Here is a 72,089-nt window from a genome sequence, read left to right as displayed (position 1 = left end):
TATTTTCTATACAAAAATACTGTAGTACACAATATTTATATTTTCTATAGAAAAATACTGTAGTACACAATATTTATATTTTCTATAGAAAAATACTGTAGTACACAATATTTTCTATAGAAAAATACTGTAGTACACAATATTTTTTTTTATAGAAAAATACTGTAGTACACAATATTTTCTATAGAAAAATACTATAGTACACAATATTTTCTATAGAAAAATACTGTAGTACACAATATTTTCTATAGAAAAAGACTGTAGTACACAATATTTTCTATAGAAAAATACTGTAGTACACAATATTTTCTATAGAAAATACTGTAGTACACAATATTTTCTATAGAAGTACTGTAGTACACAATATTTTCTTTAGGAAATACTGTAGTACACAATATTTTCTATAGGAAATACTGTAGTACACAATATTTTCTATAGGAAATACTGTAGTACACAATATTTTCTATAGGAAATACTGTAGTACACAATATTTTCTATAGGAAATACTGTAGTACACAATATTTTCTATAGGAAATACTGTAGTACACAATATTTTCTATAGGAAATACTGTAGTACACAATATTTTCTATAGGAAATACTGTAGTACACAATATTTTCTATAGGAAATACTGTAGTACACAATATTTTGTATAGGAAATACTGTAGTACACAATATTTTCTATAGGAAATACAATAGTACACAATATTTTCTATAGGAAATACTATAGTACACAATATTTTCTATAGGAAATACAGTAGTACACAATATTTTCTATAGGAAATACTGTAGTACACAATATTTTCTATAGGAAATACTGTAGTACACAATATTTTCTATAGGAAATACTGTAGTACACAATATTTTCTATAGGAAATACTGTAGTACACAATATTTTCTATAGGAAATACTGTAGTACACAATATTTTCTATAGGAAATACTGTAGTACACAATATTTTCTATAGGAAATACTGTAGTACACAATATTTATATTTTCTATACAAAAATACTGTAGTACACAATATTTATATTTTCTATAGAAAAATACTGTAGTACACAATATTTATATTTTCTATAGAAAAATACTGTAGTACACAATATTTTCTATAGAAAAATACTGTAGTACACAATATTTTTTTTTATAGAAAAATACTGTAGTACACAATATTTTCTATAGAAAAATACTATAGTACACAATATTTTCTATAGAAAAATACTGTAGTACACAATATTTTCTATAGAAAAAGACTGTAGTACACAATATTTTCTATAGAAAAATACTGTAGTACACAATATTTTCTATAGAAAATACTGTAGTACACAATATTTTCTATAGAAGTACTGTAGTACACAATATTTTCTTTAGGAAATACTGTAGTACACAATATTTTCTATAGGAAATACTGTAGTACACAATATTTTCTATAGGAAATACTGTAGTACACAATATTTTCTATAGGAAATACTGTAGTACACAATATTTTCTATAGGAAATACTGTAGTACACAATATTTTCTATAGGAAATACTGTAGTACACAATATTTTCTATAGGAAATACTGTAGTACACAATATTTTCTATAGGAAATACTGTAGTACACAATATTTTCTATAGGAAATACTGTAGTACACAATATTTTCTATAGGAAATACTATAGTACACAATATTTTCTATAGGAAATACTGTAGTACACAATATTTTCTATAGGAAATACTGTAGTACACAATATTTTCTATAGGAAATACTGTAGTATACAATATTTTCTATAGGAAATACTGTAGTACACAATATTTTCTATAGGAAATACTGTAGTATACAATATTTTCTATAGGAAATACTGTAGTACACAATATTTTCTATAGGAAATACTGTAGTACACAATATTTTCTATAGGAAATACTGTAGTACACAATATTTTCTATAGGAAATACTGTAGTACACAATATTTTCTATAGGAAATACTGTAGTACACAATATTTTCTATAGGAAATACTGTAGTACACAATATTTTCTATAGGAAATACTGTAGTACACAATATTTTCTATAGGAAATACTGTAGTACACAATATTTTCTATAGGAAATACTGTAGTACACAATATTTTCTATGGAAATACTGTAGTACGCAATATTTTCTATAGGTAATACTGTAGTACACAATATTTTCTATAGGAAATACTGTATTAAACAATATTTTCTATAGGAAATACTGTAGTACACAATATTTTCTATAGGAAATACTGTAGTACACAATATTTTCTATAGGAAATACTGTAGTACACAATATTTTCTATAGGAAACACTGTAGTACACAATATTTTCTATAGGAAATACTGTAGTACACAATATTTTCTATAGAAAAATACTGTAGTACACAATATTTTCTATAGAAAATTACTGTAGTACACAATATTTTCTATAGAAAAATACTGTAGTACACAATATTTTCTATAGAAAATTACTGTAGTACACAATATTTTCTATAGAAAAATACTGTAGTACACAATATTTTCTATAGAAAAATACTGTAGTACACAATATTTTCTATAGAAAAATACTGTAGTACACAATATTTTCTATAGAAAAATACTGTAGTACACAATATTTTCTATAGAAAAATACTGTAGTACACAATATTTTCTATAGAAAAATACTGTAGTACACAATATTTTCTATAGAAAAATACTGTAGTACACAATATTTTCTATAGAAAAATACTGTAGTACACAATATTTTCTATAGAAAAATACTGTAGTACACAATATTTTCTATAGAAAAATACTGTAGTACACAATATTTTCTATAGAAAAATACTGTAGTACACAATATTTTCTATAGAAAAATACTGTAGTACACAATATTTTCTATAGAAAAATATTGTAGTACACAATATTTTCTATAGAAAAATACTGTAGTACACAATATTTTCTATAGAAAAATACTGTAGTACACAATATTTTCTATAGAAAAATACTGTAGTACACAATATTTTCTATAGAAAAATACTGTAGTACACAATATTTTCTATAGAAAAATACTGTAGTACACAATATTTTCTATAGAAAAATACTGTAGTACACAATATTTTCTATAGAAAAATACTGTAGTACACAATATTTTCTATAGAAAAATACTGTAGTACACAATATTTTGTATAGAAAAATACTGTAGTACAAAATATTTTCTATAGAAAAATACTGTAGTACAAAATATTTTCTATAGAAAAATACTGTAGTACACAATATTTCCTATAGAAAAATACTGTAGTACACAATATTTTCTATAGAAAAATACTGTAGTACACAATATTTTCTATAGAAAAATACTGTAGTACACAATATTTTCTATAGAAAAATACTGTAGTACACAATATTTTCTATAGAAAAATACTGTAGTACACAATATTTTCTATAGAAAAATACTGTAGTACACAATATTTTCTATAGAAAAATACTGTAGTATACAATATTTTCTATAGAAAAATACTGTAGTACACAATATTTTCTATAGGAAATACTGTAGTACACAATATTTTCTATAGGAAATACTGTAGTACACAATATTTTCTATAGAAAAATACTGTAGTACACAATATTTTCTATAGAAAAATACTGTAGTACACAATATTTTCTATAGAAAAATACTGTAGTACACAATATTTTCTATAGAAAAATACTGTAGTACACAATATTTTCTATAGAAAAATACTGTAGTACACAATATTTTCTATAGAAAAATACTGTAGTACACAATATTTTGTATAGAAAAATACTGTAGTACACAATATTTTCTATAGAAAAATACTGTAGTACACAATATTTTGTATAGAAAAATACTGTAGTACAAAATATTTTCTATAGAAAAATACTGTAGTACACAATATTTCCTATAGAAAAATACTGTAGTACACAATATTTTCTATAGAAAAATACTGTAGTACACAATATTTTCTATAGAAAAATACTGTAGTACACAATATTTTCTATAGAAAAATACTGTAGTACACAATATTTTCTATAGAAAAATACTGTAGTACAAAATATTTTCTATAGAAAAATACTGTAGTACACAATATTTTCTATAGAAAAATACTGTAGTACACAATATTTTCTATAGAAAAATACTGTAGTACACAATATTTTCTATAGAAAAATACTGTAGTACACAATATTTTCTATAGAAAAATACTGTAGTACACAATATTTTCTATAGAAAAATACTGTAGTACACAATATTTTCTATAGAAAAATACTGTAGTACACAATATTTTCTATAGAAAAATACTGTAGTACACAATATTTTCTATAGAAAAATACTGTAGTACACAATATTTTCTATAGAAAAATACTGTAGTACACAATATTTTCTATAGAAAAATACTGTAGTACACAATATTTATATTTTCTATAGAAAAATACTGTAGTACACAATATTTTCTATAGAAAAATACTGTAGTATACAATATTTTCTATAGAAAAATACTGTAGTACACAATATTTTCTATAGGAAATACTGTAGTACACAATATTTTCTATAGGAAATACTGTAGTACACAATATTTATATTTTCTATAGGAAATACTGTAGTACACAATATTTATATTTTCTATAGAAAAATACTGTAGTACACAATATTTTCTATAGAAAAATACTGTAGTAAACAATATTTTCTATAGAAAAATACTGTAGTACACAATATTTTCTATAGGAAATACTGTAGTACACAATATTTTCTATAGGAAATACTGTAGTACACAATGTTTTCTATAGGAAATACTGTAGTACACAATATTTTCTATAGGAAATACTGTAGTACACAATATTTTCTATAGGAAAATACTGTAGTACACAATATTTTCTATAGAAAAATACTGTAGTACACAATATTTTCTATAGAAAAATACTGTAGTACACAATATTTTCTATAGAAAAATACTGTAGTACACAATATTTTCTATAGAAAAATACTGTGATACACAATATTTTCTATAGAAAAATACTGTAGTACACAATATTTTCTATAGAAAAATACTGTAGTACACAATATTTTCTATAGAAAAATACTGTAGTACACAATATTTTCTATAGAAAAATACTGTAGTACACAATATTTTCTATAGAAAGATACTGTAGTACACAATATTTTCTATAGAAAAATACTGTAGTACACAATATTTTCTATAGAAGTACTGTAGTACACAATATTTTCTTTAGGAAATACTGTAGTACACAATATTTTCTATAGGATATACTGTAGTACACAATATTTTCTATAGAAATACTGTAGTACACAATATTTTCTATAGGAAATAGTGTAGTACACAATATTTTCTATAGGAAATACTGTAGTACACAATATTTTCTATAGGAAATACTGTAGTACACAATATTTTCTATAGGAAATACTGTAGTACACAATATTTTCTGTAGGAAATACTGTACTACACAATATTTTCTATAGGAAATACTATAGTACACAATATTTTCTATAGGAAATACTGTAGTACACAATATTTTCTATAGGAAATACTGTAGTACACAATATTTTCTATAGGAAATACTGTAGTACACAATATTTTCTATAGGAAATACTGTAGTACACAATATTTTCTATAGGAAATACTGTAGTACACAATATTTTCAATAGGAAATACTGTAGTACACAATATTTTCTATAGGAAATACTGTAGTACACAATATTTTCTATAGGAAATACTGTAGTACACAATATTTTCTATAGGAAATACTATAGTACACAATATTTTCTATAGGAAATACTGTAGTACACAACATTTTCTATAAGAAATACTGTAGTACACAGTATTTTCTATAGGAAATACTGTAGTACACAATATTTTCTATAGGAAATACTGTAGTACACAATATTTTCTATAGGAAATACTATAGTACACAATATTTTCTATAGGAAATACTGTAGTACACAACATTTTCTATTGGAAATACTGTAGTACACAATATTTTCTATAGGAAATACTGTAGTACACAATATTTTCTATAGGAAATACTGTAGTACACAATATTTTCTATAGGAAATACTGTAGTACACAATATTTTCTATAGGAAATACTATAGTACACAATATTTTCTATAGGAAATACTATAGTACACAATATTTTCTATAGGAAATACAGTAGTACACAATATTTTCTATAGGAAATACACAATATTTTCTATAGGAAATACTGTAGTACACAATATTTTCTGTAGGAAATACTGTACTACACAATATTTTCTATAGGAAATACTGTAGTACACAATATTTTCTATAGGAAATACTGTAGTACACAATATTTTCTATAGGAAATACTGTAGTACACAATATTTTCTATAGGAAATACTGTAGTACACAATATTTTCTATAGGAAATACTGTAGTACACAATATTTTCTATAGGAAATACTGTAGTACACAATATTTTCTATAGGAAATACTGTAGTACACAATATTTTCTATAGGAAATACTGTAGTACACAATATTTTCTATAGGAAATACTGTAGTACACAATATTTTCTATAGGAAATACTGTAGTACACAATATTTTCTATAGGAAATACTGTAGTACACAATATTTTGTATAGAAAAATACTGTAGTACAAAATATTTTCTATAGAAAAATACTGTAGTACACAATATTTTCTATAGAAAAATACTGTAGTACACAATATTTTCTATAGAAAAATACTGTAGTACACAATATTTTCTATAGAAAAATACTGTAGTACACAATATTTTCTATAGAAAAATACTGTAGTATACAATATTTTCTATAGAAAAATACTGTAGTACACAATATTTTCTATAGGAAATACTGTAGTACACAATATTTTCTATAGGAAATACTGTAGTACACAATATTTTCTATAGAAAAATACTGTAGTACACAATATTTTCTATAGAAAAATACTGTAGTACACAATATTTTCTATAGAAAAATACTGTAGTACACAATATTTTCTATAGAAAAATACTGTAGTACACAATATTTTCTATAGAAAAATACTGTAGTACACAATATTTTCTATAGAAAAATACTGTAGTACACAATATTTTCTATAGAAAAATACTGTAGTACACAATATTTTGTATAGAAAAATACTGTAGTACAAAATATTTTCTATAGAAAAATACTGTAGTACACAATATTTCCTATAGAAAAATACTGTAGTACACAATATTTTCTATAGAAAAATACTGTAGTACACAATATTTTCTATAGAAAAATACTGTAGTACACAATATTTTCTATAGAAAAATACTGTAGTACACAATATTTTCTATAGAAAAATACTGTAGTACAAAATATTTTCTATAGAAAAATACTGTAGTACACAATATTTTCTATAGAAAAATACTGTAGTACACAATATTTTCTATAGAAAAATACTGTAGTACACAATATTTTCTATAGAAAAATACTGTAGTACACAATATTTTCTATAGAAAAATACTGTAGTACACAATATTTTCTATAGAAAAATACTGTAGTACACAATATTTTCTATAGAAAAATACTGTAGTACACAATATTTTCTATAGAAAAATACTGTAGTACACAATATTTTCTATAGAAAAATACTGTAGTACACAATATTTTCTATAGAAAAATACTGTAGTACACAATATTTATATTTTCTATAGAAAAATACTGTAGTACACAATATTTTCTATAGAAAAATACTGTAGTATACAATATTTTCTATAGAAAAATACTGTAGTACACAATATTTTCTATAGGAAATACTGTAGTACACAATATTTTCTATAGGAAATACTGTAGTACACAATATTTATATTTTCTATAGGAAATACTGTAGTACACAATATTTATATTTTCTATAGAAAAATACTGTAGTACACAATATTTTCTATAGAAAAATACTGTAGTAAACAATATTTTCTATAGAAAAATACTGTAGTACACAATATTTTCTATAGGAAATACTGTAGTACACAATATTTTCTATAGGAAATACTGTAGTACACAATGTTTTCTATAGGAAATACTGTAGTACACAATATTTTCTATAGGAAATACTGTAGTACACAATATTTTCTATAGGAAAATACTGTAGTACACAATATTTTCTATAGAAAAATACTGTAGTACACAATATTTTCTATAGAAAAATACTGTAGTACACAATATTTTCTATAGAAAAATACTGTAGTACACAATATTTTCTATAGAAAAATACTGTGATACACAATATTTTCTATAGAAAAATACTGTAGTACACAATATTTTCTATAGAAAAATACTGTAGTACACAATATTTTCTATAGAAAGATACTGTAGTACACAATATTTTCTATAGAAAAATACTGTAGTACACAATATTTTCTATAGAAGTACTGTAGTACACAATATTTTCTTTAGGAAATACTGTAGTACACAATATTTTCTATAGGATATACTGTAGTACACAATATTTTCTATAGAAATACTGTAGTACACAATATTTTCTATAGGAAATACTGTAGTACACAATATTTTCTATAGGAAATACTGTAGTACACAATATTTTCTATAGGAAATACTGTAGTACACAATATTTTCTATAGGAAATACTGTAGTACACAATATTTTCTATAGGAAATACTGTAGTACACAATATTTTCTATAGGAAATACTGTAGTACACAATATTTTCTATAGGAAATACTGTAGTACACAATATTTTCTATAGCAAATACTGTAGTACACAATATTTTCTATAGCAAATACTGTAGTACACAATATTTTCTATAGGAAATACTGTAGTACACAATATTTTCTATAGGAAATACAATAGTACACAATATTTTCTATAGGAAATACTATAGTACACAATATTTTCTATAGGAAATACAGTAGTACAATATATTTTCTATAGGAAATACTGTAGTACACAATATTTTCTATAGGAAATACTGTAGTACACAATATTTTCTATAGGAAATACTGTAGTACACAATATTTTCTATAGGAAATACTGTAGTACACAATATTTTCTATAGGAAATACTGTAGTACACAATATTTTCTATAGGAAATACTGTAGTACACAATATTTTCTATAGGAAATACTGTAGTACACAATATTTTCTATAGGAAATACTGTAGTACACAATATTTTATATAGGAAATACTGTAGTACACAATATTTTCTATAGGAAATACTGTAGTACACAATATTTTCTATAGGAAATACTGTAGTACACAATATTTTCTATAGGAAATACTGTAGTACACAATATTTTCTATAGGAAATACTGTAGTACACAATATTTTCTATAGGAAATACTGTAGTACACAATATTTTCTATAGGAAATACTGTAGTACACAATATTTTCTATAGGAAATACTGTAGTACACAATATTTTCTATAGGAAATACTGTAGTACACAATATTTTCTATAGGAAATACTGTAGTACACAATATTTTCTATAGGAAATACTGTAGTACACAATATTTTCTATAGGAAATACAATAGTACACAATATTTTCTATAGGAAATACTATAGTACACAATATTTTCTATAGGAAATACTGTAGTACACAATATTTTCTATAGGAAATACTGTAGTACACAATATTTTCTATAGGAAATACTGTAGTACACAATATTTTCTATAGGAAATACTGTAGTACACAATATTTTCTATAGGAAATACTGTAGTACACAATATTTTCTATAGGAAATACTGTAGTACACAATATTTTCTATAGGAAATACTGTCGTACACAATATTTTCTATAGGAAATACTGTAGTACACAATATTTTCTGTAGGAAATACTGTAGTACACAATATTTTCTATAGGAAATACTGTAGTACACAATATTTATATTTTCTATAGAAAAATACTGTAGTACACAATATTTATATTTTCTATAGAAAAATACTGTAGTACACAATATTTATATTTTCTATAGAAAAATACTGTAGTACACAATATTTATATTTTCTATAGAAAAATACTGTAGTACACAATATTTATATTTTCTATAGAAAAATACTGTAGTACACAATATTTATATTTTCTATAGAAAAATACTGTAGTACACAATATTTTCTATAGAAAAATACTGTAGTACACAATATTTTCTATAGAAAAATACTGTAGTACACAATATTTTCTATAGAAAAATACTGTAGTACACAATATTTTCTATAGAAAAATACTGTAGTACACAATATTTTCTATAGAAAAATACTGTAGTACACAATATTTTCTATAGAAAATACTGTAGTACACAATATTTTCTATAGAAGTACTGTAGTACACAATATTTTCTTTAGGAAATACTGTAGTACACAATATTTTTTATAGGAAATACTGTAGTACACAATATTTTCTATAGGAAATACTGTAGTACACAATATTTTCTATAGGAAATACTGTAGTAGACAATATTTTCTATAGGAAATACTGTAGTACACAATATTTTCTATAGGAAATACTGTAGTACACAATATTTTCTATAGGAAATACTGTAGTACACAATATTTTCTATAGGAAATACTGTAGTACACAATATTTTCTATAGGAAATACTGTAGTACACAATATTTTCTATAGGAAATACTGTAGTAAACAATATTTTCTATAGGAAATACTGTAGTACACAATATTTTCTATAGGAAATACTGTAGTGCACAATATTTTCTATAGGAAATACTGTAGTACACAATATTTTCTATAGGAAATACTATAGTACACAATATTTTCTATAGGAAATACAGTAGTACACAATATTTTCTATAGGAAATACTGTAGTACACAATATTTTCTATAGGAAATACTGTAGTACACAATATTTTCTATAGGAAATACTGTAGTACACAATATTTTCTATAGGAAATACTGTAGTACACAATATTTTCTATAGGAAATACTGTAGTACACAATATTTTCTATAGGAAATACTGTAGTACACAATATTTTCTATAGGAAATACTGTAGTACACAATATTTTCTATAGGAAACACTGTAGTACACAATATTTTCTATATTAAATACTGTAGTACACAATATTTTCTATAGGAAATACTGTAGTATACAATATTTTCTATAGGAAATACTGTAGTACACAATATTTTCTATAGGAAATACTGTAGTACACAATATTTTCTATAGGAAATACTGTAGTACACAATATTTTCTATAGGAAATACTGTAGTATACAATATTTTCTATAGGAAATACTGTAGTACACAATATTTTCTATAGGAAATACTGTAGTACACAATATTTTCTATAGGAAATACTGTAGTACACAATATTTTCTATAGGAAATACTGTAGTACACAATATTTTCTATAGGAAATACTGTAGTACACAATATTTTCTATAGGAAATACTGTAGTACACAATATTTTCTATAGGAAATACTGTAGTACACAATATTTTCTATAGGAAATACTGTAGTACACAATATTTTCTATAGGAAATACTGTAGTACACAATATTTTCTATAGGAAATACTGTAGTACACAATATTTTCTATAGGAAATACTGTAGTACACAATATTTTCTATAGGAAATACTGTAGTACACAATATTTTCTATAGGAAATACTGTAGTACACAATATTTTCTATAGGAAATACTGTAGTACACAATATTTTCTATAGGAAATACTGTAGTATACAATATTTTCTATAGGAAATACTGTAGTACACAATATTTTCTATAGGAAATACTGTAGTACACAATATTTTCTATAGGAAATACTGTAGTACACAATATTTTCTATAGGAAATACTGTAGTACACAATATTTTCTATAGGAAATACTGTAGTACACAATATTTTCTATAGGAAATACTGTAGTACACAATATTTTCTATAGGAAATACTGTAGTACACAATATTTTCTATAGGAAATACTGTAGTACACAATATTTTCTATAGGATATACTGTAGTACACAATATTTTCTATAGGAAATACTGTAGTACATAATATTTTCTATAGGAAATACTGTAGTACACAATAATTTCTATAGGAAATACTGTAGTACACAATATTTTCTATGGAAATACTGTAGTACACAATATTTTCTATAGGAAATACTGTAGTACACAATATTTTCTATAGGAAATACTGTATTACACAATATTTTCTATAGGAAATACTGTAGTACACAATATTTTCTATAGGAAATACTATAGTACACAATATTTTCTATAGGAAATACTGTAGTACACAATATTTTCTATAGGAAATACTGTAGTACACAATATTTTCTATAGGAAATACTGTAGTACACAATATTTTCTATAGAAAAATACTGTAGTACACAATATTTTCTATAGGAAATACTGTAGTACACATTATTTTCTATAGGAAATACTGTAGTACACAATATTTTCTATAGGAAATACTGTAGTACACAATATTTTCTATAGGAAATACTGTAGTACACAATATATATATTTTCTATAGAAAAATACTGTAGTACACAATATTTATATTTTCTATAGAAAAATACTGTAGTACACAATATTTATATTTTCTATAGAAAAATACTGTAGTACACAATATTTATATTTTCTATAGAAAAATACTGTAGTACACAATATTTATATTTTCTATAGAAAAATACTGTAGTACACAATATTTTCTATAGAAAAATACTGTAGTACACAATATTTTCTATAGAAAAATACTGTAGTACACAATATTTTCTATAGAAAAATACTGTAGTACACAATATTTTCTATAGAAAAATACTGTAGTACACAATATTTTCTATAGAAAATACTGTAGTACACAATATTTTCTATAGAAGTACTGTAGTACACAATATTTTCTTTAGGAAATACTGTAGTACACAATATTTTCTATAGGAAATACTGTAGTACACAATATTTTCTATAGGAAATACTGTAGTACACAATATTTTCTATAGGAAATACTGTAGTACACAATATTTTCTATAGGAAATACTGTAGTAGACAATATTTTCTATAGGAAATACTGTAGTAGACAATATTTTCTATAGGAAATACTGTAGTACACAATATTTTCTATAGGAAATACTGTAGTACACAATATTTTCTATAGGAAATACTGTAGTACACAATATTTTCTATAGGAAATACTGTAGTACACAATATTTTCTATAGGAAATACTGTAGTACACAATATTTTCTATAGGAAATACGTAGTACACAATATTTTCTATAGGAAATACTGTAGTACACAATATTTTCTATAGGAAATACAGTAGTACACAATATTTTCTATAGGAAATACTGTAGTACACAATATTTTCTATAGGAAATACTGTAGTACACAATATTTTCTATAGGAAATACTGTAGTACACAATATTTTCTATAGGAAATACTGTAGTACACAATATTTTCTATAGGAAATACTGTAGTACACAATATTTTCTATAGGAAATACTGTAGTACACAATATTTTCTATAGAAAAATACTGTAGTACACAATATTTTCTATAGAAAAATACTGTAGTACACAATATTTTCTATAGAAAAATACTGTAGTACACAATATTTTCTATAGAAAATTACTGTAGTACACAATATTTTCTATAGAAAAATACTGTAGTACACAATATTTTCTATAGAAAAATACTGTAGTACACAATATTTTCTATAGAAAAATACTGTAGTACACAATATTTTCTATAGAAAAATACTGTAGTACACAATATTTTCTATAGAAAAATACTGTAGTACACAATATTTTCTATAGAAAAATACTGTAGTACACAATATTTTCTATAGAAAAATACTGTAGTACACAATATTTTCTATAGAAAAATACTGTAGTACACAATATTTTCTATAGAAAAATACTGTAGTACACAATATTTTCTATAGAAAAATACTGTAGTACACAATATTTTCTATAGAAAAATACTGTAGTACACAATATTTTCTATAGAAAAATACTGTAGTACACAATATTTTCTATAGAAAAATACTGTAGTACACAATATTTTCTATAGAAAAATACTGTAGTACACAATATTTTCTATAGAAAAATACTGTAGTACACAATATTTTCTATAGAAAAATACTGTAGTACACAATATTTTCTATAGAAAATACTGTAGTACACAATATTTTCTATAGAAGTACTGTAGTACACAATATTTTCTTTAGGAAATACTGTAGTACACAATATTTTCTATAGGAAATACTGTAGTACACAATATTTTCTATAGGAAATACTGTAGTAGACAATATTTTCTATAGGAAATACTGTAGTAGACAATATTTTCTATAGGAAATACTGTAGTAGACAATATTTTCTATAGGAAATACTGTAGTACACAATATTTTCTATAGGAAATACTGTAGTACACAATATTTTCTATATTAAATACTATAGTACACAATATTTTCTATAGGAAATACTATAGTACACAATATTTTCTATAGGAAATACTATAGTACACAATATTTTCTATAGGAAATACAGTAGTACACAATATTTTCTATAGGAAATACAGTAGTACACAATATTTTCTATAGGAAATACTGTAGTACACAATATTTTCTATAGGAAATACTGTAGTACACAATATTTTCTATAGGAAATACTGTAGTACACAATATTTTCCATAGGAAATACTGTAGTACACAATATTTTCTATAGGAAATACTGTAGTACACAATATTTTCTATAGGAAATACTGTAGTACACAATATTTTCTATTGGAAATACTGTAGTACACAATATTTTCTATAGAAAATACTGTAGTACACAATATTTTCTATAGAAAATACTGAAGTACACAATATTTTCTATAGGAAATTCTGTAGTACACAATATTTTCTATAGGAAATACTGTAGTACAGAATATTTGCTATAGGAAATACTGTTGGTTTACGTGGTAGTTCACTACGTGCGAACAATCAAGTTGAGTCGAAGGGTAGGAAATACTGTAGTGCAGAATATTTTCTATAGGAAATACTGTAGTACAGAATATTTTCTATAGGAAATACTGTAGTACAGAATATTTTCTATAGGAAATACTGTAGTACAGAATATTTTCTATAGGAAATACTGTAGTACAGAATATTTTCTATAGGAAATACTGTAGTACAGAACATTTTCTATTGGAAATACTGTAGTACAGAATATTTTCTATAGGAAATACTGTAGTACAGAATATTTTCTATAGGAAATACTGTAGTACAGAATATTTTCTATAGGAAATACTTAGTACAGAATATTTTCTATAGGAAATATACACAATATTTTCTGTAGAAAAATACTGTAGTACACAATATTTTCTATAGAAAAATACTGTAGTACACAAAATTTTCTATAGAAAAATACTGTAGTACACAATATTTTCTATAGAAAAATACTGTAGTACACAATATTTTCTATAGAAAAATACTGTAGTACACAATATTTTCTATAGGAAATACTGTAGTACACAATATTTTCTATAGGAAATATACACAATATTTTCTGTAGAAAAATACTGTAGTACACAATATTTTCTATAGAAAAATACTGTAGTACACAAAATTTTCTATAGAAAAATACTGTAGTACACAATATTTTCTATAGAAAAATACTGTAGTACACAATATTTTCTATAGAAAAATACTGTAGTACACAATATTTTCTATAGGAAATACTGTAGTACACAATATTTTCTATAGGAAATACTGTAGTACAGAATATTTTCTATAGGAAATACTGTAGTACAGAATATTTTCTATAGGAAATACTGTAGTACAGAATATTTGCTATAGGAAATACTGTAGTGCAGAATATTTTCTATAGGAAATACTGTAGTACAGAATATTTCCTATAGGAAATACTGTAGTACAGAATATTTTCTATAGGAAATAGTGTAGTACAGAATATTTTCTATAGGAAATACTGTAGTACAGAATATTTTCTATATGAAATACTGTAGTACAGAATATTTTCTATAGGAAATACTGTAGTACAGAACATTTTCTATTGGAAATACTGTAGTACAGAATATTTTCTATAGAAAAATACTGTAGTACACAATATTTTCTATAGAAAAATACTGTAGTACACAATATTTTCTATAGAAAAATACTGTAGTACACAATATTTTCTATAGAAAAATACTGTAGTACACAATATTTTCTATAGAAAAATACTGTAGTACACAATATTTTCTATAGAAAAATACTGTAGTACACAATATTTTCTATAGAAAAATACTGTAGTACACAATATTTTCTATAGACAAATACTGTAGTACACAATATTTTCTATAGAAAAATACTGTAGTACACAATATTTTCTATAGAAAAATACTGTAGTACACAATATTTTCTATAGAAAAATACTGTAGTACACAATATTTTCTATAGAAAAATACTGTAGTACACAATATTTTCTATAGAAAAATACTGTAGTACACAATATTTTCTATAGAAAAATACTGTAGTACACAATATTTTCTATAGAAAAATACTGTAGTACACAATATTTTCTATAGAAAAATACTGTAGTACACAATATTTTCTATAGAAAAATACTGTAGTACACAATATTTTCTATAGAAAAATACTGTAGTACACAATATTTTCTATAGAAAAATACTGTAGTACACAATATTTTCTATAGAAAAATACTGTAGTACACAATATTTTCTATAGAAAAATACTGTAGTACACAATATTTTCTATAGAAAAATACTGTAGTACACAATATTTTCTATAGAAAAATACTGTAGTACACAATATTTTCTATAGAAAAATACTGTAGTACACAATATTTTCTATAGAAAAATACTGTAGTACACAATATTTTCTATAGAAAAATACTGTAGTACACAATATTTTCTATAGAAAAATACTGTAGTACACAATATTTTCTATAGAAAAATACTGTAGTACACAATATTTTCTATAGAAAAATACTGTAGTACACAATATTTTCTATAGAAAAATACTGTAGTACACAATATTTTCTATAGAAAAATACTGTAGTACACAATATTTTCTATAGAAAAATACTGTAGTACACAATATTTTCTATAGAAAAATACTGTAGTACACAATATTTTCTATAGAAAAATACTGTAGTACACAATATTTTCTATAGAAAAATACTGTAGTACACAATATTTTCTATAGAAAAATACTGTAGTACACAATATTTTCTATAGAAAAATACTGTAGTACACAATATTTTCTATAGAAAAATACTGTAGTACACAATATTTTCTATAGAAAAATACTGTAATACACAATATTTTCTATAGAAAAATACTGTAGTACACAATATTATCTATAGAAAAATACTGTAGTACACAATATTTTCTATAGAAAAATACTGTAGTACACAATATTTTCTATAGAAAAATACTGTAGTACACAATATTTTCTATAGAAAAATACTGTAGTACTCAATATTTTCTATAGAAAAATACTGTAGTACACAATATTTTCAATAGAAAAATACTGTAGTACACAATATTTTCTATAGAAAAATACTGTAGTACACAATATTTTCTATAGAAAAATACTGTAGTACACAATACTTTCTATAGAAAAATACTGTAGTACACAATATTTTCTATAGAAAAATACTGTAGTACACAATATTTTCTATAGAAAAATACTGTAGTACACAATATTTTCTATAGAAAAATACTGTAGTACACAATATTTTCTATAGAAAAATACTGTAGTACACAATAATTTCTATAGAAAAATACTGTAGTACACAATATTTTCTATAGAAAAATACTGTAGTACACAATATTTTCTATAGAAAAATACTGTAGTACACAATATTTTCTATAGAAAAATACTGTAGTACACAATATTTTCTATAGAAAAATACTGTAGTACACAATATTTTCTATAGAAAAATACTGTAGTACACAATATTTTCTATAGAAAAATACTGTAGTACACAATATTTTCTATAGAAAAATACTGTAGTACACAATATTTTCTATAGAAAAATACTGTAGTACACAATATTTTCTATAGAAAAATACTGTAGTACACAATATTTTCTACAGAAAAATACTGTAGTACACAATATTTTCTATAGAAAAATACTGTAGTACACAATATTTTCTATAGAAAAATACTGTAGTACACAATATTTTCTATAGAAAAATACTGTAGTACACAATAATTTCTATAGAAAAATACTGTAGTACACAATATTTTCTATAGAAAAATACTGTAGTACACAATATTTTCTATAGAAAAATACTGTAGTACACAATATTTTCTATAGAAAAATACTGTAGTACACAATATTTTCTATAGAAAAATACTGTAGTACACAATATTTTCTATAGAAAAATACTGTAGTACACAATATTTTCTATAGAAAAATACTGTAGTACACAATAATTTCTATAGAAAAATACTGTAGTACACAATAATTTCTATAGAAAAATACTGTAGTACACAATAATTTCTATAGAAAAATACTGTAGTACACAATATTTTCTATAGAAAAATACTGTAGTACACAATATTTTCTATAGAAAAATACTGTAGTACACAATATTTTCTATAGAAAAATACTGTAGTACACAATATTTTCTATAGAAAAATACTGTAGTACACAATATTTTCTATAGAAAAATACTGTAGTACACAATATTTTCTATAGAAAAATACTGTAGTACAGAATATTTTCTATAGAAAAATACTGTAGTACAGAATATTTTCTATAGAAAAATACTGTAGTACAGAATATTTTCTATAGAAAAATACTGTAGTACAGAATATTTTCTATAGAAAAATACTGTAGTACAGAATATTTTCTATAGAAAAATACTGTAGTACACAATATTTTCTATAGAAAAATACTGTAGTACACAATATTTTCTATAGAAAAATACAGTAGTACACAATATTTTCTATAGAAAAATACAGTAGTACACAATATTTTCTATAGAAAAATACAGTAGTACACAATATTTTCTATAGAAAAATACAGTAGTACACAATATTTTCTATAGAAAAATACAGTAGTACACAATATTTTCTATAGAAAAATACTGTAGTACACAATATTTTCTATAGAAAAATACTGTAGTACACAATATTTTCTATAGAAAAATACTGTAGTACACAATATTTTCTATAGAAAAATACTGTAGTACACAATATTTTCTATAGAAAAATACTGTAGTACACAATATTTTCTATAGAAAAATACTGTAGTACACAATATTTTCTATAGAAAAATACTGTAGTACACAATATTTTCTATAGAAAAATACTGTAGTACACAATATTATCTATAGAAAAATACTGTAGTACACAATATTTTCTATAGAAAAATACTGTAGTACACAATATTTTCTATAGAAAAATACTGTAGTACACAATATTTTCTATAGAAAAATACTGTAGTACACAATATTTTCTACAGAAAAATACTGTAGTACACAATATTTTCTATAGAAAAATACTGTAGTACACAATATTTTCTATAGAAAAATACTGTAGTACACAATATTTTCTATAGAAAAATACTGTAGTACACAATATTTTCTATAGAAAAATACTGTAGTACACAATATTTTCTATAGAAAAATACTGTAGTACACAATATTTTCTATAGAAAAATACTGTAGTACACAATATTTTCTATAGAAAAATACTGTAGTACACAATATTTTCTATAGAAAAATACTGTAGTACACAATATTTTCTATAGAAAAATACTGTAGTACACAATATTTTCTATAGAAAAATACTGTAGTACACAATATTTTCTATAGAAAAATACTGTAGTACACAATATTTTCTATAGAAAAATACTGTAGTACACAATATTTTCTATAGAAAAATACTGTAGTACACAATATTTTCTATAGAAAAATACTGTAGTACACAATATTTTCTATAGAAAAATACTGTAGTACACAATATTTTCTATAGAAAAATACTGTAGTACACAATATTTTCTATAGAAAAATACTGTAGTACACAATATTTTCTATAGAAAAATACTGTAGTACACAATATTTTCTATAGAAAAATACTGTAGTACACAATATTTTCTATAGAAAAATACTGTAGTACACAATATTTTCTATAGAAAAATACTGTAGTACACAATATTTTCTATAGAAAAATACTGTAGTACACAATATTTTCTATAGAAAAATACTGTAGTACACAATATTTTCTATAGAAAAATACTGTAGTACACAATATTTTCTATAGAAAAATACTGTAGTACACAATATTTTCTATAGAAAAATACTGTAGTACACAATATTTTCTATAGGAAATACTGTAGTACAGAATATTTTCTATATGAAATACTGTAGTACACAATATTTTCTACACAATATTTTCTTTAGGAAATACTGTAGTACACAATATTTTCTATATGAAATACTGTAGTACACAATATTTTCTATAGGAAATACTGTAGTACACAATATTTTCTATAGGAAATACTATAGTACACAATATTTTCTATAGGAAATACTGTAGTACACAATATTTTCTATAGGAAATACTGTAGTACACAATATTTTCTATTGGAAATACTGTAGTACACAATATTTTCTATAGAAAATACTGTAGTACACAATATTTTCTATAGGAAATTCTGTAGTACACAATATTTTCTATAGGAAATACTGTAGTACAGAATATTTTCTATAGGAAATACTGTAGTACAGAATATTTGCTATAGGAAATACTGTAGTGCAGAATATTTTCTATAGGAAATACTGTAGTACAGAATATTTTCTATAGGAAATACTGTAGTACAGAATATTTTCTATAGGAAATACTGTAGTACAGAATATTTTCTATAGGAAATACTGTAGTACAGAATATTATAAATTCTTATGAAACAGTTAATATCTCGTCCAACCATTCATACCAGCCTTCAATTAAAAGACTAATGATTATGCTACCTTTGCACAGTTAGTATACTGCGGCCATTTAAAAAATTTCAGTGGGCAGGTTAGACTTTAAAAAAAATTCAAAAAGACATGTTTTTGTTAAACAGGCGAACATTATTTTTGCCGAGTTCTTTATAAAAACTTTTCATTTATATTTATTTATACAATTATATATACTAATTTTATCATTATTTATTCATTTTTAACATTAAAATGAATATTTTAATAAAAATTTAAAATTTTAATAAATAATAACTATTATAAAATAAATTATAACACTATAGTACAGAACATTTTCTATTGGAAATACTGTAGTACAGAATATTTTCTATAGGAAATACTGTAGTACAGAATATTTTCTATAGGAAATACTGTAGTACAGAATATTTTCTATAGGAAATACTTAGTACAGAATATTTTCTATAGGAAATACTGTAGTACACAATATTTTCTATAGGAAATACTGTAGTACACAATATTTTCTATACGAAATACTGTAGTACACAATATTTTCTATACGCAATACTGTAGTACACAATATTTTCTATAGGAAATACTGTAGTACACAATATTTTCTATAGGAAATACTGTAGTACACAATATTTTCTATAGGAAATACTGTAGAACACAATATTTTCTATAGGAAATACTGTAGTACACAATCTTTTCTATAGGAAATACTGTAGTACACAATATTTTCTATACGAAATACTGTAGTACACAATATTTTCTATAGGAAATACTGTAGAACACAATATTTTCTATAGGAAATACTGTAGTACACAATATTTTCTATAGGAAATACTGTAGTACACAATATTTTCTATAGGAAATACTGTAGTACACAATATTTTCTATAGAAAAATACTGTAGTACACAATATTTTCTATAGAAAAATACTGTAGTACACAATATTTTCTATAGAAAAATACTGTAGTACACAATATTTTCTATAGAAAAATACTGTAGTACACAATATTTTCTATAGAAAAATACTGTAGTACACAATATTTTCTATAGAAAAATACTGTAGTACACAATATTTTCTATAGAAGAATACTGTAGTACACAATATTTTCTATAGAAAAATACTGTAGTACACAATATTTTCTATAGAAAAATACTGTAGTACACAATATTTTCTATAGAAAAATACTGTAGTACACAATATTTTCTATAGAAAAATACTGTAGTACACAATATTTTCTATAGAAAAATACTGTAGTACACAATATTTTCTATAGAAAAATACTGTAGTACACAATATTTTCTATAGAAAAATACTGTAGTACACAATATTTTCTATAGGAAATACTGTAGTACACAATATTTTCTATAGGAAATACAATAGTACACAATATTTTCTATAGGAAATACTATAGTACACAATATTTTCTATAGGAAATACAGTAGTACACAATATTTTCTATAGGAAATACTGTAGTACACAATATTTTCTATAGGAAATACTGTAGTACACAATATTTTCTATAGGAAATACTGTAGTACACAATATTTTCTATAGGAAATACTGTAGTACACAATATTTTCTATAGGAAATACTGTAGTACACAATATTTTCTATAGGAAATACTGTAGTACACAATATTTTCTATAGGAAATACTGTAGTACACAATATTTTCTATAGGAAATACTGTAGTACACAATATTTTCTATAGGAAATACTGTAGTACACAATATTTTCTATAGGAAATACTGTAGTACACAATATTTTCTATAGGAAATACTGTAGTACACAATATTTTCTATAGGAAATACTGTAGTACACAATATTTTCTATAGGAAATACTGTAGTACACAATATTTTCTATAGGAAATACTGTAGTACACAATATTTTCTATAGGAAATACTGTAGTACACCATATTTTCTATAGGAAATACTGTAGTACACAATATTTTCTATAGGAAATACTGTAGTACACAATATTTTCTATAGGAAATACTGTAGTACACAATATTTTCTATAGGAAATACTGTAGTACACAATATTTTCTATAGGAAATACTGTAGTACACAATATTTTCTATAGGAAATACTGTAGTACACAATATTTTCTATAGGAAATACTGTAGTACACAATATTTTCTATAGGAAATACTGTAGTACACAACATTTTCTATAGGAAATACTGTAGTACACAATATTTTCTATAGGAAATACTGTAGTACACAATATTTTCTATAGGAAATACTGTAGTACACAATATTTTCTATAGGAAATACTGTAGTACACAATATTTTCTATAGAAAATACTGTAGTACACAATATTTTCTATAGAAAATACTGTAGTACACAATATTTTCTATAGGAAATACTGTAGTACACAATATTTTCTATAGGAAATACTGTAGTACACAATATTTTCTATAGGAAATACTGTAGTACACAATATTTTCTATAGGAAATACTGTAGTACACAATATTTTCTATAGGAAATACTGTAGTACACAATATTTTCTATAGGAAATACTGTAGTACACAATATTTTCTATAGGAAATACTGTAGTACACAATATTGTCTATAGGAAATACTGTAGTACACAATATTTTCTATAGGAAATACTGTAGTACACAATATTTTCTATAGGAAATACTGTAGTACACAATATTTTCTATAGGAAATACTGTAGTACACAATATTTTCTATAGGAAATACTGTAGTACACAATATTTTCTATAGGAAATACTGTAGTACACAATATTTTCTATAGGAAATACTGTAGTACACAATATTTTCTATAGGAAATACTGTAGTACACAATATTTTCTATAGGAAATACTGTAGTACACAATATTGTCTATAGGAAATACTGTAGTACACAATATTTTCTATAGGAAATACTGTAGTACACAATATTTTCTATAGGAAATACTGTAGTACACAATATTTTCTATAGGAAATACTGTAGTACACAATATTTTCTATAGGGAATACTGTAGTACACAATATTTTCTATAGGAAATACTGTAGTACACAATATTTTCTATAGGAAATACTGTAGTACACAACATTTTCTATAGGAAATACTGTAGTACACAATATTTTCTATAGGAAATACTGTAGTACACAATATTTTCTATAGGAAATACTGTAGTACACAATATTTTCTATAGGAAATACTGTAGTACACAATATTTTCTATAGGAAATACTGTAGTACACAATATTTTCTATAGGAAATACTGTAGTACACAATATTTTCTATAGGAAATACTGTAGTACACAATATTTTCTATAGGAAATACTGTAGTACACAATATTTTCTATAGGAAATACTGTAGTACACAATATTTTCTATAGGAAATACTGTAGTACACCATATTTTCTATAGGAAATACTGTAGTACACAATATTTTCTATAGGAAATACTGTAGTACACAATATTTTCTATAGGAAATACTGTAGTACACAATATTTTCTATAGGAAATACTGTAGTACACAATATTTTCTATAGGAAATATTGTAGTACACAATATTTTCTATAGGAAATACTGTAGTACACAATATTTTCTATAGGAAATACAATAGTACACAATATTTTCTATAGGAAATACTATAGTACACAATATTTTCTATAGGAAATACAGTAGTACACAATATTTTCTATAGGAAATACTGTAGTACACAATATTTTCTATAGGAAATACTGTAGTACACAATATTTTCTATAGGAAATACTGTAGTACACAATATTTTCTATAGGAAATACTGTAGTACACAATATTTTCTATAGGAAATACTGTAGTACACAATATTTTCTATAGGAAATAAGTAGATAGGGAATGGGGATCTTGGACATCAAAGGAATGCCGCCGCTTGTTTCTAATTGGAATTTGAGTGGTGTGGTGACAAAGTGCTTACTTGTGCTAATGGGATTCTAGTTGGATAATAAGAATAGTTGAGAGAGAGTAGTGAGATTGTGTGGGAGAGTAAAAGCAGGTAATTTTGAGGGTTGATTATGCAGGTAATATTTAGAAGTACGTGATCGTTGTTTTGATTGAAAATTTACTACCTTTGTTTACTACAAGATCAAGATGGATGAAATTGTGTGTGTTTCCTGAAATGTGAATGGTTAACTGCAAGGGTTTTTATTATATTGTGAGATTGTGTGGGAAGTAAAAAGAGATAATTTTGAGGGTTGATTATGCAGGTAATATTTAGAAGTACGTGATCGTTGTTTTGATTGATGATTGACTACCTTTGTTTATTACAAGACCAAGATGGAAGAAATTGTGTGTTTTTCCTTAAATGTGATAGGTTAAAGTGTTCAATAATTTATTCTCTGTTTGTAATTTTAAAATTATTTTTACTATATCTTTGGTTTAATTTTCTGGATGGGATTTTCCAATTGGAATGAGTTTATTTTATATTTCTTGAATGAGATTTTTTTTTTTTTTAGAATTCATGTGGGTTTTTGTTTATTCAATATTTCTAACTATTTTATAATTTTTTCTATAGTTTAAAATGTTTGTTTTCAGTTGTATTAGAATTAAAAATATCTTTATTTATCATTTTAAAATATAATTTCATTTATTTATCTTTCTTATAAAAAAGGTATAATAATTTTCTATTAAAAGAAATACATTATTTTTTTGTAAATTAAAATTAATACATTGGCAGCCATTAGGTTCAATTTCGCATATTTTACATATTCTTGGGCAGTTGATGAAATGCTTCCCATGAATAGTTTCAACCATTTTCATGTTTTCATATTCGTCCAGCATATACTTAAAATGGTTAATTATTTGTAAATGTCCATCAAAAATACAACCACCAAAATCGTATAAAAACTTGTCAATTAAACTTCTGTATGACATTTTCTTTAAAAATATGTTCCTCCTCCTAATTCTGTCTTGTCTTCTCATCTTGAACTGATATTAATTTATTCCTTACAGGTGTTTAAATAAATTGTTAATAGGAATAAATTTATTTACAACAAGTGTTTTGTTTTTTTAAATTTACATGAATGTGCAGCTGAATACGAGTCAAGATTGAACATGTTCAATTTTCAACTGTGTTTTAAATTTTATAATATTATGCATACTAAATTTATCTAAAACATGAATGAGCATGCTCAGAAACTAAATATTTATTATAATTATAAATTCAAATCACGAATGGATCGACGAAATGAATTATGCACACGTGCGAGTTTATTTGCTGTAGATGGGATAAAAAAAGGGACAAACGCATATTGTGTCAAGTGTAATAAACCAAAACATGAAAATAAAAAATAAGCCACAAGACATTTATGATCGGCTGTTCGTCCTCTGTTGTATGTCGAAGGAAAACCACAAGACATTTATGATCACCCTTCTTACCAAACTCTAAAATAAATGAAAGGTCAACCTATTGAATTAGAAAGAAAAAGGGTTTATGTTGGGATTCATTATATTTTACAATACATTTAGCAGGTTGAAAATGATCGCTGTGAAAAAGTCAACGACACACAAAAAGATTGTATATGTTTTTTCTTTATTTTCCTACCTAATTTTACTTATTATTTTAAATACTATTTACTAGAGATTTATGATTTCCTTTGTTAAAAAAGAAAAAAGGTTCAATGTCAATCTTTATAATTAGAAAAGAGTAAATGTTAAAAGATTCTATACAACTGAGAATCCTTCAAAAATTATTAGGTTATTTTTTACCGTTTTATAAATGTGTATTATAAAATTCAATGAATTTAAAAGTATGTGTATTGTATTGACACTTGTCGTAGTACATAAACAGATTTTCTAGCTTACCTCGGACACTCTATTTGTATCATTAAACAGTATATCGTATCTGTTCTCAGAGTGCTGATATATTGTTCTCCAAGTTGAAAGTTCTTTAATTTCAATCAAAAACGAAAATATAATCATAAATAAAAAAAAAAAAATATAATAAAAATGGCATCAGTATCCTGCACAATTTGCTCCTCCAAAATCAGTCCAAAAATGCTTAAGGTTCATCTAAGTCTTCATTGCGGAGTATGCAAGAAGCTATTTATTTCTCATCTTAAGCTAAAGGATCATATGGAATCGCACAGGAATGCGTCAAGAAGTATTGATGACAATCAGTATGAAGGATGTCCCATATGTAATATCAGTGTTGCAAAGAAAATGATCAATGTTCACATAAACCATCACTGCCCCATCTGCAAAAAACTCTTCATGTGTTCAAGAAAATTAATAGAACATAAGAAAAGTCACAATGCTCCCATCCCATCAAATGTTCTTCAACCTTCTGACTACAAACATTGCAATGAATGCAATGAATTAATAGCAGCAACATCCTTCAATGCTCATATTAGATCAAATCGTCACATAGGAAATTTCCAAAGGGTTAATATTGATGACAAATTAACCGTAAGAAAGAGCGCTTTTAAAGGAAGAATTGAAACCTATAGTTTGATCAATAAAAAGGAAGAAATTCTATTTCCCGAGGAGTTCTTCCAAAACTCCAAAAATGCTATTATTGAAGAATTAAAGAAGTGTAGCATTAAACATACTGTTTTCAAATTTAACATGGAGTTGTCATGTGAGTACATGAAAATGGTAAATGATGAGATGACATTAGCGCCAATAGTGCATATTTCAAAAATGATGCTAATAACGCTTGCAGACGATATAAATGTATCATATGACAAACATGTAGACGAAATAGCCACTAAAATGGGAGAATTCCAGGAAAGAGACAGTGGTTGGACACTTATTAAAATAAGTGGTGTGGAAATAAATGTAAACAAGGCTAGCATTATAAGAGGATCACAATTTATAGCATTACCCAGGAGCATTAATAATATTAAAGGGGCATGCATAAATGTGGAAAACAAGGATGACTTTTGTTTTAAATGGTGTGTAGTTGCAGCACTCTATAGTGGGTTAACCAAGAGACAACGAAGGAACTGTAATTCGTACAACATCAACATTTATTCCAATAAAATTGATCTGGGAGAGGTGAAACTAAATTTTGAAGGATTGGAGTTTCCTCTCCCTTTAAAATCAATAAAAAAATTTGAAAAACAGAATGTGATAAGCATAAATGTATTTGGTTATAATGGTGAGTCAATCATTGGACCATATTATATAACGATTGATGAAAAGCCAATCCATTTAAATTTACTGCTTTTACATTCCGGTGAAAAGTTCCATTACGTTCTCATCAATGATATTTCCAAGTAAGTTTTTTTTTTTTTTTGGTTTAGATTTATAAATATACACACACATACATACATATCTTTTCTAAGCTTCAAAATTTTAATAAAAATCAATTATGTTTTTCTTAGACTTATTCGATCCAGTATAACATCACATAAAGGGAAAGTTTATATCTGCAATATGTGTCTATACCATACACATGAGGAGGAAATCCACAAAAAACATAAAACGGTATGTGGAAGAAAAATATCAAAGATGCCAAACCCTGAAGATTCTCATTTATCATTCGGAAACCATCAGAAGCAAGTGGATGTCCCATTCGTGGTTTATGCCGATTTTGAATCTGTTTTGGAAAAAACAAATGAAAGTGTAAGTAACAACACTACGAATATTCAAAAGCACATTCCATGTGCTTTTAGTTATTATACTAAGTGTAGTTTTAGTGAGACATATAATAACCATAAATATTATTTCGGGGAAAATGCGTCAGAAGTGTTTGTAGAAACAATTGTCAAAGATGCGACAGATATTTACAATCAGTATTTATCTAAAGTTAAGCAAATGGTAATGACACCCGACGATATTGATCTTTTCAATAAATCGACAAATTGCCATATTTGTGAAAAAGTTTTATTTAATGATAAAGTTAGAGACCACTGTCATCTCACAGGTAATTTTCGAGGAGCTGCTCATAATGAGTGCAATTTGAAATATAGGAATCCTAATTTCATACCAGTCATCTTCCATAATCTTTCTGCTTATGACATGCATCTTTTCTTTAAAGAGCTGTCAACAATCAAAAATGCAACAATAAAAGTTATTCCTTTAAATAAAGAACGATATATTTCACTATCCGTATACATTACAATGGATAAAAATCGAGGATTTGAAATTAGGTTTTTAGATTCACTTAGATTCATGTCTTCCAGTTTAGATTCTCTAGCTAAAAATCTGGATATTATTGACTTTAAAACTGTCCGAGAATGTTTCACTAATGAAAATCAATTTAATCTCATTAGGAGAAAGGGTGTATTTCCATACTCATACATGGATTCAATGGAAAAGTTTAATGAAAAGCAATTACCAAGTAGAGAGAATTTTTTCAATATTTTAAGCAATGAGGAATGCGATTTACTAGATTATGAACATGCTCAAAAAGTATGGAGCGAATTCAAGTGCGCGAACCTTCTTGACTATACAGAACTCTACCTTAGATCTGATGTACTCCTCTTAACAGACATATTTTAAAATTTTAGAAAAATATGTAAGAGTATTTACAATTTAGATCCTTGTCAGTACTACACTGCTCCTGGTCTTTCTTGGGATGCAATGCTAAAGACAACGGGCGTTACATTAGAGTTATTTACTGATAGTGAACAATATCTCTTTATGCAAAATGGAATAAGAGGGGGATTAGTTCAATGCTCAAAAAGATATTCCAAGGCAAACCATAAATATATGGAAAACTTTGATGACAAAAAAGCATCAGAGTATTTGATGTATTTAGATGCCAACAATTTGTATGGATGGGCAATGTCGGAATATCTACCTTATGGAGAATTTGAATGGATGAATGGTGAAGATGTTCAAAATATTGAAGTTCAAAATATTTCGGACACCTCTGAATATGGCTATATTTTAGAGGTTGATCTTGAATATCCTGAAACATTACATGATATTCATAATGATCTCCCATTTTGTCCACAAAACAAAACTCCTGGACAATCAAAATGTAAAAAATTAATAGCAGATTTGACTCGAAAAGAAAGTTATACTATACATTATAGATATTTAAAACAATGTATTGCCAATGGACTTGTTTTGAAAAAAGTTCATAGAATTTTGAAATTCAAGCAGTCTCCTTGGTTAAAAAAATATATTGATTTAAATACGCTACACAGAACAAATGCAAAAAATAATTTTGAAAAAGATTTTTTCAAACTGTTAAATAATGCAGTTTATGGGAAGACCATGGAAAGTGTAGACAAAAGGAAGGATATACGTATAGCTACAGGGTGGGAAAATACTAATAAAAACCACTTAGGACTAAGAGCATTAATCTCTAAACCGAATTTTCTAAGTTTGACAAAGTTTGGTGATGATCTGTATGCTGTCGAATTGCAGAAAATGGAACCATATTATAATAAACCCATATATATTGGATTTTCTGTATTAGAATTATCCAAATGGAAGATGTATGACTTCCATTATAGATATATGATTCCAAAATTTGGAGAAAATCTTTCCTTAAATTATATGGATACCGATTCATTTATTTATTCCATTAAAACAGATGATTTTTATAGTGACATTCGTAGCGATATCAGTTTGAATTTCGATACATCTGAATATCCAAAAGATAATGTTTTTAATTTACCACTCCTAAACAAAAAAGTATTGGGAATGATGAAAGATGAAAACAAGGGGGGAATAATGAGTGAATTTGTAGGTTTACGATCAAAAATGTATTCCTTGTCAACTGTCAATTCAGAAGATATTAAAAAGTCTAAAGGTGTCAAAAAATGTGTAATTAAAAAACTTACATTAAATGATTATAAAGAGTGTTTATTTGAACAGAAAATAGTGTCTGATGAAATGGTTGTATTTAGAACTAAAGCGCATCAGTTATATACACAAAAGTTGCAAAAAATAGTACTTAGCCATACTGATGATAAAAGAAAGATTATGGAAGATAGAGTAAACACTAGAGCTTGGGGTCACTATAGAGATAGAATTGTCAGTTATATGCAAACGGATTAAAACTAAACTGTTTCGATTATTACTTATGAGATGACAGTGGTCAAAAATATAAATAAATAAATAAAAAAAAAAATAAACAATTTTGTTAATATGTAAAAATATTCCTTTATTTAAAAAAAAAAAAAACAAAACAATAATAAAACTAATGTTAAAATATCTTAATTTATTTAATGAATATGTAGTTTTAAGAATAAATAAATATGTGATAAATATATAATATAATAAGAAATAAATAAATATGTGATAAATATATAATATAATTATTAAAAATAATTTTATATAACTTAATGATAAATACTTATATTCTAATTACATTTTGTATGTACCTATATTTAAATTAATTAATAATTAAATTTTAAAATATCAATAAAATAAAAAAATAATACTTAAAAAAAAAAAAAAACTATATAAATATTATTATTTTAAACTAGGTTTTCTTCTGCCAGTAAAAGAGCATTTCTTAAAGCACAAACTCCATATTTGTGATAACTGCAATATATATTTGTTGGATACTTTATATTTAATTCCTTTAAATTAATACATCCAAAAACCTCTATATTAAAAACTTTTTGTTGCAACATTTCTTCCAACCACTTGCATTTCTCTTCTCCTTTGACATATATTTTGGAATTTTTTAAATTAGCTTTTAAAAAATTGCAAACACTCTTAAAAGATACGACCCCAGTATTCCAATTTAGATGATGACAATACTTAATTAACCAATTTGCTTCTTTTCGTTCCCTTTGTGATAAACAATTGAAATCAAATGGTGGTTTTATAATGAAATTGATGTATTCCTTAGAATTGAAAACAACTGCAATTTCTTTTGCGATAAAATTATTCGGTTTTAATTTAAAACCTTGTAAATCAATTAAAACTTTTTGGTGAAACATTTCATATGATTTATAAGACTTTTCGAACTTGTCCTTTCAAAGGTATGTATTCAATTATACGATCGTGAATGAGAATACAGTATGCTGATGTGTTTGCTGGAATATTTGTAGATGTTTCAAATTCAATTTTTATATCAATAGGTCCACTGCTGATAGATTCATTTTGGTGACTGACATCTATTACAATTATCGGTGCTTTATTTTTAAACTCTTGAGATGTTAGTAGTGGTTGAGGATCTTTCATGTAGTAGTTTTGTTGAAATCTTAGATACATATCATACAGAATTGCAAAGCGTTCATTTTTAAATTTTACATTCAGATCGTCATATGGATATGATTCTGAATTTAAATGCACTTTCATATTAGTTAGATCACAATGAACAAATTTATCATCATTTTGAAAAGCAACCAATACAAAGCGAGGGCGCTCTCTATTTGCAGCTAGTTTAACATTCCAGATATGATTGGTTCCAATGTTGAGTAGTGGATTAATATGACAATCCCAGCTACGAAATGCGATTGGTATAGAGGCACCACTGTTTATTGTTTTAATAATATTCAATTTACTAAAATCAGATAATTGTACATGTGGAATTCTCCATGAGATGTTTGATATCGTCATTTTTCCTTTTTCTGTGGAAACACTTGAATATACTAGATCTGCATCATTCTTATTACGTAACAGAATCAGCTCATGTTTACCATTTAATATTATTTTATTATAATCTTCAGCGAATCCTAATAATATCTTTAGGGGCACATAGAAATTGAAATAACCATTTACAAGATCTACATCATCTATTTTATTCCATGCAGCATTGAGCATCCCATTACTATCCGTTGGTGATAAAGAAACCAAGTTTTTTATGGTGCTTGATATCCCCAAATGTCGGGTATGATCAATTTCAATCCCATTGAGTTCATAACGGATTTCGTCAAATAGATATGCGACAAAATTATTCCTTAATTTAAAATTGGATGAAGAAGGTACTAATTTTGTATTAGTTGCATCTTTAACGAATCCTTCTACATATATAAAACTTTCTCCAGGTAAGACATATAAATCTTGATTTTGTATTGAAATTCTAATTTCATCATTATTGTTGTATGACTGAAGATATGGTGTATATGTGTGGTAGTCCTTTTTAATTATATCTTCATCAGACAAGGGTTTTTCTAGAACATCGAGAATTGAACTCATGTTTTTTTTACTTTAAAATTCAGTGATTTAAGGAATTTCTTGTTTGCTTTTGTCAAGATTTTACGTGGTAAGGACTTCTGTAGTTTTGATTTTGTTGATGTTTTTTTACTGCTGGGAAATGCTACTTTATTTCGGGATGTATTCTTATTATAAATTATCATTATTTGCTTGGCTTTAAATGAATTCTAATTGTAATTTGCTCTCCTCGGAAATTTATTAAATCTCCGTCTTGATCAACTACTTGCAGAGTTAAGGAGCTTATCTCTCGACAGTTAACAGGCAAATAAATGAGATTTCTAGGAATCTCACCAATTTTATACCCTGGTGGTACGTTAATTGCAAACTCATGTAATGTGTGTGCTTGAGAATTATTCATATATGTATTGATAGCTATATTGCTCTCTACTCGCAAAAGATTTACTTTAAAAATGTTAACCGGAAGATCTGAATAGTGATTTTCATTTGGATGAAGGATTTTTTTATTAAACCCAAACAGTTTTCCAATGGTATTTTCTTTATTAAAATAAATCGAATCATTAGAGCTATTAACTCTTACTTGCATTGTATTATTATTAGCCTCAATATCAATTTTATTTTTAGGATTATATCGTTTGTATTGTTCTTTAATATAATCTACAATATCATTCAATTCATAGGATCCAATTGGAATTTCAATTACATGTTCACCAATATGAAACTTATTATTATAGATGTCTACATTTGGAATACTGTTGTATGAATGGAAATCAGTTAGAGCACACTCATATTCACCATCCAAAACAATTGGAGGAAAATAATTAGCTGAGAGCTCAGATGAGATAGAGCTCAATGTTAGTGTTATTGACATTATGATTGTCGGATTGTTAATAAGTGAATTAAACACAGTGTTGTTGTTTATAAAAAATATTTTATTGATATGATTTTCTTATTTTATAATACTTAGATACTAACTATTATACCTAATTATTATTACTAACTACAATATGTCTGCTTTATTAATCCAAGAATTATGATGACTTGGAAAACCCAACCATTTTACAAATGCCTCTTCTCCTTTCATTTTAAGAACTTTTTCGACAAGGTATGTATCTGGAAATCTAGTTTTGGAAAGTTCTTGATCATAGAATCCTCCTTCAATTGGATTTCCATGATAATCAGCTAATATGTATGTTGTAGGATATGTATTCTTTACGTTTTTTATTTTAAAGATTTCTGTTGTCCAATTTGGTGTATACCCCTTTTCAAAAATATGTTTATATTTGCTGATGCGTACATAATCACCGACATTGAATTTTGATATTTTATATATTTTTAAATTATTGTATACGGTATTAAGCAATCTCTCCTCATTTGAAGAATTCACTTTAATTGGAGCCATTTTGATGGTACGATGAATTTTTCTGTTGTAAGCATTAACTAAATCTTTATAAATGTCCAGCCAATAATATGAACCTTTGAAACTAAACTCTCTCCACATCATTCCTTTTAACGTTCGATTGAATCGTTCTACAATTGATGCTTTCATTATACTAAATGTTGAGTAGTGATTGATTTTATATTTATCCATTAGTTTTTTAAAGTGTTTATTGAAAAACTCTTTGCCATCATCTGTCTGCAAATTTTTGGGGATGCGTCCTTGTTTGAATATATTTTCCATTGCTTGAACTACTTCAGGTGCAGTTTTTGTTTTGAGAGGTGCAGCCCAAGCAAATTTTGAGAATGTATCAATTACAGTTAACAAATATCGATAATTTTTATTATATGTGGAATAATTCCCCATTTCAACCAAATCAGCTTGCCAGAGATCATCTATTCCTTTCATCACAACTCTTCGACGTCTAAAAACTTTTCGAGCCTGTTTATGGAGTTCATTTACTAACTCTCTTTTTGTAGTCATTATTTAATCTTTTTGCAAAATAATTTCGTATGGGTCGTTATCTGTTGACGTATTTTCACCTATTGTGACGTACTCAAAATTATCATATCTATAAATTTTCTCTTTTAACATTTTGATTTGTTCTTCAAAAAATAGATTCTTCTTCTGAATTTGTTCTTTAATATCATTAATATTCTCTTTTAAATGTTTCATTATTCCCTTCTGTGTCTCTTCCATGTAATATTGCAAAAACACTTTATTGACAACATCATTCTCTTCCAAAGCATTTGCCACATTTCTGATTCTTTTGTTTTGGACGTCAATGTTGTTATTCGTATCCATAAAGAACCCCAACAATTTAGGTGCATTTTTTACTGAAATTATACCGCTTGTATTGTTCAGGTAGTGTCCAAATTTATCAACAGACATAGTTTGTTTAGATTAATATTATTATTGTATAATGTTGGCTTCATATAATTCTTCAATTATTGATACAATTTCGTTATTGTGGTTTGTATGACCAGCAGCTTGCGATGCTATTAATAGTCTAAGTCGATCTACCAATTCATTTGGATCATCCCAATATATATAGTTGGGTTTTTGTGAGTTTAGATTCATTAATCCAGTACCCATATAATTCTTTTTTGTTGTATCTTGTGATGATGTTGAAGGTATTGGCGATAGCTTTTGATTTTTTTCTTTGAACAATTTTCCTATAATATGTCGATATTTATAGGCTCTGGTACCTTTTATTGGACCATCAGGTCTGTACTGTCGTTTGTATGCATTTGTATTGACTAATATCTTTTTGTAAATTTCTAGTTCCGATTTATCATAATTCTTTGGTGTTTTATGAAACATTAATGAAAATAGTCCTGGTGTAAGAGCCCATATTTGATTTCCAATTTGAATTTTGTCACCATTAAATTTTATTTTACTATCTCCAAAATTCCATTCATTATTGGAATCTCTATGTGCACCATATAGATTGTCTAACTCATTTGTTTTCTCCAAGAACGACAAGTCACTATCATTCTTATTAGTATTTAAAATCTCATTTTCTGACTGAGAATAATAATCATCATTATCATCATCCTCATCATCAAGTGAGTTTACTAAAGTATCCTCAACTATCTTTTTTGGAGTACTTCTATGTATATCAGCTGGTAGTTGATTCAACATGAAACTTGTATTATTTGTGTTTTCATTTTTAATTTCTTTCTTTTCAATTTTGGGATTTCTCTTTATATTCTTAGATTTTTTAATAAAATTATTTAAGGGTTCTGTTATGGGTTTAAATGTATCTATTAGTTGTTCGTGTAGATCTACTTCACCAGATTTTATACTACGAAATTTTTTCTTTAATATATTTCTACTCTTTATCAAATCTTTCAAAACCTTTTCATTCATTTTCAATAAGTTGTTTCGTAGATCAGATAATAGCTATCAGGATTAACAGATGTATGATTAAGTTGTAGTACGTTTAAAAGTTGATATAATACTAATGTTTATATACAATAATTATAATAATTTATGTTGTTATGATATTAAAAAGTCTAAAGGTGTCAAAAAATGTGTAATTAAAAAACTTACATTAAATGATTATAAAGAGTGTTTATTTGAACAGAAAATAGTGTCTGATGAAATGGTTGTATTTAGAACTAAAGCGCATCAGTTATATACACAAAAGTTGCAAAAAATAGTACTTAGCCATACTGATGATAAAAGAAAGATTATGGAAGATAGAGTAAACACTAGAGCTTGGGGTCACTATAGAGATAGAATTGTCAGTTATATGCAAACGGATTAAAACTAAACTGTTTCGATTATTACTTATGAGATGACAGTGGTCAAAAATATAAATAAATAAATAAAAAAAAAAATAAACAATTTTGTTAATATGTAAAAATATTCCTTTATTTAAAAAAAAAAAAAACAAAACAATAATAAAACTAATGTTAAAATATCTTAATTTATTTAATGAATATGTAGTTTTAAGAATAAATAAATATGTGATAAATATATAATATAATAAGAAATAAATAAATATGTGATAAATATATAATATAATTATTAAAAATAATTTTATATAACTTAATGATAAATACTTATATTCTAATTACATTTTGTATGTACCTATATTTAAATTAATTAATAATTAAATTTTAAAATATCAATAAAATAAAAAAATAATACTTAAAAAAAAAAAAAACTATATAAATATTATTATTTTAAACTAGGTTTTCTTCTGCCAGTAAAAGAGCATTTCTTAAAGCACAAACTCCATATTTGTGATAACTGCAATATATATTTGTTGGATACTTTATATTTAATTCCTTTAAATTAATACATCCAAAAACCTCTATATTAAAAACTTTTTGTTGCAACATTTCTTCCAACCACTTGCATTTCTCTTCTCCTTTGACATATATTTTGGAATTTTTTAAATTAGCTTTTAAAAAATTGCAAACACTCTTAAAAGATACGACCCCAGTATTCCAATTTAGATGATGACAATACTTAATTAACCAATTTGCTTCTTTTCGTTCCCTTTGTGATAAACAATTGAAATCAAATGGTGGTTTTATAATGAAATTGATGTATTCCTTAGAATTGAAAACAACTGCAATTTCTTTTGCGATAAAATTATTCGGTTTTAATTTAAAACCTTGTAAATCAATTAAAACTTTTTGGTGAAACATTTCATATGATTTATAAGACTTTTCGAACTTGTCCTTTCAAAGGTATGTATTCAATTATACGATCGTGAATGAGAATACAGTATGCTGATGTGTTTGCTGGAATATTTGTAGATGTTTCAAATTCAATTTTTATATCAATAGGTCCACTGCTGATAGATTCATTTTGGTGACTGACATCTATTACAATTATCGGTGCTTTATTTTTAAACTCTTGAGATGTTAGTAGTGGTTGAGGATCTTTCATGTAGTAGTTTTGTTGAAATCTTAGATACATATCATACAGAATTGCAAAGCGTTCATTTTTAAATTTTACATTCAGATCGTCATATGGATATGATTCTGAATTTAAATGCACTTTCATATTAGTTAGATCACAATGAACAAATTTATCATCATTTTGAAAAGCAACCAATACAAAGCGAGGGCGCTCTCTATTTGCAGCTAGTTTAACATTCCAGATATGATTGGTTCCAATGTTGAGTAGTGGATTAATATGACAATCCCAGCTACGAAATGCGATTGGTATAGAGGCACCACTGTTTATTGTTTTAATAATATTCAATTTACTAAAATCAGATAATTGTACATGTGGAATTCTCCATGAGATGTTTGATATCGTCATTTTTCCTTTTTCTGTGGAAACACTTGAATATACTAGATCTGCATCATTCTTATTACGTAACAGAATCAGCTCATGTTTACCATTTAATATTATTTTATTATAATCTTCAGCGAATCCTAATAATATCTTTAGGGGCACATAGAAATTGAAATAACCATTTACAAGATCTACATCATCTATTTTATTCCATGCAGCATTGAGCATCCCATTACTATCCGTTGGTGATAAAGAAACCAAGTTTTTTATGGTGCTTGATATCCCCAAATGTCGGGTATGATCAATTTCAATCCCATTGAGTTCATAACGGATTTCGTCAAATAGATATGCGACAAAATTATTCCTTAATTTAAAATTGGATGAAGAAGGTACTAATTTTGTATTAGTTGCATCTTTAACGAATCCTTCTACATATATAAAACTTTCTCCAGGTAAGACATATAAATCTTGATTTTGTATTGAAATTCTAATTTCATCATTATTGTTGTATGACTGAAGATATGGTGTATATGTGTGGTAGTCCTTTTTAATTATATCTTCATCAGACAAGGGTTTTTCTAGAACATCGAGAATTGAACTCATGTTTTTTTTACTTTAAAATTCAGTGATTTAAGGAATTTCTTGTTTGCTTTTGTCAAGATTTTACGTGGTAAGGACTTCTGTAGTTTTGATTTTGTTGATGTTTTTTTACTGCTGGGAAATGCTACTTTATTTCGGGATGTATTCTTATTATAAATTATCATTATTTGCTTGGCTTTAAATGAATTCTAATTGTAATTTGCTCTCCTCGGAAATTTATTAAATCTCCGTCTTGATCAACTACTTGCAGAGTTAAGGAGCTTATCTCTCGACAGTTAACAGGCAAATAAATGAGATTTCTAGGAATCTCACCAATTTTATACCCTGGTGGTACGTTAATTGCAAACTCATGTAATGTGTGTGCTTGAGAATTATTCATATATGTATTGATAGCTATATTGCTCTCTACTCGCAAAAGATTTACTTTAAAAATGTTAACCGGAAGATCTGAATAGTGATTTTCATTTGGATGAAGGATTTTTTTATTAAACCCAAACAGTTTTCCAATGGTATTTTCTTTATTAAAATAAATCGAATCATTAGAGCTATTAACTCTTACTTGCATTGTATTATTATTAGCCTCAATATCAATTTTATTTTTAGGATTATATCGTTTGTATTGTTCTTTAATATAATCTACAATATCATTCAATTCATAGGATCCAATTGGAATTTCAATTACATGTTCACCAATATGAAACTTATTATTATAGATGTCTACATTTGGAATACTGTTGTATGAATGGAAATCAGTTAGAGCACACTCATATTCACCATCCAAAACAATTGGAGGAAAATAATTAGCTGAGAGCTCAGATGAGATAGAGCTCAATGTTAGTGTTATTGACATTATGATTGTCGGATTGTTAATAAGTGAATTAAACACAGTGTTGTTGTTTATAAAAAATATTTTATTGATATGATTTTCTTATTTTATAATACTTAGATACTAACTATTATACCTAATTATTATTACTAACTACAATATGTCTGCTTTATTAATCCAAGAATTATGATGACTTGGAAAACCCAACCATTTTACAAATGCCTCTTCTCCTTTCATTTTAAGAACTTTTTCGACAAGGTATGTATCTGGAAATCTAGTTTTGGAAAGTTCTTGATCATAGAATCCTCCTTCAATTGGATTTCCATGATAATCAGCTAATATGTATGTTGTAGGATATGTATTCTTTACGTTTTTTATTTTAAAGATTTCTGTTGTCCAATTTGGTGTATACCCCTTTTCAAAAATATGTTTATATTTGCTGATGCGTACATAATCACCGACATTGAATTTTGATATTTTATATATTTTTAAATTATTGTATACGGTATTAAGCAATCTCTCCTCATTTGAAGAATTCACTTTAATTGGAGCCATTTTGATGGTACGATGAATTTTTCTGTTGTAAGCATTAACTAAATCTTTATAAATGTCCAGCCAATAATATGAACCTTTGAAACTAAACTCTCTCCACATCATTCCTTTTAACGTTCGATTGAATCGTTCTACAATTGATGCTTTCATTATACTAAATGTTGAGTAGTGATTGATTTTATATTTATCCATTAGTTTTTTAAAGTGTTTATTGAAAAACTCTTTGCCATCATCTGTCTGCAAATTTTTGGGGATGCGTCCTTGTTTGAATATATTTTCCATTGCTTGAACTACTTCAGGTGCAGTTTTTGTTTTGAGAGGTGCAGCCCAAGCAAATTTTGAGAATGTATCAATTACAGTTAACAAATATCGATAATTTTTATTATATGTGGAATAATTCCCCATTTCAACCAAATCAGCTTGCCAGAGATCATCTATTCCTTTCATCACAACTCTTCGACGTCTAAAAACTTTTCGAGCCTGTTTATGGAGTTCATTTACTAACTCTCTTTTTGTAGTCATTATTTAATCTTTTTGCAAAATAATTTCGTATGGGTCGTTATCTGTTGACGTATTTTCACCTATTGTGACGTACTCAAAATTATCATATCTATAAATTTTCTCTTTTAACATTTTGATTTGTTCTTCAAAAAATAGATTCTTCTTCTGAATTTGTTCTTTAATATCATTAATATTCTCTTTTAAATGTTTCATTATTCCCTTCTGTGTCTCTTCCATGTAATATTGCAAAAACACTTTATTGACAACATCATTCTCTTCCAAAGCATTTGCCACATTTCTGATTCTTTTGTTTTGGACGTCAATGTTGTTATTCGTATCCATAAAGAACCCCAACAATTTAGGTGCATTTTTTACTGAAATTATACCGCTTGTATTGTTCAGGTAGTGTCCAAATTTATCAACAGACATAGTTTGTTTAGATTAATATTATTATTGTATAATGTTGGCTTCATATAATTCTTCAATTATTGATACAATTTCGTTATTGTGGTTTGTATGACCAGCAGCTTGCGATGCTATTAATAGTCTAAGTCGATCTACCAATTCATTTGGATCATCCCAATATATATAGTTGGGTTTTTGTGAGTTTAGATTCATTAATCCAGTACCCATATAATTCTTTTTTGTTGTATCTTGTGATGATGTTGAAGGTATTGGCGATAGCTTTTGATTTTTTTCTTTGAACAATTTTCCTATAATATGTCGATATTTATAGGCTCTGGTACCTTTTATTGGACCATCAGGTCTGTACTGTCGTTTGTATGCATTTGTATTGACTAATATCTTTTTGTAAATTTCTAGTTCCGATTTATCATAATTCTTTGGTGTTTTATGAAACATTAATGAAAATAGTCCTGGTGTAAGAGCCCATATTTGATTTCCAATTTGAATTTTGTCACCATTAAATTTTATTTTACTATCTCCAAAATTCCATTCATTATTGGAATCTCTATGTGCACCATATAGATTGTCTAACTCATTTGTTTTCTCCAAGAACGACAAGTCACTATCATTCTTATTAGTATTTAAAATCTCATTTTCTGACTGAGAATAATAATCATCATTATCATCATCCTCATCATCAAGTGAGTTTACTAAAGTATCCTCAACTATCTTTTTTGGAGTACTTCTATGTATATCAGCTGGTAGTTGATTCAACATGAAACTTGTATTATTTGTGTTTTCATTTTTAATTTCTTTCTTTTCAATTTTGGGATTTCTCTTTATATTCTTAGATTTTTTAATAAAATTATTTAAGGGTTCTGTTATGGGTTTAAATGTATCTATTAGTTGTTCGTGTAGATCTACTTCACCAGATTTTATACTACGAAATTTTTTCTTTAATATATTTCTACTCTTTATCAAATCTTTCAAAACCTTTTCATTCATTTTCAATAAGTTGTTTCGTAGATCAGATAATAGCTATCAGGATTAACAGATGTATGATTAAGTTGTAGTACGTTTAAAAGTTGATATAATACTAATGTTTATATACAATAATTATAATAATTTATGTTGTTATGAAATAGTCAAACAGCTTTCGATACCGTCCATTATCCAATTCATCATCTTTACTAATCATCAAAAATCCATATTTATCCTTCCAACATTCCCTACAAATTTCATGAAACTTTTCAAAACTCATATCGCTTGCAACATGATCACTATAAACATGCTTCATATTCATTTCATCTTGCTTAAACATTATAATCACATTAGCATTATCTCGTATCAAATGTTTTGGAATTCTTGTATAAGTTTGACATAAATAAAATGAATCAACATCTTTATGTCGACCCATACAAAAGTATGCGCGTATATTATTCTGCTTTTCACATGCGACATCATCAAATATCATAATTGAGTTGGTTTTTGCTTTATCAGGAGATATTACAGACTCATTATCTGAAAATGTGTAATATCCCATTCCTTTAATTGGTGTGATTAGTTTTCTTAAATATTCATATTTTGGTTGATATAATGATTTTGAGTATAAATAGATGTTTTCAAATTTTAGTCCGTTAGGACTTTCCAACAATCCAATCATAACGTTTGTCTTTCCACAATTCGAAGGACCTACTATCAGCGCTCGAATAGAATTTGGTAATAAAGTACTATGTCTTGTTTTTATTTTAGTATTCGTTGAATTGTCAACATTGCGAACTGATATGTTTTTATGTTGTCTAACTAAACGCATCTTTATAACTGATTGTAATAATAATTTGATTAATATTTTTTATAGAATAAAATAAGATGGTTATACACTATAACAAAAAGATTAATTATAAAAGAGCAGTCACTGGAGAAGGTTTAGTAAATAAAATAATAAACTCACTACCTATTGAGCTACATCTTCCTGGATATCAATATTGCGGCCCTGGAACCAAACTTAAAAAACGTTTAAATCAGGGTGATAAAGGAATAAATAAATTAGATGCTGCTTGCAAGGAGCATGATATAGCTTATTCAAAGAATAAAGATATACATATAAGACATCAGGCTGATCAAATTCTTGAAAATAAAGCTTGGGAGCGAGCTACTCAAATTTTAAATAAAGAAAAACCACAAGATATTAACACTGCCATTAGAATTGCACGTAAAGTTATTAACAAATCTTTTAAAGGGAAAAAGTCTCAAGTTGTTATTCCTCGTGTAATAAACGTACCGAAAATTGGAGGTTTTCTTCCATTAATACCAATATTAACTGCACTTGGAGCAATTGGTAGCTTATCTAGTGGAGGTGCTGCTATAGCAAAAGCAGTAAATGCAGCTAAGAATGCAAAAAATCAACTCGATGAAGCAACCAGACATAATAAAACTATAGAGGCCATAGCAATGGGAAAAGGTCTCTACCTTAAACCTTATAAAAAGGGATATGGATTGGTTTGTAAAGACAATCCAAAAAACTTTTAGAAATGCTACCTAAAAGACCAATGACTGATCTCGATCTGAAATATTTCTCAAAAAATATTCAACATTTTAGAGGAATTTTCATGCTAGACTCACTACCGAAACATTCGAAAAAAATAGAATGTGGCATTATCAACTTAGATTCATCAAGAGGTCTTGGAACACATTGGGTAGCATATTATAAAAATAATCAACAAAAAGAATATTTCGATAGCTTTGGAAATTTACAACCGCCTTTGGAATTGATTAAATACCTAGGAAAAAACATTAAATATAACTACAATCAACATCAAAAATACAACTCATATAATTGTGGACAATTGTGTATTAGTTTTTTATATCAAATAACTGAAAGGAATAAATAAAAAATGCATTCATTTTATTTTTGTTTTAATTAATAAAGAAATCGTTTTATTTAAAAAAAAAAAATTGTTATTCATATATATAGTATATATTTTTTATATATATTAAATGTATAAAAATAGGGAAATATAATATAAATGAATTTATAAGATTACTAAATCTGCCAAACTGGATACTGTCCATTTGGAATGAAGTCAACCATTTCCTCAAATGTGTCCAAGCGCAAACCTCGCTCTCCTTCTCTTTGGACTCGATATATACCCGATGATAGCTCCATCATCTCCTCATCCGTTATTGCATTATACCGGTTTGGTAAGAACATCGTATGTTCCTCTAACTCAATCTGAATTGTTGGCCCATACTTAGTTGTCATCCTTTTTGCATTTACAATTGCATATTTTTTTGCTGTTTCCAAATCTTTAATATGAATTAAAGATTTGTTACTGAAACTATTAAATTTTTTTATTAGGGTTTTAGCCGAATCCATTTTTAAGTAGTTATCTCTTTCACTTATTTTTCGATATTGATGATTTTATATTTTTAATAATTCTTATTAGCTAAATTGAATTTTCTAACGAAATGTGTAAGTTAATTAAAAACATCTTTTTGAAATGAGTGAAAGAAAATATATATAACATACCATGCTGCTCACTCTATCCTAAATAATAAGAAGAGGAAGTATATTGATAAAAATATTATGTAAACAAAACGTAAAATTATTTTATTTAATTTAATATATGTATGTAGTATATCTATCCCCCTCACACTAGCTGTTGAATCGTAGTGGAATTAATTAAACATAATTCTTAGAAAAAAAAAATAAGGACTCTATAGTGTAAACCGTGAAAGAGAGAAATATTGGTCAAGAATTAAATGAGAGAGAAAACTATACATATTTTTATTTTTTATTTTTAGAATCAAAAATGTTATGTGAAAGGATTCTGATAAATCCAGGTAATAACCGATAATGTTAGTCAACTAATAGTCATCAACATCAATTCAATCAGCTAACTACTAAATATGAGCCAAATCAGAAGTATTATTGATAAATTTGTGGAAGACTTTGGAGAGTCACTGCTCTATGAGCATAAAGAAATGTTGAATTTCTTTATTTCCATGCTGGAGCAAAATGAGGAGTATGGAGTGTCGGATGGTGAAGATGGAGAAATGGGAAGCCATTTCAACTGCTGCCCTTGGTCCAGTGCTGAATGTGAGGAGGGTCCTGACACCTGTAGGTGTACTATTTTTAATTTTAGAAAGCATTTAATTTTAAAAATTGTAGAGGGTTACTATACCTTTAGTTCATAGTATTTAAAAAACCAAAATAAATAAATTCATTAATAATTAAGATAAACAAATAAATAAAGAAAAAATATAAATACAAATATATTACTGTTTCACTTTTAATAAAATAAGTTAGGTAGGAAAATAAATAAGAAAAAAAAAAAAAACATAAACAAATAAATAAAAAACGAAAAATATAAATATATTACTGTTTCACTTTTAATAAGTTAAAATTAGGTAGGAAAATAAAGAAAAAACATATACAATATTTTTGTGTGTACTCTTTTCTAATTATAAAGATTGACATTGAACCTTTTTTCTTTTTTAACAAAGGAAATCATAAATCTCTAGTAAATAGTATTTAAAATAATAAGTAAAATTAGGTAGGAAAATAAAGAAAAAACATATACAATCTTTTTGTGTGTCGTTGACTTTTTCACAGCGATCATTTTCAACCTGCTAAATGTATTGTAAAATATAATGAATCCCAACATAAACCCTTTTTCTTTCTAATTCAATAGGTTGACCTTTCATTTATTTTAGAGTTTGGTAAGAAGGGTGATCATAAATGTCTTGTGGTTTTCCTTCGACATACAACAGAGGACGAACAGCCGATCATAAATGTCTTGTGGCTTATTTTTTATTTTCATGTTTTGGTTTATTACACTTGACACAATATGCGTTTGTCCCTTTTTTTATCCCATCTACAGCAAATAAACTCGCACGTGTGCATAATTCATTTCGTCGATCCATTCGTGATTTGAATTTATAATTATAATAAATATTTAGTTTCTGAGCATGCTCATTCATGTTTTAGATAAATTTAGTATGCATAATATTATAAAATTTAAAACATAGTTGAAAATTGAACATGTTCAATCTTGACTCGTATTCAGCTGCACATTCATGTAAATTTAAAAAAACAAAACACTTGTTGTAAATAAATTTATTCCTATTAACAATTTATTTAAACACCTGTAAGGAATAAATTAATATCAGTTCAAGATGAGAAGACAAGACAGAATTAGGAGGAGGAACATATTTTTAAAGAAAATGTCATACAGAAGTTTAATTGACAAGTTTTTATACGATTTTGGTGGTTGTATTTTTGATGGACATTTACAAATAATTAACCATTTTAAGTATATGCTGGACGAATATGAAAACATGAAAATGGTTGAAACTATTCATGGGAAGCATTTCATCAACTGCCCAAGAATATGTAAAATATGCGAAATTGAACCTAATGGCTGCCAATGTATTAATTTTAATTTACAAAAAAATAATGTATTTCTTTTAATAGAAAATTATTATACCTTTTTTATAAGAAAGATAAATAAATGAAATTATATTTTAAAATGATAAATAAAGATATTTTTAATTCTAATACAACTGAAAACAAACATTTTAAACTATAGAAAAAATTATAAAATAGTTAGAAATATTGAATAAACAAAAACCCACATGAATTCTAAAAAAAAAAAAATCTCATTCAAGAAATATAAAATAAACTCATTCCAATTGGAAAATCCCATCCAGAAAATTAAACCAAAGATATAGTAAAAATAATTTTAAAATTACAAACAGAGAATAAATTATTGAACACTTTAACCTATCACATTTAAGGAAAAACACACAATTTCTTCCATCTTGGTCTTGTAATAAACAAAGGTAGTCAATCATCAATCAAAACAACGATCACGTACTTCTAAATATTACCTGCATAATCAACCCTCAAAATTATCTCTTTTTACTTCCCACACAATCTCACAATATAATAAAAACCCTTGCAGTTAACCATTCACATTTCAGGAAACACACACAATTTCATCCATCTTGATCTTGTAGTAAACAAAGGTAGTAAATTTTCAATCAAAACAACGATCACGTACTTCTAAATATTACCTGCATAATCAACCCTCAAAATTACCTGCTTTTACTCTCCCACACAATCTCACTACTCTCTCTCAACTATTCTTATTATCCAACTAGAATCCCATTAGCACAAGTAAGCACTTTGTCACCACACCACTCAAATTCCAATTAGAAACAAGCGGCGGCATTCCTTTGATGTCCAAGATCCCCATTCCCTATCTACTGAAATACTGTAGTACACAATATTTTCTATAGGAAATACTGTAGTATACAATATTTTCTATAGGAAATACTGTAGTACACAATATTTTCTATAGGAAATACTGTAGTACACAATATTTTCTATAGGAAATACTGTAGTACACAATATTTTCTATAGGAAATACTGTAGTACACAATATTTTCTATAGGAAATACTGTAGTACACAATATTTTCTATAGGAAATACTGTAGTACACAATATTTTCTATAGGAAATACTGTAGTACACAATATTTTCTATAGGAAATACTGTAGTACACAATATTTTCTATAGGAAATACTGTAGTACACAATATTTTCTATAGGAAATACTGTAGTACACAATATTTTCTATAGGAAATATTGTAGTACACAATATTTTCTATAGGAAATACTGTAGTACACAATATTTTCTATAGGAAATACTGTAGTACACCATATTTTCTATAGGAAATACTGTAGTACACAATATTTTCTATAGGAAATACTGTAGTACACAATATTTTCTATAGGAAATACTGTAGTACACAATATTTTCTATAGGAAATATTGTAGTACACAATATTTTCTATAGGAAATACTGTAGTACACAATATTTTCTATAGGAAATACAATAGTACACAATATTTTCTATAGGAAATACTATAGTACACAATATTTTCTATAGGAAATACAGTAGTACACAATATTTTCTATAGGAAATACAGTAGTACACAATATTTTCTATAGGAAATACTGTAGTACACAATATTTTCTATAGGAAATACTGTAGTACACAATATTTTCTATAGGAAATACTGTAGTACACAATATTTTCTATAGGAAATACTGTAGTACACAATATTTTCTATAGGAAATACTGTAGTACACAATATTTTCTATAGGAAATACTGTAGTACACAATATTTTCTATAGAAAATACTGTAGTACACAATATTTTCTATAGGAAATACTGTAGTACACAATATTTTCTATAGGAAATACTGTAGTACACAATGTTTTCTATAGGAAATACTGTAGTACACAATATTTTCTATAGGAAATACTGTAGTACACAATATTTTCTATAGGAAATACTGTAGTACACAATATTTTCTATAGGAAATACTGTAGTACACAATATTGTCTATAGGAAATACTGTAGTACACAATATTTTCTATAGGAAATACTGTAGTACACAATATTGTCTATAGGAAATACTGTAGTACACAATATTTTCTATAGGAAATACTGTAGTACACAATATTTTCTATAGGAAATACTGTAGTACACAATATTTTCTATAGGAAATACTGTAGTACACAATATTTTCTATAGGAAATACTGTAGTACACAATATTTTCTATAGGGAATACTGTAGTACACAATATTTTCTATAGGAAATACTGTAGTACACAATATTTTCTATAGGAAATACTGTAGTACACAACATTTTCTATAGGAAATACTGTAGTACACAACATTTTCTATAGGAAATACTGTAGTACACAATATTTTCTATAGGAAATACTGTAGTACACAATATTTTCTATAGGAAATACTGTAGTACACAATATTTTCTATAGGAAATACTGTAGTACACAATATTTTCTATAGGAAATACTGTAGTACACAATATTTTCTATAGGAAATACTATAGTACACAATATTTTCTATAGGAAATACTATAGTACACAATATTTTCTATAGGAAATACTATAGTACACAATATTTTCTATAGGAAATACTATAGTACACAATATTTTCTATAGGAAATACTATAGTACACAATATTTTCTATAGGAAATACAGTAGTACACAATATTTTCTATAGGAAATACTGTAGTACACAATATTTTCTATAGGAAATACTGTAGTACACAATATTTTCTATAGGAAATACTGTACACAATATTTTCTATAGGAAATACTGTAGTACACAATATTTTCTATAGGAAATACTGTAGTACACAACATTTTCTATAGGAAATACTGTAGTACACAATATTTTCTATAGGAAATACTGTAGTACACAATATTTTCTATAGGAAATACTGTAGTACACAATATTTTCTATAGGAAATACTGTAGTACACAATATTTTCTATAGGAAATACTGTAGTACACAATATTTTCTATAGGAAATACTGTAGTACACAATATTTTCTATAGGAAATACTGTAGTACACAATATTTTCTATAGGAAATACTGTAGTACACAATATTTTCTATAGGAAATACTGTAGTACACAATATTTTCTATAGGAAATACTGTAGTACACAATATTTTCTATAGGAAATACTGTAGTACACAATATTGTCTATAGGAAATACTGTAGTACACAATATTTTCTATAGGAAATACTGTAGTACACAATATTTTCTATAGGAAATACTGTAGTACACAATATTTTCTATAGGAAATACTGTAGTACACAATATTTTCTATAGGGAATACTGTAGTACACAATATTTTCTATAGGAAATACTGTAGTACACAATATTTTCTATAGGAAATACTGTAGTACACAACATTTTCTATAGGAAATACTGTAGTACACAATATTTTCTATAGGAAATACTGTAGTACACAATATTTTCTATAGGAAATATTGTAGTACACAATATTTTCTATAGGAAATACTGTAGTACACAATATTTTCTATAGGAAATACAATAGTACACAATATTTTCTATAGGAAATACTATAGTACACAATATTTTCTATAGGAAATACAGTAGTACACAATATTTTCTATAGGAAATACTGTAGTACACAATATTTTCTATAGGAAATACTGTAGTACACAATATTTTCTATAGGAAATACTGTAGTACACAATATTTTCTATAGGAAATACTGTAGTACACAATATTTTCTATAGGAAATACTGTAGTACACAATATTTTCTATAGGAAATACTGTAGTACACAATATTTTCTATAGGAAATACTGTAGTACACAATATTTTCTATAGAAAATACTGTAGTACACAATATTTTCTATAGGAAATACTGTAGTACACAATATTTTCTATAGGAAATACTGTAGTACACAATGTTTTCTATAGGAAATACTGTAGTACACAATATTTTCTATAGGAAATACTGTAGTACACAATATTTTATATAGGAAATACTGTAGTACACAATATTTTCTATAGGAAATACTGTAGTACACAATATTGTCTATAGGAAATACTGTAGTACACAATATTTTCTATAGGAAATACTGTAGTACACAATATTGTCTATAGGAAATACTGTAGTACACAATATTTTCTATAGGAAATACTGTAGTACACAATATTTTCTATAGGAAATACTGTAGTACACAATATTTTCTATAGGAAATACTGTAGTACACAATATTTTCTATAGGAAATACTGTAGTACACAATATTTTCTATAGGAAATACTGTAGTACACAATATTTTCTATAGGGAATACTGTAGTACACAATATTTTCTATAGGAAATACTGTAGTACACAACATTTTCTATAGGAAATACTGTAGTACACAATATTTTCTATAGGAAATACTGTAGTACACAATATTTTCTATAGGAAATACTGTAGTACACAATATTTTCTATAGGAAATACTGTAGTACACAATATTTTCTATAGGAAATACTGTAGTACACAATATTTTCCATAGGAAATACTGTAGTACACAATATTTTCTATAGGAAATACTATAGTACACAATATTTTCTATAGGAAATACTATAGTACACAATATTTTCTATAGGAAATACTATAGTACACAATATTTTCTATAGGAAATACTATAGTACACAATATTTTCTATAGGAAATACAGTAGTACACAATATTTTCTATAGGAAATACTGTAGTACACAATATTTTCTATAGGAAATACTGTAGTACACAATATTTTCTATAGGAAATACTGTAGTACACAATATTTTCTATAGGAAATACTGTAGTACACAACATTTTCTATAGGAAATACTGTAGTACACAATATTTTCTATAGGAAATACTGTAGTACACAATATTTTCTATAGGAAATACTGTAGTACACAATATTTTCTATAGGAAATACTGTAGTACACAATATTTTCTATAGAAAATACTGTAGTACACAATATTTTCTATAGGAAATACTGTAGTACACAATATTTTCTATAGGAAATACTGTAGTACACAATATTTTCTATAGGAAATACTGTAGTACACAATATTTTCTATAGGAAATACTGTAGTACACAATATTTTCTATAGGAAATACTGTAGTACACAATATTTTCTATAGGAAATACTGTAGTACACAATATTTTCTATAGGAAATACTGTAGTACACAATATTTTCTATAGGAAATACTGTAGTACACAATATTTTCTATAGGAAATACTGTAGTACACAATATTTTCTATAGGAAATACTGTAGTACACAATATTTTCTATAGGAAATACTGTAGTACACAATATTTTCTATAGGAAATACTGTAGTACACAATATTTTCTATAGGAAATACTGTAGTACACAATATTTTCTATAGGAAATACTGTAGTACACAATATTTTCTATAGGGAATACTGTAGTACACAATATTTTCTATAGGAAATACTGTAGTACACAATATTTTCTATAGGAAATACTGTAGTACACAACATTTTCTATAGGAAATACTGTAGTACACAATATTTTCTATAGGAAATACTGTAGTACACAATATTTTCTATAGGAAATACTGTAGTACAAAATATTTTCTATAGGAAATACTGTAGTACACAATATTTTCTATAGGAAATACTGTAGTACACAATATTTTCTATAGGAAATACTGTAGTACACAATATTTTCTATAGGAAATACTGTAGTACACAATATTTTCTATAGGAAATACTGTAGTACACCATATTTTCTATAGGAAATACTGTAGTACACAATATTTTCTATAGGAAATACTGTAGTACACAATATTTTCTATAGGAGATACTGTAGTACACAATATTTTCTATAGGAAATACTGTAGTACACAATATTTTCTATAGGAAATATTGTAGTACACAATATTTTCTATAGGAAATACCGTAGTACACAATATTTTCTATAGGAAATACAATAGTACACAATATTTTCTATAGGAAATACTATAGTACACAATATTTTCTATAGGAAATACAGTAGTACACAATATTTTCTATAGGAAATACTGTAGTACACAATATTTTATATAGGAAATACTGTAGTACACAATATTTTCTATAGGAAATACTGTAGTACACAATATTTTCTATAGGAAATACTGTAGTACACAATATTTTCTATAGGAAATACTGTAGTACACAATATTTTCTATAGGAAATACTGTAGTACACAATATTTTCTATAGGAAATACTGTAGTACACAATATTTATATTTTCTATAGGAAATACTGTAGTACACAATATTTATATTTTCTATAGGAAATTCTGTAGTACACAATATTTATATTTTCTATAGGAAATACTGTAGTACACAATATTTATATTTTCTATAGAAAAATACTGTAGTACACAATATTTTCTATAGAAAAATACTGTAGTACACAATATTTTCTATAGAAAAATACTGTAGTACACAATATTTTCTTTAGGAAATACTGTAGTACACAATATTTTCTTTAGGAAATACTGTAGTACACAATATTTTCTATAGGAAATACTGTAGTACACAATATTTTCTATAGAAATACTGTAGTACACAATATTTTCTATAGGAAATACTGTAGTACACAATATTTTCTATAGGAAATACTGTAGTACACAATATTTTCTGTAGGAAATACTGTAGTACACAATATTTTCTATAGGAAATACAGTAGTACACAATATTTTCTATAGGAAATACTGTAGTACACAATATTTTCTATAGGAAATACTGTAGTACACAATATTTTCTATAGGAAATACTGTAGTACACAATATTTTCTATAGGAAATACTGTAGTACACAATATTTTCTATAGGAAATACTGTAGTACACAATATTTTCTATAGGAAATACTGTAGTACACAATATTTTCTATAGGAAATACTGTAGTACACAATATTTTCTATAGGAAATACTGTAGTACACCATATTTTCTATAGGAAATACTGTAGTACACAATATTTTCTATAGGAAATACTGTAGTACACAATATTTTCTATAGGAAATACTGTAGTACACAATATTTTCTATAGGAAATACTGTAGTACACAATATTTTCTATAGGAAATACTGTAGTACACAATATTTTCTATAGGAAATACTGTAGTACACAATATTTTCTATAGGAAATACTGTAGTACACAATATTTTCTATAGGAAATACTGTAGTACACCATATTTTCTATAGGAAATACTGTAGTACACAATATTTTCTATAGGAAATACTGTAGTACACAATATTTTCTATAGGAAATACTATAGTACACAATATTTTCTATAGGAAATACAGTAGTACACAATATTGTCTATAGGAAATACTGTAGTACAAAATATTTTCTATAGGAAATACTGTAGTACACAATATTTTCTATAGGAAATACTGTAGTACACAATATTTTCTATAGGAAATACTGTAGTACACAATATTTTCTATAGGAAATACTGTAGTACACAATATTTTCTATAGGAAATACTGTAGTACACCATATTTTCTATAGGAAATACTGTAGTACACAATGTTTTCTATAGGAAATACTGTAGTACACAATATTTTCTATAGGAAATACTGTAGTACACAATATTTTCTATAGGAAATACTGTAGTACACAATATTTTCTATAGGAAATACTGTAGTACACAATATTTTCTATAGGAAATATTGTAGTACACAATATTTTCTATATGAAATACTGTAGTACACAATATTTTCTATAGGAAATACAATAGTACACAATATTTTCTATAGGAAATACTATAGTACACAATATTTTCTATAGGAAATACAGTAGTACACAATATTTTCTATAGGAAATACTGTAGTACACAATATTTTCTATAGGAAATACTGTAATACACAATATTTTCTATAGGAAATACTGTAGTACACAATATTTTCTATAGGAAATACTGTAGTACACAATATTTTCTATAGGAAATACTGTAGTACACAATATTTTCTATAGAAAATACTGTAGTACACAATATTTATATTTTCTATAGGAAATACTGTAGTACACAATATTTATATTTTCTATAGGAAATACTGTAGTACACAATATTTATATTTTCTATAGGAAATACTGTAGTACACAATATTTATATTTTCTATAAAAAAATACTGTAGTACACAATATTTTCTATAGAAAAATACTGTAGTACACAATATTTTCTATAGAAAAATACTGTAGTACACAATATTTTCTTTAGGAAATACTGTAGTACACAATATTTTCTTTAGGAAATACTGTAGTACACAATATTTTCTATAGGAAATACTGTAGTACACAATATTTTCTATAGAAATACTGTAGTACACAATATTTTCTATAGGAAATACTGTAGTACACAATATTTTCTATAGGAAATACTGTAGTACACAATATTTTCTATAGAAATACTGTAGTACACAATATTTTCTATAGGAAATACTGTAGTACACAATATTTTCTATAGGAAATACTGTAGTACACAATATTTTCTATAGGAAATACTGTAGTACACAATATTTTCTGTAGGAAATACTGTAGTACACAATATTTTCTATAGGAAATACTGTAGTACACAATATTTTCTATAGGAAATACTGTAGTACACAATATTTTGTATAGGAAATACTGTAGTACACAATATTTTCTATAGGAAATACAATAGTACACAATATTTTCTATAGGAAATACTATAGTACACAATATTTTCTATAGGAAATACAGTAGTACACAATATTTTCTATAGGAAATACTGTAGTACACAATATTTTCTATAGGAAATACTGTAGTACACAATATTTTCTATAGGAAATACTGTAGTACACAATATTTTCTATACGAAATACTGTAGTACACAATAGTTTCTATAGGAAATACTGTAGTACACAATATTTATATTTTCTATACAAAAATACTGTAGTACACAATATTTATATTTTCTATAGAAAAATACTGTAGTACACAATATTTATATTTTCTATATAGAAAAATACTGTAATACACAATATTTTCTATAGAAAAATACTGTAGTACACAATATTTTCTATAGAAAAATACTGTAGTACACAATATTTTCTATAGAAAAATACTGTAGTACACAATATTTTCTATAGAAAAATACTGTAGTACACAATATTTTCTATAGAAAAATACTGTAGTACACAATATTTTCTATAGAAAAATACTGTAGTACACAATATTTTCTATAGAAAAATACTGTAGTACACCATATTTTCTATAGAAAATACTGTAGTACACAATATTTTCTATAGAAGTACTGTAGTACACAATATTTTCTTTAGGAAATACTGTAGTACACAATATTTTCTATAGGAAATACTGTAGTACACAATATTTTCTATAGGAAATACTGTAGTACACAGTATTTTCTATAGGAAATACTGTAGTACACAATATTTTCTATAGGAAATACTGTAGTACACAATATTTTCTATAGGAAATACTGTAGTACACAATATTTTCTATAGGAAATACTGTAGTACACAATATTTATATTTTCTATAGGAAATACTGTAGTACACAATATTTATATTTTCTATAGGAAATACTGTAGTACACAATATTTATATTTTCTATAGAAAAATACTGTAGTACACAATATTTTCTTTAGGAAATACTGTAGTACACAATATTTTCTTTAGGAAATACTGTAGTACACAATATTTTCTATAGGAAATACTGTAGTACACAATATTTTCTATAGAAATACTGTAGTACACAATATTTTCTATAGGAAATACTGTAGTACACAATATTTTCTATAGGAAATACTGTAGTACACAATATTTTCTATAGGAAATACTGTAGTACACAATATTTTCTGTAGGAAATACTGTACTACACAATATTTTCTATAGGAAATACTGTAGTACACAATATTTTCTATAGGAAATACTGTAGTACACAATATTTTCTATAGGAAATACTGTAGTACACAATATTTTCTATAGGAAATACTGTAGTACACAATATTTTCAATAGGAAATACTGTAGTACACAATATTTTCTATAGGAAATACTGTAGTACACAATATTTTCTATAGGAAATACTGTAGTACACAATATTTTCTATAGGAAATACTGTAGTACACAACATTTTCTATAGGAAATACTGTAGTACACAATATTTTCTATAGGAAATACTGTAGTACACAATATTTTCTATAGGAAATACTGTAGTACACAATATTTTCTATAGGAAATACTGTAGTACACAATATTTTCTATAGGAAATACTATATTACACAATATTTTCTATAGGAAATACTATAGTACACAATATTTTCTATAGGAAATACAGTAGTACACAAAATTTTCTATAGGAAATACACAATATTTTCTATAGGAAATACTGTAGTACACAATATTTTCTATAGGAAATACTGTAGTACACAATATTTTCTGTAGGAAATACTGTAGTACACAATATTTTCTATAGGAAATACTGTAGTACACAATATTTTCTATAGGAAATACTGTAGTACACAATATTTTGTATAGGAAATACTGTAGTACACAATATTTTCTATAGGAAATACAATAGTACACAATATTTTCTATAGGAAATACTATAGTACACAATATTTTCTATAGGAAATACAGTAGTACACAATATTTTCTATAGGAAATACTGTAGTACACAATATTTTCTATAGGAAATACTGTAGTACACAATATTTTCTATAGGAAATACTGTAGTACACAATATTTTCTATAGGAAATACTGTAGTACACAATATTTTCTATAGGAAATACTGTAGTACACAATATTTTCTATAGGAAATACTGTAGTACACAATATTTTCTATAGGAAATACTGTAGTACACAATATTTTCTATAGGAAATACTGTAGTACACAATATTTTGTATAGGAAATACTGTAGTACACAATATTTTCTATAGGAAATACAATAGTACACAATATTTTCTATAGGAAATACTATAGTACACAATATTTTCTATAGGAAATACAGTAGTACACAATATTTTCTATAGGAAATACTGTAGTACACAATATTTTCTATAGGAAATACTGTAGTACACAATATTTTCTATAGGAAATACTGTAGTACACAATATTTTCTATAGGAAATACTGTAGTACACAATATTTTCTATAGGAAATACTGTAGTACACAATATTTTCTATAGGAAATACTGTAGTACACAATATTTTCTATAGGAAATACTGTAGTACACAATATTTTCTATAGGAAATACTGTAGTACACAATATTTATATTTTCTATACAAAAATACTGTAGTACACAATATTTATATTTTCTATAGAAAAATACTGTAGTACACAATATTTATATTTTCTATAGAAAAATACTGTAGTACACAATATTTTCTATAGAAAAATACTGTAGTACACAATATTTTCTATAGAAAAATACTGTAGTACACAATATTTTCTATAGAAAAATACTGTAGTACACAATATTTTCTATAGAAAAATACTGTAGTACACAATATTTTTTTTTATAGAAAAATACTGTAGTACACAATATTTTCTATAGAAAAATACTATAGTACACAATATTTTCTATAGAAAAATACTGTAGTACACAATATTTTCTATAGAAAAAGACTGTAGTACACAATATTTTCTATAGAAAAATACTGCAGTACACAATATTTTCTATAGAAAATACTGTAGTACACAATATTTTCTATAGAAGTACTGTAGTACACAATATTTTCTTTAGGAAATACTGTAGTACACAATATTTTCTATAGGAAATACTGTAGTACACAATATTTTCTATAGGAAATACTGTAGTACACAATATTTTCTATAGGAAATACTGTAGTACACAATATTTTCTATAGGAAATACTGTAGTACACAATATTTTCTATAGGAAATACTGTAGTACACAATATTTTCTATAGGAAATACTGTAGTACACAATATTTTCTATAGGAAATACTGTAGTACACAATATTTTCTATAGGAAATACTGTAGTACACAATATTTTCTATAGGAAATACTGTAGTACACAATATTTTCTATAGGAAATACTGTAGTACACAATATTTTCTATAGGAAATACTGTAGTATACAATATTTTCTATAGGAAATACTGTAGTACACAATATTTTCTATAGGAAATACTGTAGTACACAATATTTTCTATAGGAAATACTGTAGTACACAATATTTTCTATAGGAAATACTGTAGTACACAATATTTTCTATAGGAAATACTGTAGTACACAATATTTCTATAGGAAATACTGTAGTACACAATATTTTCTATAGGAAATACTGTAGTACACAATATTTTCTATAGGAAATACTGTAGTACACAATATTTTCTATAGGAAATACTGTAGTACACAATATTTTCTATGGAAATACTGTAGTACGCAATATTTTCTATAGGTAATACTGTAGTACACAATATTTTCTATAGGAAATACTGTATTACACAATATTTTCTATAGGAAATACTGTAGTACACAATATTTTCTATAGGAAATACTGTAGTACACAATATTTTCTATAGGAAATACTGTAGTACACAATATTTTCTATAGGAAACACTGTAGTACACAATATTTTCTATAGGAAATACTGTAGTACACAATATTTTCTATAGAAAAATACTGTAGTACACAATATTTTCTATAGAAAAATACTGTAGTACACAATATTTTCTATAGAAAATTACTGTAGTACACAATATTTTCTATAGAAAATTACTGTAGTACACAATATTTTCTATAGAAAATTACTGTAGTACACAATATTTTCTATAGAAAAATACTGTAGTACACAATATTTTCTATAGAAAAATACTGTAGTACACAATATTTTCTATAGAAAAATACTGTAGTACACAATATTTTCTATAGAAAAATACTGTAGTACACAATATTTTCTATAGAAAAATACTGTAGTACACAATATTTTCTATAGAAAAATACTGTAGTACACAATATTTTCTATAGAAAAATACTGTAGTACACAATATTTTCTATAGAAAAATACTGTAGTACACAATATTTTCTATAGAAAAATACTGTAGTACACAATATTTTGAATAGAAAAATACTGTAGTACACAATATTTTCTATAGAAAAATACTGTAGTACACAATATTTTCTATAGAAAAATACTGTAGTACACAATATTTTCTATAGAAAAATACTGTAGTACACAATATTTTCTATAGAAAAATACTGTAGTACACAATATTTTCTATAGAAAAATACTGTAGTACACAATATTTTCTATAGAAAAATACTGTAGTACACAATATTTTCTATAGAAAAATACTGTAGTACACAATATTTTCTATAGAAAAATACTGTAGTACACAATATTTTCTATAGAAAAATACTGTAGTACACAATATTTTCTATAGAAAAATACTGTAGTACACAATATTTTCTATAGAAAAATACTGTAGTACACAATATTTTCTATAGAAAAATACTGTAGTACACAATATTTTCTATAGAAAAATACTGTAGTACACAATATTTTCTATAGAAAAATACTGTAGTACACAATATTTTCTATAGAAAAATACTGTAGTACACAATATTTTCTATAGAAAAATACTGTAGTACACAATATTTTGTATAGAAAAATACTGTAGTACAAAATATTTTCTATAGAAAAATACTGTAGTACACAATATTTCCTATAGAAAAATACTGTAGTACACAATATTTTCTATAGAAAAATACTGTAGTACACAATATTTTCTATAGAAAAATACTGTAGTACACAATATTTTCTATAGAAATATACTGTAGTACACAATATTTTCTATAGAAAAATACTGTAGTACACAATATTTTCTATAGAAAAATACTGTAGTACAAAATATTTTCTATAGAAAAATACTGTAGTACACAATATTTTCTATAGAAAAATACTGTAGTACAAAATATTTTCTATAGAAAAATACTGTAGTACACAATATTTTCTATAGAAAAATACTGTAGTACAAAATATTTTCTATAGAAAAATACTGTAGTACACAATATTTTCTATAGAAAAATACTGTAGTACACAATATTTTCTATAGAAAAATACTGTAGTACACAATATTTTCTATAGAAAAATACTGTAGTACACAATATTTTCTATAGAAAAATACTGTAGTACACAATATTTATATTTTCTATAGAAAAATACTGTAGTACACAATATTTTCTATAGAAAAATACTGTAGTATACAATATTTTCTATAGAAAAATACTGTAGTACACAATATTTTCTATAGGAAATACTGTAGTACACAATATTTTCTATAGGAAATACTGTAGTACACAATATTTATATTTTCTATAGGAAATACTGTAGTACACAATATTTATATTTTCTATAGAAAAATACTGTAGTACACAATATTTTCTATAGAAAAATACTGTAGTAAACAATATTTTCTATAGAAGAATACTGTAGTACACAATATTTTCTATAGGAAATACTGTAGTACACAATATTTTCTATAGGAAATACTGTAGTACACAATGTTTTCTATAGGAAATACTGTAGTACACAATATTTTCTATAGGAAATACTGTAGTACACAATATTTTCTATAGGAAAATACTGTAGTACACAATATTTTCTATAGAAAAATACTGTAGTACACAATATTTTCTATAGAAAAATACTGTAGTACACAATATTTTCTATAGAAAAATACTGTAGTACACAATATTTTCTATAGAAAAATACTGTAGTACACAATATTTTCTATAGAAAAATACTGTAGTACACAATATTTTCTATAGAAAAATACTGTGATACACAATATTTTCTATAGAAAAATACTGTGATACACAATATTTTCTATAGAAAAATACTGTAGTACACAATATTTTCTATAGAAAAATACTGTAGTACACAATATTTTCTATAGAAAGATACTGTAGTACACAATATTTTCTATAGAAAAATACTGTAGTACACAACATTTTCTATAGAAGTACTGTAGTACACAATATTTTCTTTAGGAAATACTGTAGTACACAATATTTTCTATAGGATATACTGTAGTACACAATATTTTCTATAGAAATACTGTAGTACACAATATTTTCTATAGGAAATAGTGTAGTACACAATATTTTCTATAGGAAATAGTGTAGTACACAATATTTTCTATAGGAAATACTGTAGTACACAATATTTTCTATAGGAAATACTGTAGTACACAATATTTTCTATAGGAAATACTGTAGTACACAATATTTTCTGTAGGAAATACTGTACTACACAATATTTTCTATAGGAAATACTGTAGTACACAATATTTTCTATAGGAAATACTGTAGTACACAATATTTTCTATAGGAAATACTGTAGTACACAATATTTTCTATAGGAAATACTGTAGTACACAATATTTTCTATAGGAAATACTGCAGTACACAATATTTTCTATAGGAAATACTGTAGTACACAATATTTTCAATAGGAAATACTGTAGTACACAATATTTTCTATAGGAAATACTGTAGTACACAATATTTTCTATAGGAAATACTGTAGTACACAATATTTTCTATAGGAAATACTGTAGTACACAATATTTTCTATAGGAAATACTGTAGTACACAATATTTTCTATAGGAAATACTATAGTACACAATATTTTCTATAGGAAATACTGTAGTACACAACATTTTCTATTGGAAATACTGTAGTACACAATATTTTCTATAGGAAATACTGTAGTACACAATATTTTCTATAGGAAATACTGTAGTACACAATATTTTCTATAGGAAATACTATAGTACACAATATTTTCTATAGGAAATACTATAGTACACAATATTTTCTATAGGAAATACAGTAGTACACAATATTTTCTATAGGAAATACACAATATTTTCTATAGGAAATACTGTAGTACACAATATTTTCTGTAGGAAATACTGTACTACACAATATTTTCTATAGGAAATACTGTAGTACACAATATTTTCTATAGGAAATACTGTAGTACACAATATTTTCTATAGGAAATACTGTAGTACACAATATTTTCTATAGGAAATACTGTAGTACACAATATTTTCTATAGGAAATACTGTAGTACACAATATTTTCTATAGGAAATACTGTAGTACACAATATTTTCTATAGGAAATACTGTAGTACACAATATTTTCTATAGGAAATACTGTAGTACATAATATTTTCTATAGGAAATACTGTAGTACACAATATTTTCTATAGGAAATACTGTAGTACACAATATTTTCTATAGGAAATACTGTAGTACACAATATTTTCTATAGGAAATACTGTAGTACACAATATTTTCTATAGGAAATACTGTAGTACACAATATTTTCTATAGGAAATACTGTAGTACACAATATTTTCTATAGGAAATACTGTAGTACACAATATTTTCTATAGGAAATACTGTAGTACACAATATTTTCTATAGGAAATACTGTAGTACACAATATTTTCTATAGGAAATACTGTAGTACACAATATTTTCTATAGGAAATACTGTAGTACACAATATTTTCTATAGGAAATACTGTAGTACACAATATTTTCTATAGGAAATACTGTAGTACACAATATTTTCTATAGGAAATACTGTAGTACACAATATTTTCTATAGGAAATACTGTAGTACACAATATTTTCTATAGGAAATACAATAGTACACAATATTTTCTATAGGAAATACTATAGTACACAATATTTTCTATAGGAAATACAGTAGTACAATATATTTTCTATAGGAAATACTGTAGTACACAATATTTTCTATAGGAAATACTGTAGTACACAATATTTTCTATAGGAAATACTGTAGTACACAATATTTTCTATAGGAAATACTGTAGTACACAATATTTTCTATAGGAAATACTGTAGTACACAATATTTTCTATAGGAAATACTGTAGTACACAATATTTTCTATAGGAAATACTGTAGTACACAATATTTTCTATAGGAAATACTGTAGTACACAATATTTTCTATAGGAAATACTGTAGTACACAATATTTTCTATAGGAAATACTGTAGTACACAATATTTTCTATAGGAAATACTGTAGTACACAATATTTTCTATAGGAAATACTGTAGTACACAATATTTTCTATAGGAAATACTGTAGTACACAATATTTTCTATAGGAAATACTGTAGTACACAATATTTTCTATAGGAAATACTGTAGTACACAATATTTTCTATAGGAAATACAATAGTACACAATATTTTCTATAGGAAATACTATAGTACACAATATTTTCTATAGGAAATACAGTAGTACAATATATTTTCTATAGGAAATACTGTAGTACACAATATTTTCTATAGGAAATACTGTAGTACACAATATTTTCTATAGGAAATACTGTAGTACACAATATTTTCTATAGGAAATACTGTAGTACACAATATTTTCTATAGGAAATACTGTAGTACACAATATTTTCTATAGGAAATACTGTCGTACACAATATTTTCTATAGGAAATACTGTAGTACACAATATTTTCTGTAGGAAATACTGTAGTACACAATATTTTCTATAGGAAATACTGTAGTACACAATATTTTCTATAGGAAATACTGTAGTACACAATATTTTCTATAGGAAATACTGTAGTACACAATATTTTCTATAGGAAATACTGTAGTACACAATATATATATTTTCTATAGAAAAATACTGTAGTACACAATATTTATATTTTCTATAGAAAAATACTGTAGTACACAATATTTATATTTTCTATAGAAAAATACTGTAGTACACAATATTTATATTTTCTATAGAAAAATACTGTAGTACACAATATTTATATTTTCTATAGAAAAATACTGTAGTACACAATATTTATATTTTCTATAGAAAAATACTGTAGTACACAATATTTATATTTTCTATAGAAAAATACTGTAGTACACAATATTTTCTATAGAAAAATACTGTAGTACACAATATTTTCTATAGAAAAATACTGTAGTACACAATATTTTCTATAGAAAAATACTGTAGTACACAATATTTTCTATAGAAAATACTGTAGTACACAATATTTTCTATAGAAGTACTGTAGTACACAATATTTTCTTTAGGAAATACTGTAGTACACAATATTTTTTATAGGAAATACTGTAGTACACAATATTTTCTATAGGAAATACTGTAGTACACAATATTTTCTATAGGAAATACTGTAGTAGACAATATTTTCTATAGGAAATACTGTAGTACACAATATTTTCTATAGGAAATACTGTAGTACACAATATTTTCTATAGGAAATACTGTAGTACACAATATTTTCTATAGGAAATACTGTAGTACACAATATTTTCTATAGGAAATACTGTAGTACACAATATTTTCTATAGGAAATACTGTAGTACACAATATTTTCTATAGGAAATACTGTAGTACACAATATTTTCTATAGGAAATACTGTAGTACACAATATTTTCTATAGGAAATACTGTAGTGCACAATATTTTCTATAGGAAATACTGTAGTACACAATATTTTCTATAGGAAATACTATAGTACACAATATTTTCTATAGGAAATACAGTAGTACACAATATTTTCTATAGGAAATACTGTAGTACACAATATTTTCTATAGGAAATACTGTCGTACACAATATTTTCTATAGGAAATACTGTAGTACACAATATTTTCTATAGGAAATACTGTAGTACACAATATTTTCTATAGGAAATACTGTAGTACACAATATTTTCTATAGGAAATACTGTAGTACACAATATTTTCTATAGGAAATACTGTAGTACACAATATTTTCTATAGGAAATACTGTAGTACACAATATTTTCTATAGGAAATACTGTAGTACACAATATTTTCTATAGGAAATACTGTAGTACACAATATTTTCTATAGGAAATACTGTAGTACACAATATTTTCTATAGGAAATACTGTAGTACACAATATTTTCTATAGGAAACACTGTAGTACACAATATTTTCTATAGGAAATACTGTAGTACACAATATTTTCTATAGGAAATACTGTAGTATACAATATTTTCTATAGGAAATACTGTAGTACACAATATTTTCTATAGGAAATACTGTAGTACACAATATTTTCTATAGGAAATACTGTAGTACACAATATTTTCTATAGGAAATACTGTAGTATACAATATTTTCTATAGGAAATACTGTAGTACACAATATTTTCTATAGGAAATACTGTAGTACACAATATTTTCTATAGGAAATACTGTAGTACACAATATTTTCTATAGGAAATACTGTAGTACACAATATTTTCTATAGGAAATACTGTAGTACACAATATTTTCTATAGGAAATACTGTAGTACACAATATTTTCTATAGGAAATACTGTAGTACACAATATTTTCTATAGGAAATACTGTAGTACACAATATTTTCTATAGGAAATACTGTAGTACACAATATTTTCTATAGGAAATACTGTAGTACACAATATTTTCTATAGGAAATACTGTAGCACACAATATTTTCTATAGGAAATACTGTAGTACACAATATTTTCTATAGGAAATACTGTAGTACACAATATTTTCTATAGGAAATACTGTAGTACACAATATTTTCTATAGGAAATACTGTAGTACACAATATTTTCTATAGGAAATACTGTAGTACACAATATTTTCTATAGGAAATACTGTAGTACACAATATTTTCTATAGGAAATACAATAGTACACAATATTTTCTATAGGAAATACTATAGTACACAATATTTTCTATAGGAAATACAGTAGTACAATATATTTTCTATAGGAAATACTGTAGTACACAATATTTTCTATAGGAAATACTGTAGTACACAATATTTTCTATAGGAAATACTGTAGTACACAATATTTTCTATAGGAAATACTGTAGTACACAATATTTTCTATAGGAAATACTGTAGTACACAATATTTTCTATAGGAAATACTGTAGCACACAATATTTTCTATAGGAAATACTGTAGTACACAATATTTTCTATAGGAAATACTGTAGTACACAATATTTTCTATAGGAAATACTGTAGTACACAATATTTTCTATAGAAAATACTGTAGTACACAATATTTTCTATAGGAAATACTGTAGTACACAATATTTTCTATAGGAAATACTGTAGTACACAATATTTTCTATAGGAAATACTGTAGTACACAATATTTTCTATAGGAAATACTGTAGTACACAATATTTTCTATAGGAAATACTGTAGTACACAATATTTTCTATAGGAAATACTGTAGTACACAATATTTTCTATAGGAAATACAATAGTACACAATATTTTCTATAGGAAATACTATAGTACACAATATTTTCTATAGGAAATACAGTAGTACAATATATTTTCTATAGGAAATACTGTAGTACACAATATTTTCTATAGGAAATACTGTAGTACACAATATTTTCTATAGGAAATACTGTAGTACACTATATTTTCTATAGGAAATACTGTAGTACACAATATTTTCTATAGGAAATACTGTAGTACACAATATTTTCTATAGGAAATACTGTCGTACACAATATTTTCTATAGGAAATACTGTAGTACACAATATTTTCTGTAGGAAATACTGTAGTACACAATATTTTCTATAGGAAATACTGTAGTACACAATATTTTCTATAGGAAATACTGTAGTACACAATATTTTCTATAGGAAATACTGTAGTACACAATATTTTCTATAGGAAATACTGTAGTACACAATATATATATTTTCTATAGAAAAATACTGTAGTACACAATATTTATATTTTCTATAGAAAAATACTGTAGTACACAATATTTATATTTTCTATAGAAAAATACTGTAGTACACAATATTTATATTTTCTATAGAAAAATACTGTAGTACACAATATTTATATTTTCTATAGAAAAATACTGTAGTACACAATATTTATATTTTCTATAGAAAAATACTGTAGTACACAATATTTATATTTTCTATAGAAAAATACTGTAGTACACAATATTTTCTATAGAAAAATACTGTAGTACACAATATTTTCTATAGAAAAATACTGTAGTACACAATATTTTCTATAGAAAAATACTGTAGTACACAATATTTTCTATAGAAAAATACTGTAGTACACAATATTTTCTATAGAAAATACTGTAGTACACAATATTTTCTATAGAAGTACTGTAGTACACAATATTTTCTTTAGGAAATACTGTAGTACACAATATTTTTTATAGGAAATACTGTAGTACACAATATTTTCTATAGGAAATACTGTAGTACACAATATTTTCTATAGGAAATACTGTAGTAGACAATATTTTCTATAGGAAATACTGTAGTACACAATATTTTCTATAGGAAATACTGTAGTACACAATATTTTCTATAGGAAATACTGTAGTACACAATATTTTCTATAGGAAATACTGTAGTACACAATATTTTCTATAGGAAATACTGTAGTACACAATATTTTCTATAGGAAATACTGTAGTACACAATATTTTCTATAGGAAATACTGTAGTACACAATATTTTCTATAGGAAATACTGTAGTACACAATATTTTCTATAGGAAATACTGTAGTGCACAATATTTTCTATAGGAAATACTGTAGTACACAATATTTTCTATAGGAAATACTATAGTACACAATATTTTCTATAGGAAATACAGTAGTACACAATATTTTCTATAGGAAATACTGTGGTACACAATATTTTCTATAGGAAATACTGTCGTACACAATATTTTCTATAGGAAATACTGTAGTACACAATATTTTCTATAGGAAATACTGTAGTACACAATATTTTCTATAGGAAATACTGTAGTACACAATATTTTCTATAGGAAATACTGTAGTACACAATATTTTCTATAGGAAATACTGTAGTACACAATATTTTCTATAGGAAATACTGTAGTACACAATATTTTCTATAGGAAATACTGTAGTACACAATATTTTCTATAGGAAATACTGTAGTACACAATATTTTCTATAGGAAATACTGTAGTACACAATATTTTCTATAGGAAACACTGTAGTACACAATATTTTCTATAGGAAATACTGTAGTACACAATATTTTCTATAGGAAATACTGTAGTATACAATATTTTCTATAGGAAATACTGTAGTACACAATATTTTCTATAGGAAATACTGTAGTACACAATATTTTCTATAGGAAATACTGTAGTACACAATATTTTCTATAGGAAATACTGTAGTATACAATATTTTCTATAGGAAATACTGTAGTACACAATATTTTCTATAGGAAATACTGTAGTACACAATATTTTCTATAGGAAATACTGTAGTACACAATATTTTCTATAGGAAATACTGTAGTACACAATATTTTCTATAGGAAATACTGTAGTACACAATATTTTCTATAGGAAATACTGTAGTACACAATATTTTCTATAGGAAATACTGTAGTACACAATATTTTCTATAGGAAATACTGTAGTACACAATATTTTCTATAGGAAATACTGTAGTACACAATATTTTCTATAGGAAATACTGTAGTACACAATATTTTCTATAGGAAATACTGTAGTACACAATATTTTCTATTGGAAATACTGTAGTACACAATATTTTCTATAGGAAATACTGTAGTATACAATATTTTCTATAGGAAATACTGTAGTACACAATATTTTCTATAGGAAATACTGTAGTACACAATATTTTCTATAGGAAATACTGTAGTACACAATATTTTCTATAGGAAATACTGTAGTACACAATATTTTCTATAGGAAATACTGTAGTACACAATATTTTCTATAGGAAATACTGTAGTACACAATATTTTCTATAGGAAATACTGTAGTACACAATATTTTCTATAGGAAATATTGTAGTACACAATATTTTCTATAGGAAATACTGTAGTACACAATATTTTCTATAGGAAATACTGTAGTACACAATATTTTCTATAGGATATACTGTAGTACACAATATTTTCTATAGGAAATACTGTAGTACATAATATTTTCTATAGGAAATACTGTAGTACACAATATTTTCTATAGGAAATACTGTAGTACACAATATTTTCTATGGAAATACTGTAGTACACAATATTTTCTATAGGAAATACTGTAGTACACAATATTTTCTATAGGAAATACTGTATTACACAATATTTTCTATAGGAAATACTGTAGTACACAATATTTTCTATAGGAAATACTATAGTACACAATATTTTCTATAGGAAATACTGTAGTACACAATATTTTCTATAGGAAATACTGTAGTACACAATATTTTCTATAGGAAATACTGTAGTACACAATATTTTCTATAGGAAATACTGTAGTACACAATATATATATTTTCTATAGAAAAATACTGTAGTACACAATATTTATATTTTCTATAGAAAAATACTGTAGTACACAATATTTATATTTTCTATAGAAAAATACTGTAGTACACAATATTTTCTATAGAAAAATACTGTAGTACACAATATTTTCTATAGAAAAATACTGTAGTACACAATATTTTCTATAGAAAAATACTGTAGTACACAATATTTTCTATAGAAAAATACTGTAGTACACAATATTTTCTATAGAAAATACTGTAGTACACAATATTTTCTATAGAAAATACTGTAGTACACAATATTTTCTATAGAAAATACTGTAGTACACAATATTTTCTATAGAAGTACTGTAGTACACAATATTTTCTTTAGGAAATACTGTAGTACACAATATTTTCTATAGGAAATACTGTAGTACACAATATTTTCTATAGGAAATACTGTAGTACACAATATTTTCTATAGGAAATACTGTAGTAGACAATATTTTCTATAGGAAATACTGTAGTACACAATATTTTCTATAGGAAATACTGTAGTACACAATATTTTCTATAGGAAATACTGTAGTACACAATATTTTCTATAGGAAATACTGTAGTACACAATATTTTCTATAGGAAATACTGTAGTACACAATATTTTCTATAGGAAATACTGTAGTACACAATATTTTCTATAGGAAATACGTAGTACACAATATTTTCTATAGGAAATACTGTAGTACACAATATTTTCTATAGGAAATACAGTAGTACACAATATTTTCTATAGGAAATACTGTAGTACACAATATTTTCTATAGAAAATACTGTAGTACACAATATTTTCTATAGGAAATACTGTAGTACACAATATTTTCTATAGGAAATACTGTAGTACACAATATTTTCTATAGGAAATACTGTAGTACACAATATTTTCTATAGGAAATACTGTAGTACACAATATTTTCTATAGGAAATACTGTAGTACACAATATTTTCTATAGAAAAATACTGTAGTACACAATATTTTCTATAGAAAAATACTGTAGTACACAATATTTTCTATAGAAAAATACTGTAGTACACAATATTTTCTATAGAAAATTACTGTAGTACACAATATTTTCTATAGAAAAATACTGTAGTACACAATATTTTCTATAGAAAAATACTGTAGTACACAATATTTTCTATAGAAAAATACTGTAGTACACAATATTTTCTATAGAAAAATACTGTAGTACACAATATTTTCTATAGAAAAATACTGTAGTACACAATATTTTCTATAGAAAAATACTGTAGTACACAATATTTTCTATAGAAAAATACTGTAGTACACAATATTTTCTATAGAAAAATACTGTAGTACACAATATTTTCTATAGAAAAATACTGTAGTACACAATATTTTCTATAGAAAAATACTGTAGTACACAATATTTTCTATAGAAAAATACTGTAGTACACAATATTTTCTATAGAAAAATACTGTAGTACACAATATTTTCTATAGAAAAATACTGTAGTACACAATATTTTCTATAGAAAAATACTGTAGTACACAATATTTTCTATAGAAAATACTGTAGTACACAATATTTTCTATAGAAGTACTGTAGTACACAATATTTTCTTTAGGAAATACTGTAGTACACAATATTTTCTATAGGAAATACTGTAGTACACAATATTTTCTATAGGAAATACTGTAGTAGACAATATTTTCTATATGAAATACTGTAGTAGACAATATTTTCTATAGGAAATACTGTAGTAGACAATATTTTCTATAGGAAATACTGTAGTACACAATATTTTCTATAGGAAATACTGTAGTACACAATATTTTCTATATTAAATACTATAGTACACAATATTTTCTATAGGAAATACTATAGTACACAATATTTTCTATAGGAAATACTATAGTACACAATATTTTCTATAGGAAATACAGTAGTACACAATATTTTCTATAGGAAATACAGTAGTACACAATATTTTCTATAGGAAATACTGTAGTACACAATATTTTCTATAGGAAATACTGTAGTACACAATATTTTCTATAGGAAATACTGTAGTACACAATATTTTCCATAGGAAATACTGTAGTACACAATATTTTCTATAGGAAATACTGTAGTACACAATATTTTCTATAGGAAATACTGTAGTACACAATATTTTCTATAGGAAATACTGTAGTACACAATATTTTCTATAGGAAATACTGTAGTACACAATATTTTCTATAGGAAATACTGTAGTACACAATATTTTCTATAGGAAATACTGTAGTACACAATATTTTCTA

At 25.5% G+C, this 72,089-nt stretch overlaps 2 protein-coding genes across 2 annotated transcripts; both read right to left on the bottom strand.

Annotated features, from left to right (window-relative positions):
- Positions 1–31,715: 31,715 nt before the first annotated feature.
- LOC135963024 (uncharacterized) lies at positions 31,716–33,753 on the bottom strand. Its single transcript, XM_065514807.1, has 2 exons — positions 33,463–33,753; positions 31,716–32,453 (listed from the first exon to the last, which is right to left on the bottom strand). Exons 1-2 carry the CDS (start codon positions 33,751–33,753, stop codon positions 31,716–31,718), a joined length of 1,029 nt encoding a protein of 342 aa, XP_065370879.1.
- Positions 33,754–37,494: 3,741 nt separating this feature from the next.
- On the bottom strand, positions 37,495–39,532 carry LOC135963023 (uncharacterized). The gene is made up of 2 exons (XM_065514806.1): positions 39,242–39,532; positions 37,495–38,232 (listed from the first exon to the last, which is right to left on the bottom strand). Exons 1-2 carry the CDS (start codon positions 39,530–39,532, stop codon positions 37,495–37,497), a joined length of 1,029 nt encoding a protein of 342 aa, XP_065370878.1.
- Positions 39,533–72,089: the final 32,557 nt, after the last annotated feature.

The sequence above is a fragment of the Calliphora vicina genome, unplaced genomic scaffold (assembly GCF_958450345.1).
Source record: "Calliphora vicina unplaced genomic scaffold, idCalVici1.1 scaffold_62, whole genome shotgun sequence".
NCBI classification, from domain to species: Eukaryota; Metazoa; Arthropoda; class Insecta; order Diptera; family Calliphoridae; genus Calliphora; species Calliphora vicina.
This window is presented reverse-complemented; position numbering and strand designations above follow the sequence as displayed.

Excerpts from the sequence above, each read along its gene's own strand:
- LOC135963024 (XM_065514807.1), bottom strand. The coding sequence starts at position 33,753 with ATGTCAATAACACTAACATTGAGCTCTATCTCATCTGAGCTCTCAGCT. Across the intron at positions 32,454-33,462 it reads CTAATAATAATACAATGCAA|ATATTATTAGGATTCGCTGA; the intron begins GTAAGAGTTAAT and ends GTGCCCCTAAAG.
- LOC135963023 (XM_065514806.1), bottom strand. The coding sequence starts at position 39,532 with ATGTCAATAACACTAACATTGAGCTCTATCTCATCTGAGCTCTCAGCT. Across the intron at positions 38,233-39,241 it reads CTAATAATAATACAATGCAA|ATATTATTAGGATTCGCTGA; the intron begins GTAAGAGTTAAT and ends GTGCCCCTAAAG.